The sequence below is a fragment of the Pristiophorus japonicus genome, chromosome 16 (genome assembly GCF_044704955.1).
Source record: "Pristiophorus japonicus isolate sPriJap1 chromosome 16, sPriJap1.hap1, whole genome shotgun sequence".
Lineage (NCBI taxonomy): Eukaryota > Metazoa > Chordata > Chondrichthyes > Pristiophoridae > Pristiophorus > Pristiophorus japonicus.
Window position 1 is genome coordinate 87,792,979 of NC_091992.1, and position 72,089 is coordinate 87,865,067.

The following is a 72,089-nucleotide window of genomic DNA, read 5'->3' on the forward strand; positions in this document are numbered from 1 at the left end:
GTTAATAGCAGCCCTAATATTTGCACCATCCACATTTTGGAGGGTAATGTAACATAATCTTTCAAGGAATATTTGTAGATTATGAAGTGTTGGTTATTCATGAAGCAAAATTTGTTTCTACTTTTATAAAGCTGTTGGTCCATTTAAAATGATTTTATTTAAATCTCTGTTCAAGGCATTTTTAATCTTGCCATCAAACGTCTTATTACCATCACTTTTAAAATAAAAAATCCTTCATTCTTAGATTTCCCTTCACCCTGCACCATTTTGTAATCAAAAGGATAGATACATGCAAGGTGAGCAATAGGGATAACTGTCTTCTATGTTATGCTGCTAAATCTGGGTATCACTGCCAAATGCTTTGCACGGCTACATTTGGCAATTATCTTGTTTTGGTAGAAATAAGTGTCGAAGGAGATTACAGGTGTTAGCCAGATTTTGCTCAATAGCTGCATTGAAAATTGTTGACTTAAATTTAGTTGGTAACTTGTGTGAAATGGAACACGATAAGGAGGTATTCAAAATATTTTGGAAGGGCTGTATCAGAATTAGCAGATAATGCAGATATGGTCAGTAGTAGTTGGAAAAAATGATCACTAACTATCCCTTGCACAGACTAAATGAGCTGACTAATCAAATGTAGTCATTTAACTTTTCATACTTCAGCTAGGAAAGTACTTGACATTTCATTCTATTGTTTCGAACAATATGGACACTATTGTGCAGCCCTTGTTTCTTTCTCCAAAATTTAATCTTAAATGATACACAGGGGGCAAAATTCCCGCTCTCCCCAATTGGTGGCGGTAATTTTCCAGGGCTGGGACTTTTATCGCCTGGCCCAGAAGAAGTTCCGCCCCCGATGTGGAATTGGGCCATACGCCCCTCATAGGTAGCAGAGTGCTGTCTCTGGTGCTCCGCTTCCTTTGAGGGGTGCTCCCGGGATGGTAGCGTGCCGCTAGGTCCAGCGCTACATGGAGCAAGCCAGCGCGACGCTGATGCTCTGCATAGCATTGATGCACTACAACGCCCCTCCTCATCAGTTAAAGCGGAGAGCCGCTGCGCATTCTGCATGGCCCTTTGTTGGCCGCCACCGGGCTACCAGGGATGTGAGAGACTGGACAAGGAGCCCGGCACCCAAGACAGAGTGCTGGACTGCACAATGGTGGCCCAGTCCACGCTAGGGCCACTCTGGTCAGGCCGACTGGAGTGGACCGACAAATAAAGATGGTGGCCCGTGGTGCTAAAAGCCTCCCCTTCAAGGGGCACCCCGGGAGCAGATATCCGCCATCTTTGTGACCCGTGAAGTTGCTGTTGACATCTGCGCTCGCCAGACTCGTGGCCCGTGGGGCAATTTCTCCTACGGGGCTTCAAGGGAACGGTGCTCAAGGTGATGATGTCATCACCGGTTGCGCAATGACCTGGGGACGGTAACAGGGCTATAAAAAGGGGCAATTTCGCCCCCATATTATTATTTTCTTTAATGAAATATGTCAATGGATAGGTGCTACAAGGCGAGAATGGGGGTAGTTTCCAGCAAATAATGGCCATTTCTAGGCAGCAGTCACAATGCATTTATTCTAATGCAATCTCCTGCATCACCCTTATGTAAAGTCAAAGCCAGATTGCAAGCATGGCTTCTCAGGAACCAAGATTACTCTCTTCAAACATGGATAGTGAGCGCTTTTGCCAGCACTTAACACAAGCTGAGCATAGATACAAGGATTATGGCTGGATCATCATATAGCACATGATATGGACCATCAAATAGCACTTCAGGGGCCTCAGCAGATAAGTGGGCATATTACAGTACAGTTCTGCCTGAGTCTCCGCGATCATCATTGTTTGATGTATAACATTGATCTGACCATAGAGGAGATTTTCAATCTGCAATCGAGGTCAAAGCAGGATGTAGACACAGATCAAGATGAAGTTTTTGAAATAAATACATTCTGTGTGCCCACACCAACGAATATCAGCGAGTGCAGGCATGCTGCCAGAGATTTTCCATGTATTGAAATTTATCACCTTGTGCCAGACACTCATTCAGACTCATCAAGGTATGTACCTGAGCTTTTTTTTATTTGTTCCGGTATGTTGGCATCGTTGGCAAATGGATTTATCGTCCATCCCTAATTGCCCTTGAGAAGGTGTGGGTGAGCCAACTTCTTGAATCGCTGCAGTCCTTTTGGTGAAGGAACTCCCACAGTGTTGTTAGGGAGGGCCTTCCAGGATTCTGACCCAGCAATGCTGAAGGAACAGCAATAGACTTCCAAGTCAGGATAGTTTGTATCTTGAAGGGGAACTTGCTCCCATGCACCTGCTGCCCTTGTCCTTCTAGGTGGTAGAGATCGTGGGTTTGGGAGGTGCTGCCGAAGAAGCTTTGGTGAGTTGCTGAAGTGCATCTTGTAGATGGTACACACTGCAGCCATGGTGGAGTGAGTGAATGTTGAAGGTGGTCAATGGGGTGCCAATCAAGCGGGCTGCTTTGTCCTGGATGGTGTCAAGCTTCTTGAGTGGAGTTGGAGCTGCACTCATCCAAGGAAGTGGAGAGTATTCCATCACACTCCTGACTTGATGGTGGAAAGGCTTTGGGGAGTCAGAAGGTGAGACTCGCCGCAGAATACCCAGCTTCTGACCTGCTCTTGTTACCACAGTATTTATGTGGCTGGTCCAGTTAGGTTTCTGTTCAATGGTGACCCCCAGGATGTTGATGGTGGGGGAATCGGCGATGGTAATGTTGTTGAATATAAAGGGGAGGTGGTTAGACTCTCGCTTGTTGGAGATGGTCATTGCCTGGCACTTGTGTGGCGCAAATGTTACTTGCCACTTATCAGCCCAAGTCTGAATGTCACCAGGTTTTGCAGGCATGAACTGTTTCATTTTCTGAGAAGTTGTGAATGGAACTGAGCACTGCAATTATCAGCGAACATCCCTACTTCTGAACTTATGATGGAGGGAAAGTCATTGGATGCAGCAGCTGAAGATGGTTGGGGCTCGGGTACTGCCCTAAGGAACTCTTGCAGCGATGTCCTGGGGCTGGGATGATTGACCTCCAACAACCACAACCATCTTTCTTTGTGCTAGGTATGATTGCAGCCAGTGGAGAGTTTCCCCCCCTGATTCCCAGTGACCAGTTTTACTAGGGCTCCTTGAATCCACACTCGGTCAAATGCTGCCTTGGTGTCACCTCACCTCTGGAATTTAGCTCTGTTGTCCATGTTTGGACCAATGCTGTAATGAGATCTGGAGCTGAGTGCTTCTGGCGGGACACAAACTGAGCATTGCTAAGCAGGTTATTGGTGAGCAAGTGCCGCTTGATAGCACTGTCGATGACACCTTCCATCACTTTACTGATGATTAAGAGTGGACTGATGGGGCAATAAATGGCCCGATTGTATTTGTCCAGCTTTATGTGGACAGGACATACCTGGTCAGTTTTTCACATTGTCGGGTAGGTACCAGTGTTGCAGCTGTACTGGAGCAGCTTGGCTAGAGGCACGGCTAGTTCTGGAGCACAAGTCTACAGCACAACAGCCGGGACATTTTTGGGGCCCTTAGCCTTTGCTGTATCCAGTGCACTCAGTCACTTCTTGATATCGCATGGAATGAATCGAATAAGCTGAAGACTTCTGTGATGGTGGCGACCTCAGGAAGAGACTGATATGGATCATCCACTCGGCATTTCTGGCTGAAGATGGATGCAAACGCTTCAGACTTGTCTTTTGTACTTGCGGCTGGGCTCTGTCATCATTGAGGATGGGGATATAAATAGAGCCTCCTCTTCCCGTTAGTTGCATCATTGTCCACCACCATACACGACTGATTGTTTTAAAACACAATGTCCTATTCAGGGACGAGGTGAGTTTCCAACTCCATATCCTGCCATCAATAAGACTGCCTACTTCCACCTCTGTGACATCGCCAATCTCCAGTCGATCTGCCACTGAGACCTTCATAAGTACCGTTGTCACCTCCAGGTTCAATTACTCACAACTGTGGCAGAGTAGGAATCATGGCCTAACAGCACATTTGGAGTTGGAACCTGCCGTAGTAACTGGAGTTAACCTATTATATTAAAGCAAATATATGCTTGCATCAATACAGGCAAATTTTGGATGCTGCCTAGAATGAGGAGGATTGTAAAATGTGACACTTGGCAAGCTGCTTGGGGGAAAAGCCAGCTCTATCAGATAAAGTGCAAAATGATATAATGTCCCCTTTGTAAGAGGGCAGTTAAAATTGTATCTGCTTGAAGTTGTATTGCAAAATTCTCCTGGGGGATGTGAAGATTTGAGCAGGCCAGAAGACTACTGGTCTGCAGAAGTGGCTTATAGTTGTCTTCAAGGAGCCAACCTTGCAATCTTCCTTCTCTTTCAAAGAAGCTAGCAAGCTTGAATGATTCAGGATGTAGGAATCATGAGTGCTGTCTTGGAAATGTGAATTTATGTGCATAATTTGTATGGAATGGTTTCGGACCATGTACACATTTAGCAAGCTGTCGCACTTCATGTTTTTATGTAGATGGTGTCCAGAAGCTCAAAGTGATCTATCTGTGCAGTCTGTAATGCCATTTGTTCTAGGACAACAATATCGCATGTAGAAATGTTTCTGCCTCTCCTTATGGTGAAATAGAGCATCTTTCACCTGCTTGATGCAATAGTGTATGTGAAAACTCACTGATCCCATGGCATTGAAATTTATGGTTGTGATGCCCATCATTGCCACATGTAGTGCAGTCCGAATAGTTGACAGCAAAACTGATCCAATAGCAACGTTCCCACAAATTTGTTTTGGGTGCATGGCCCCTTTAACAGGTCACTCTCACTATTTTCGAGGTTTGTGCGGCTGATTTCCACTTTACATCTGTCATATATCAGATCAGCATGGGTGCCACTTATGCTCTTTCAATTTGGACTTCAGATGAGAACCAAGATGAGCACCTGCATCAACAGCACCAGCAGCAGGAGGACAAGCAGCAGCAACAGTACCAGCAGCATCAGCAGGAGCAGTAGCAGCCTTCTCCTCACAGATCTGCTGCTTCACAGGAGAGAGGGGATGAGGAAAACGGTGCAGCTCACAGGTGATATCCATACATAGGGTATATAGGCAGAAAGAAAGAAAAACTTGGATTTATATAGCGCCTTTTACGACCACTGCACGTCTCAAAGCGTTTCACAGCCAATGAAGTACTTTTGGAGTGTAGTCATTGTTGTAATGTAGAAAACATGGCAGCCAATTTATGCACAGCAAACTCCCACAAACAACAATGTGATAATGACCAGATAAATGTTTACAGCTGTTGCAATGTTTCCAATTGTTAGTTTCCAACTGCTGCAATGATCAGAGGATCAGCTTCCTTGACATATGCGAACACCAGTGCATTAGGAGGCTCAGGGTAGCACGTCAGGTCGTGACAGACATTTGCAGCCTGCTGGAACAAGACCTGCTGCCAACTGGACCTGGTGGCCACGCTTTACCAGTGGCTGTCAAAGTGACCACTGCCCTCAACTCTTCGCCTTAGGGACCTTTCAGGGATCTGCAGGAGACAGTTGCAGGATTTCGCAGTTGGCCGCCCACAAATGCTTTACACAGGTGACTGATGCCATGTTTGCAGGCAATTATGTACACTTTGTCACCGATGAAGCCAGTCAGAATGAGTGTGCGCTTGGGTTTTGGTTCTATCTGGCTTCCCAGAGGCGCACGGCATTGTTGACTGCACACATGTGACAATCAAGGCACTTTCAGATCATCCAGGAGTGTTCGTGAATCACGAGGACTTCCGCTCTATCAATGTGCAGCTGATCCATAACCACAAAAGATCATTATGCAGGTGTGTGCAAGATTCCCAGGGAGCTGCCACGATCCATTTGTCTTGCGCCAGTCCATACTCCCTGGTCTCTTCACATCTCAGAACAGACTTACCGGCAGGCTGCTTAGAGATAAGGGCTATCCACTCAAGATGTGCCTCATGACACCCCAAGGTGTGTCTCATGAGGAGCCCAAACAATGAAGCCCAAGAGCACTACAATAAAAGCCATATGATGATGAAATGTGTCACTGAGCAAACAATCGGAACGCTGAAGGTGAGCTTCAATGCCTCGACAGATCTGGCGGCGCCATTCAATTTGCACCAACCAGGGTCTCCAGAATGATCGTTGTTTACACAATAGCGTGCAGCAGCGAGGATTGGAGTTGCAGGAGGAGCAAGGCGCAGAGCACATTGCCTCTTCAGAGGAGGAAAATGAGGAAGGGGAGGAAGAATGTCATGAGGCCATGACACCCCCAGCAACAATGCACATTGCTGCTTGGGATGTCTGGGATCGACTCATCATGGCAAAATTTAGTTACGTTGCACCAATACCCATCTGTCAGGAACAGGCTGAACCTACATGCCCCAACTCCCCCCCGCCCCCCACCCCCCTCAACCCCCACCTCCCCCAGCACAAAGCAGTCCTGCAAACAACAAAGCATCCCTTTCACAGACACCCATTGCTCAGATTTAAGTCTTGTCAGAACTGAGAAGGCTAGTTGCCAGGCTACAGGCAAAAATAAACAAGACTGGAAAGTGGTGCAAAGAAATAATTTTATACGTGGATGAAAATGTATACATTAACTGATCAGTGTAACATGTCTAACATACCATTGAGCATACCCTTGTGCAACTTCTAATCTTTCATCTTCCTTTTCCTACAATTCCTACGACTTGCAATTCCTGTGGCTTCAGCAGAGTTAGCTGCTCACATCCCTGCTCTGACGGCTGAGATGCTCTTGGCCGATGTCCTCTGTATTTTGGAGCCTCTGAGGGCTATGCCAATGACTGCTCCACCTGCACCTGTGCTGGGGCAGACTCAGTCATCGGGACTTAAGGCAGCTTATGGGGCACTGACTGAGAGGGGCAAATGGGTAAAAAGTGGAAGCACTTTGAGCAGAGTCCCCACTTCAATGTTCCCTTTCGCCATCATTCCTCTCATGGTCCACACACACTTCCCTGTTAGCAATGAGTTTGATAACTCTTTGCTACACATCAGTGGGGTGCTGAACGGCCAAGTCCAGGTTTTGGTTTATCCTAGTTGAAGTGGCATTCAGAGTTTGCATCATCATCATCATCATAGGCAGTCTCTCGAACAAAGATGACTTGCTTCCACACCAAAAGGGATAAGTTCGCAGATGTTTCAATGAAGGACCCGATATTCCAGTCATGAACTCCAGGGGTGGAAGATGCCTGTGCGTGGATTTTTTTAACGTGTGGTGACCGTTGCACATCAGCCACCACACGGGCTTGACAGAGCTAGGCCTTTATCCAGTGGCAAGGGTTAACCAGGACGACTGGAGACTTACTCTTCTGCACGGACCTAGTGCGGACACATGTCGCAGTGTGGGCTGACCCATGCTGCCATGGGCCCTCTGCTCTTCTGGGCCTTGTACCCTCATTTGCCGCACCTCCGTCAGGATCTGTCACTGCTCCTCCGCCATAAACATTCACCGCACCTCTGCCACAATCTGTCGCCGCTCCCCCGCCACAAAACATTCGATGCACCTCCGCCATGATCTCTCACTGCACCTCCACACCAAACATTTGCCGCATCTCCATCACGATCATTCGCAGAATCTCAGCCACGATCTCTCACCGCTCCTCCGCCCCGATTATTTGTCACATTTCTGCCTCGATCTCTCGCTGCTTCTCCACCCCGACCTTCCCGCTCCTCTGCTGTACCTGGGCCCCACTGATGTTCCTGCCCTCACTCCAAACGTCGAACTGGGTATTGATGACATCACCCAGTCACCCACCTCGAAGTCGTCGCACACTTGGAGCAGCTCGCGTTGGAAGTTGTAGTGGCATGCTTCAGCTCTTTTATCCTCCCGACCTGCGGTGTGCAAGTCATTGTTAGGAGCATGAATTCACTCGTTTGACTGACACATTTAATGCTTCATGCAAGTGGCCACTCTTTCCATGAACGAACACATCACAGCTATGGCCTGCGACATGATTTCACTCATGCTCGAGATGGACTCCTTCATTCTCCTGGAAAGCGTGCACATTGTGGCTGGAAATCCTGCCAGAAGCTCACACATTTTTTTCTGCTCCTCAAGAATCATCCCCTTTGTCGATGGCCCCCGAGGTTCACCATCTGCATGTAGCTGAGCAGAGCTTGGAGCATCCTATGCCCTCTGACATGGACTCTCCACTGCTGTCCCTGTCTCCATCATCTGCTCTTGCTCACATGTGATGTGTGACACACCAGGTGAGAACACAATTATCTGGCTTGCTGCTCCCACTGATGTGTGTGTATCTGTGCTGTTTCATGGTGCTCATGAGTCCGGTGAGGTTGCATTCTCAGAATTTGCAACCTCCTTGAGGAATAGTCTTCCTCCTCCAGCTCCACCTCCACCATGGGTCTATGGGAGGTTAAAGACATCATCATCATAAGCAGTCCTTCGGAATCGAGGAGGACGTGCTTCCACTCCCAAAGTGAGTTATTTGATGGCTGAACAGTCCGATACGAGAGCCACAGACCCTGTTACAGGTGGGACAGACATTCGTCGAGGGAAGGGGTCGGTGGGGCTGGTTTACCGTGCGCTCCTTCCACTGCCTGCGCTTGGCCTCTTCATGCTCTTTGCGTTGAGCTTAATGCCCTCCCGGATGGACTTTCTCCACCTCGGGTGGTCTGCGGCCAGGGTCTCCCAGGTGTCAGTGGTGATGTCGCACTTTATCAGCTAGGCTTTGAGGGTGTCCTTATAACGTTTCCGCTGTCCTCCTTTGGTTCATTTACCCTGAAGGAGCTCTACATAAAGCATTTGCTTGGGGAGTCTCGTATCTGGCATGCGTACTATGTGGCCTGCCCAGCACATAAATTAAAACTGTCATGGTAAGAACGTTCTAAGTTAACATTATACACATGATCAAATTTCACTGACTGCTGACATCAAGTCAACATGAGTGACTGTTGTATGCCATGTGGCCATGCGATATTTAATTCTGTCACCAGGTAGCTGGGAGATCCCCATTTCTCCATCTCCCACCGCCAGGCATGCCGACACTCCGCTTATCTCAAGTCCATCCTCCTCTGCAGCTGTGAGCGTGGCGATGACTGGAGGGCCACCTCCGGTTCTCTGCATCTTCCTGGTGTTCTGTACTCCCTTCTCCTGCAAGGATGGAAACAGATCTTTGAGTGAGAGTCATGGAATAAGTGGAATGGATGGATGGATGAACAAAATCTGTTGAGGGAGAGGCATGATATTGCATTAAGATGATAGCAAGGGGATTTGAGTACAGGGGCAGGGAGGTGTTGCTACAGTTGTACAGGGCATTGGTGAGGCCACACCTGGAGTATTGTGTTCAGTTTTGGTCTCCTAACCTGAGGAAGGACATTCTTGCTATTGAGGGAGTGCAGCGAAGGTTCACCAGACTGATTCCCGGGATGGCGGGACTGACCTATCAAGAAAGACTGGATCAACTGGGCTTATATTCACTGGAGTTCAGAAGAATGAGAGGGGACCTCATAGAAACATATAAAATTCTGACGGGGTTAGACAGGTTAGATGCAGGAAGAATGTTCCCAATGTTGGGGAAGTCCAGAACCAGGGGTCACAGTCTAAGGATAAGGGGTAAGCCATTTAGGACCGAGATGCGGAGGAACTTCTTCACCCAGAGAGTGGTGAACCTGTGGAATTCTCTACCACAGAAAGTTGTTGAGGCCAATTCACTAAATATATTCAAAAAGGAGTTAGATGAGGTCCTTACTGCTAGGGGGATCAAGGGGTATGGCGAGAAAGCAGGAATGGGGTACTGAAGTTGAATGTTCAGCCATGAACTCATTGAATGGCGGTGCAGGCTAGAAGGGCCGAATGGCCTACTCCTGCACCTATTTTCTATGTTTCTATGTTTCTATGTGTCAGTGCTGGATGGTCAGATGGGGATGTCAAGAAGTGCATAGACAAAGAGGTATGGGTGTATCTGCAAGGTACGGTGGTGTGAGGAGTGATCATAGAATCATAGAATCATAGAAAGGTGTAGGAGTAGGCTTGGGAAGGCACAGCAAGGTGGTTGGCGTGACACACGTCAGGATGTAGTTGAATGTGCCATTGTACTTACCTTTCCTGCTCTCATGAGGTAGGTCATTAAATCACTACCTGCACTGTATCCTGGATCATGGCACCACACTCCTGCTGCTCACCTCCTCTGCTATCTCCAGCCATGCCGCCTTCATCATTGAGGCTGGCTTCTTCCTCCTGTCAGCAGGGAATAAAATCTCCCTGAGGGCCCTTACACTTCACAGCATGAGTTCTAGGGAAGCATCATTAAAGCAAGGTGCAGCTTTTGAATGCTGAGACTCCATTCTATACAGCTTGCTATATTTCTCTCACCTCTGAAATCAGTCAATTGTAATCTTTGCAGTGTTCTTTTAAATACCTCAGCTGCAATAGACCCATGCGTGTCATCGTCATGCCCGCTCGCGCTAATTGGTCGGGAAACATGGAAGTCAGATGTAAATACATTGGCTGCGTTAAAAATCCACTGACAGACACATTGGCCAGATTTTGCAGTTAGTGGCAAACGAACAGCCAACTATTGAAAAAGGGCAGTGCCCTCTACATAGCATCTGAGACCTGAGTGAACAAGGCAAATAACTCTTTCTCTCCTTAACCAATTAGATTGAAGAATCGTTAATGAACAGTGCAGAGTCTGAACTAGGAAGTGTAAGTTCGAATATTTAATTCAATGTCAAACCTGGTACAGAAAGCAAAATAAACAACAACAACTTGTATTTATATATTTGGGAGAAATTTAGAACTCAGCAGAGGAGGACAAAGGGTTTGATTAGGGCAGGGAAAATGGAGTATGAGAAGAAGCTTGCAGGGAACATTAAGATGGATTGCAAAAGTTTCTATAGATATGTAAAGAGAAAAAGGTTAGTAAAAACAAACGTAGGTCCCCTGCAGTCAGAATCAGGGGAAGTCATAAAGGGGAACAAAGAAATGGCAGACCAATTGAACAAGTACTTTGGTTCGGTATTCACTAAGGAGGACACAAACAACCTTCCGGATATAAAAGGGATCAGAGGGTCTAGTAAGGAGGAGGAACTGAGGGAAATCCTTATTAGTCGGGAAATTGTGTTGAGGAAATTGATGGGATTGAAGGCCGATAAATCCCCAGGGCCTGATGGACTGCATCCCAGAGTACTTAAGGAGGTGGCCGTGCAAATAGCAGATGCATTGACAGTCATTTTCCAACATTCCATTGACTCTGGATCAGTTCCTATCGAGTGGAGGGTAGCCAATGTAACCCCACTTTTTAAAAAAGTAGAGAGAGAGAAAACAGGGAATTATAGACCGGTCAGCCTGACCTCAGTAGTGGGTAAAATGATGGAATCAATTATTAAGGATGTCATAGCAGTGCATTTGGAAAGAGGTGACATGATAGGTCCAAGTCAGCATGGATTTGTGAAAGGGAAATCATGCTTGACAAATCTTCTGGAATTTTTTGAGGATGTTTCCAGTAGAGTGGACAAGGGAGAACCAGTTGATGTGGTATATTTGGACTTTCAGAAGGCGTTCGACAAGGTCCCACACAAGAGATTGATGTGCAAAGTTAAAGCACATGGGATTGGGGGTAGTGTGCTGACATGGATTGAGAACTGGTTGTCAGACAGGAAGCAAAGAGTAGGAGTAAATGGGTACTTTTCAGAATGGCAGGCAGTGACTAGTGGGGTACTGCAAGATTCTGTGCTGGGGCCCCAGCTGTTTACACTGTACATTAATGATTTAGACGAGGAGATTAAATGTAGTATCTCCAAATTTGCGGATGACACTAAGTTGGGTGGCAGTGTGAGCTGCGAGGAGAATGCTATGAGGCTGCAGAGTGACTTGGATAGGTTAGGTGAGTGGGCAAATGCATGGCAGATGAAGTATAATGTGGATAAATGTGAGGTTATCCACTTTGGCTGTAAAAACAGAGAGACAGACTATTATCTGAATGGTGACAGATTAGGAAAAGGGGAGGTGCAACGAGACCTTGGTGTCATGGTACATCAGTCATTGAAGGTTGGCATGCAGGTACGGCAGGCGGTTAAGAAAGCAAATGGCATGTTGGCCTTCATAGCGAGGGGATTTGAGTACAGGGGCAGGGAGGTGTTGCTACAGTTGTACAGGGCCTTGGTGAGGCCACACCTTGAGTATTGTGTACAGTTTTGGTCTCCTAACTTGAGGAAGGACATTCTTGCTATTGAGGGAGTGCAGCGAAGGTTCACCAGACTGATTCCCGGGATGGCGGGACTGACCTATCAAGAAAGACTGGATCAACTGGGCTTGTATTCACTGGAGTTCTGAAGAATGAGAGGGGACCTCATAGAAACGTTTAAAATTCTGATGGGTTCAGACAGGTTAGATGCAGGAAGAATGTTCCCAATGTTGGGGAAGTCCAGAACCAGGGGTCACAGTCTAAGGATAAGGGGTAAGCCATTTAGGACCGAGATGAGGAGAAACTTCTTCACCCAGAGAGTGGTGAACCTGTGGAATTCTCTACCACAGAAAGTTGTTGAGGCCAATTCACTAAATATATTCAAAAAGGAGTTGGATGAAGTCCTTACTACTAGGGGGATCAAGGGGTATGGCGAGAAAGCAGGAATGGGGTACTGAAGTTGCATGTTCAGCCATGAACTCATTGAATGGTGGTGCAGGCTAGAAGGGCCGAATGGCCTACTCCCGCACCTATTTTCTATGTTTCTATGTTTCTATGTTTCTATAACGCCTTTAAAGTAGTGAAACGTCCCAAGGCGCTTCACAGGTGTATTATGCGAAAACAAATTTGACACCGAGTTGCTTAAGGAAATATTAGAGCAGGTGACTAAAAGCTTGGTCAAAGAGGTAGGTTTTTAAGAGCATCTTGAAGGAGGAAAGCGCGGTAGAGAGGCAGAGAGGTTTACGCAGGGAATTCCAGAGCTTGGGGCTAGGCAACAGAAGGCATGTCCACCAATGGATGAGCAATTATAATCAAGGATGCTCAAGAGGGAAAAATTAGAGGAAGATAAAGGGAGGGAAAGAAAGATTGGATTAAGAGAGAGAAGCGACAGTAAGAAAAAGTATTAAAAAAAGTTTTATTTCAATTTCTTTATTTTATGAAATCTCCAACAATAATTAAAATCTGAAGGAATTAAAGTCTACACTTATAAAAGTTAATTTTTGATGCCAGAGAGGTTGCTTGCCAGTAATTAAGATTTATCAGCTGTTAAAAATGTACTTACACTGGACAGTCTGGACTAGACAAAGTCTAGTATGTAGCGAGCTTAGTATGTATATAAAGAAAAGACTTGCATTAATATAGCGCCTTTCACGATGACCAGATGTCTCAAAGCGGTTTACAGGCAGTGAAGTACTATTAAAGTGTATTCACTGTTGTAATGTGGGAAACGTGGCAGCCAATTTGCACACAGCAAGCTCCCACAAACAGCACGGTGATAATGGCCAGATAATCTGTTTTCATTATGTTGATTGAGGGATAAATATTGGCCAGGATACCGGGGATAACTCCCCTGCTCTTCTTCGACATAGTGCCATGGGATCTTTTATGTCCAACTGAGAAAGCAGGTGGGTCCTTGGTTTAACCTCTCATCCGAAAGATGGCATCTCTGACAGTGCAGCACTCCCTCAGCACTGCACTGGAGTGTCAGCCTACATTCTGTGCTGCAAATCTAGCAGATCAGGTAAATACATCAACTTCACGTCATTCCATGTATTTCAATGATGTGTCTCTTGGCGAGATACCATTCCCACATAGCTGTTGGAGAGCAGGGCATCTTGGACTGCAACGTCCTAATTTCCACATTTATCTGAGCATGTGCAAATACTGGAAGTTGCTGTCCGATTTACACATTAATAATGGTAAGCACTGTCAGCCTCATTGTTATTTCTGCCGCAAAATCTAGTTCAATGATTCACTTTTAGAATTACATTCATTGCTTGTGTAAAATTTTTCAACAATTTGATTAAAGAAGATGCAAAAATCATTGAAATCTTGCTACATAACAACAACTTGTAATTGTATAGTACCTTTTAATGTAGAAAATCATCCCACAGTACTTCACAGACGCGTAATCAGACAATAATTGACACAAAGTGAGATGCGGAAATATTAGTAGAGATGACTAAAAACTTGGTCAAAAAGATAACTTGTAAGGAGAAGAGAGTGGTAGAGAGATGGAGATTCTAGAGCTTAGGGTCTAGACGGCTGATGGCACAGCTGTCAATGTTGGGGTGAAGGGAATAGGTAATAACAAGAGGCCAGTGTTGGAGTACTGCAGAGTTCTCAGAGGATTGTAGGACTGGTGGAGGATGAGAATTTAAATAGCTTACTGGAGATAATGAAGGCATGGAAGAGGGTTGTGGTAGCAGATTAGCTGATGTAAAGGCAGAGATAAGTAATGTGATGGAAAGGATAAGGGGTAGGAAGCTCAGTTCAGAGAAAATAGGACACCAAGGTTGCCAACAATCAGATTCAATTTGAAACAGTGGTTGGGGAGCAGGATGGAATTTCTGCTGAAGGTTCGGAGTTTGTGATGGGGGCCGAATGGCTTCAGTTTTCCCAATGGAGGAAATGCTGGCTTATTCAGTAATGGATGACAAACAAGCAGGCTGATTACACAGAGGCAGTTGAGGGGTTGAGAGAAATTGTGCAGAAGCAGATCTGAGTGTCATTAACATGTAGGTAGAACCTGATGCCATGTCTTTGGATGCTGCTGCCAAGGGAAGCATGTAGATGAGGAAGAGGAAGGGCCATGAATAGATCCTTGGGGAACTGCAGATGTAACAGTGCAGGAAGAAAAGGCATTATTGGGGATGCTCTGGCTATGATTTGATCGATAAGTGTGGAACATGGTGACATAGAAATAGGGACAGGCCCTTTAGCCCCTCAAGCCTGTTCTGCCATTCAATGAGATCATGGCAGATCTGTGACCTCACTCCCTATACCCGCCTTTGCCCAATATCCCTTAATACCTTTGTTTAACTAAAATCTATCAATCTCAGATTTAAAATTAACAATTGACCGAGCATCAACTGCCGTTTGTGGAAATTAGTTCCAAACTTCTACCATCCTTTGTATGTAGAAGTGTTTCCGAACTTCACTCCTGAAAGGCCAGGCTCAAATTTCTAGGCTGTGTCCCCTAGTCCTACAATCCTAACCAGCGGAAATAGTTTTTTCTCTATCTACCCTATCAGTTCCCCATAGAACTGGGGACTCCACTCAGCTGGACAATGGATGAGAGTCATTGGAGGGTGATGTTATGGTCAAATATGTAAAAGGCTGCAGAGAGGTCAAGAAGGACGAGGAGGGATAGTGCACAATGGTCACAGTCACAGGATGTCATTCATGACTATGATTAGAGCCATTTCAGTTCTGTGGCAGGGATGAAAATGTGATTGTATGACATGGGCCAGAAATTGCTGGAAAGTTGCAATTCACAGCAAGTGGCATTAATTGGACTTTTTACCTCACCCTTCAGATCGTACCATATTCGCACTGTAAATTTATGGAATTGGAAATTGATAATGGTGCAGCAATGTGAAAGTCACATCTGGGACCACATGAACATTGTGCCCAATGGCTTATCTCCTTATCCTTTAATCTCCTTTAGTGTCAGATGTGTCTCAGTGGGTAGCACTCTTGCCTCTGAGTCAGAAGGTTGTGGGTTCAAGGGACTTGAGCACAGAAAAATCTAGACTGACACTGCAGTGCACTGTCGGAGGTGCCATCTTTTGGATGAAATGTTAAACCAACTCTCTCAAGTGGATGTAAAAGATCCCATCGCACTATTTCGAAGAAGAACAGGGGAATTATCCCTGGGGTCCTGGCCAATATTTATCCCTCAATCAACATAACAAAAACAGATTATCTGGTCATTATCACATTCCTGTTTGTGGAAGCTTGCTTGTGTGCAAATTGGCTGCCATGTTTCCCACATTACAACTGTGACTACACTTCAAAAGTACATCATTGGCTGTGAAGCGCATTGAGATGTCCTGTGGTCGTGAAAGGCGCTATATAAATCCAATTCTTTCTTTCTTTCTTTCTAACCAATTACAGAATTGGATAAAGAAACAGAGCCAAGGAAGAAGGAAATAGGATCAATTAAAGTCAAATTAGACACAGAGAGAAAAGAGAGGGAAAGAGAGTTAATTAAGAGAGAGAGATAAAAGAGATAGAAAGGAAAAATGAGAAAAAAATTTAAAAGAACAAACGTTGTAACCCAGTTGTATTTGAGAATTGCTGTATTGATCTTTAAGAAATTAATGAGTGAATAGCAGGGTAGGTCTGCAAAATTTACAACCATTTTTGACCCATGAAGTATAGAACCAGCAGGCCCATCCAAATTGATCAGGAACAGTGAAACAGTTTTCATAGGAACATAGAAATTGCTAGATGAAAGAAGACCAAGGTCCCTCTGGTCACATGATACAATGATAATGGAGTTGTTGACAAGTCATAGCAATCAATCTCTATCAATTAGACTACAGCAGACCCAGAAATGGCATGAGGAAAACCCCAGTGGTGGACAGCTTTGGGTTCCAAGTCAACCCTTTCCTCCAAAGGATGCTACACTTACCACGTCATATCTCAAATTATTCATAAAGCGTATCCCAAAATTATTTTCAGAACAAAATCTATCTAATTTGCATTCCTGAGTGTAAAAAAAGCTTTGCATCCTGAATATTATTGCCTCCCAACAATAACAGGGGTGTGAATGATAAGGCTGTCACATAAATACAGCAAAGACAGATAAAAGGTTTTAAAAACCTATTAGTTACAATACACTATCTGCTGCAGTGAGAAACCACAGCTTCATTGTTTCCTATCTGAGCCTCCAATGTTGAGTGTCATGTCAGGATCATAAATCACATCATTAAAAGCATCCTTTCAAAATGGACAACCAGCCATTAATGGCTACGACGAGATTAATTTGCATTAATGGCATAAATCTAGCAATATCATGATACGCAGTTACAAAGAATTACAAATAAATTGCAGCACAGAAATAGGCCATTCAGCACTTATCGTTTATAAGAACATTAGAAACAGAAGCAGGTGTAGGAATATGAACCCTTGAGCCTGCTCCGCCATTCAAAAAGATCATGGCTGAACTTCTACATCAACTCCACTCCATATCTCTTGGTTTCCCTAGTGCCCAAAAATCTATCAATCTCTGTCTTGAATATATTCAATGACTCAGTATCCACATCCTTCTGGGGTAGAGAATTCCAAAGTTCACAGCCCTCTGAGTGAAGAAATTTCTCCTTCTCTGAGACCCAAATGGCCGACCCATTATTCTGAGACTATTACCCTCAATTCTAGATTCTTCGGGGAATAGCCTCCCCACATATACCATCAAGCCCTTTAAGAATTGTATACATATCAATGAATCACCGCTCATTCTTCTAAATTCCAGAGAATATAGGCGCATTCTACTCAATTTCTTCTCGTAGGACTGCGCTCTCATCCCAGTGAAACTTTGTTGCACTCCCTCTAAAGCCAGTATATTCTGCCTTAGGCATAGAGACCAAAACTGTACATAGCACTCCAAGTGTGGTCTCACCAAAAAGCCCTATATAAAACATTTAAAATCTTATACACCAACCCTCTTGCAGTTAAGGCTAACATACCATTTGCTATCCTAATTGATTGCTGTACATGTATGTTATCTTTCTGTGATTCATGTACAAGGACACCCAAATCACTCTGAATTCCAACATTTACTAGTCTCTTACCTTTTAAAAAATATTCTGCCTTTCCATTCTTCCGACCAAAGTGGATCATTTCACACTTCCCCACATTATACTCCATCTGCCACATTCTTGCCCATTCACTGAATTGGTCTATAATCCTTTGCTGTCTCTTTATGTCCTTCACACGCTTAGTTTCCCACCTAGCTTTGTATCGTCAGCAAACTTGAATATATTACACTCGGTCCCCTCATCGAATACATTGATAGATATTGTAAATAGCACTGGTCCTTGCGGCACTCCACTTGTTGCACCCTGCCATTCTGAAAAAGAAACGTTTATTTCTACTCTCTGTTTTCTGTCTATTAACCAATCCTCAATCTGTGTTAATATATTACCCCAATCCCATGAGCCTATATCTTATGTAACAACCTATTCGAATGGCACCTTATCGAATGCCTTCTAAAAATCCAAAAATACTACATCCAATGGTTCCCCCTTCTCTACACATTTGTTTACACACTCAAAAATCTATAATGGATTAGTCAAACATGATTTCCCTTTCTTAAAACGGTGTTGACTCTGCCTAATCATACTGTGATTTTCCAAGTGTCCTGCTACCACATCTTTAACAATAGATTATAGCCATTTCCTTACTACTCATGTCAGGCTTACTGACCTATAGTTTCCTGTTTTCTCTCTCCCTCCTTTCTTGAACAGCAGGGTTACATTTACTACCTTCCAATCCACAGGTACCGTTCCAGAATCTAGGGAATTCTGGAAGATCAAAACCTATGGCGGTGTTTATGCTGCACACGAGCCTCCTCCCAGCCTACTTCATCAAATCCTATCAACAGAACATTTTATTCATTTCTTCCTGATGTACTGATCTAACATTTCCTAAAATGCATCTATGCTAAAAGCCTCAATCACTCCATGTGGTAGCAAGTTCCACATTCTAACCATTGTAAAGATGTTTCTTCTTAATTCTAACTCTAATCTACATCTAACTCCTTTTTGAATATATTTAGTGAATTGACCTCAACTACTTTCTGTGGTAGAGAATTCTACAGGTTCACCACTCTCTGGGTGAAGAAGTTTCTCCTCATCTTGGTCCTAAATGGCTTACCCCTTATCCTTAGACTGCGACCCCTGGTTCTGGACTTCCCCAACATTGGGAACATTCTTCCTGCATCTAACCTGTCTAAACCTGTCAGAATTTTAAACGTTTCTATGTGATCCCCTCTCATTCTTCTGAACTCCAGTGAATACAAGCCCAGTTGATCCAATCTTTCTTGATAGGTCAGTCCCGCCATCCCGGGAATCAGTCTGGTGAACCTTTGCTGCACTCCCTCAATAGCAGGAATGTCCTTCCTCAAGTTAGGAGACCAAAACTGTACACAATACTCCAGGTGTGGCCTCACCAAGGCCCTGTACAACTTTAGCAACACCTCCCTGCCCCTGTACTCAAATCCCCTCGCTATGAAGGCCAACATGCCATTTGCTTTCTTAACCGCCTGCCGTACCTGCATGCCAATCTTCAATGACTGATGTACCATGACACCCAGGTCTCGTTGCACCACCCCTTTTCCTAATCTGTCACCATTCAGATAATAGTCTGTCTCTCTGTTTTTACCACCAAAGTGGATAACCACACATTTATCCACATTATACTTCATCTGTAATGCATTTGCACACTCACCTAGCCTATCCAAGTCACTCTGCAGCCTCATAGCATCCTCCTCGCAGCTCACACTGCCACCCAACTTAGTGTCATCCGCAAATTTGGAGATACTACATTTAATCCCCTGTCCAAATCATTAATGTACAATGTAAACAGCTGGGGCTCCAGCACAGAACCTTGCAGTACCCCACTAGTCACTGCCTGCCATTCATAAAAGTACCCATTTACTCCTACTCTTTGCTTCCTGTCTAACAACCAGTTCTCAATCCATGTCAGCACACTACCCCCAATCCCATGTGCTTTAACTTTGCACATTAATCTCTTGTGTGGGACCTTGTCGAAAGCCTTCTGAAAGTCCAAATATATCACATCAACTGGTTCTCCCTTGTCCACTCTACTGGAAACATCCTCAAAAAATTCCAGAAGATTTGTCAAGCATGATTTCCCTTTCACAAATCCATGCTGACTTGGACCTATCATGTCACATCTTTCCAAATGCGCTGCTATGACATCTTTAATAATTGATTCCATCATTTTACCCACTACTGATGGTCAGGCTGACCGGACTACAATTTCCTGTTTTCTCTCTCACTCCTTTTTTAAAATGTGGGGTTACATTGGCTACCGTCCACTCGATAGGAACTGATCTAGAGTCTATGGAATGTTGGAAAATGACTGTCAATGCATCCGCTATTTCCAAGGCCACCTCCTTAAATACTCTGGGATGCAGTCCATCAGGCCCTGGGGATTTATCGGCCTTCAATCCCATCAATTTCCCCAACACAATTTCCCGACTAATAAGGATTTCCCTCAGTTCCTCCTTCTTACTAGACCCTCTGATCCCTTTTATATCCGGAAGGTTGTTTGTGTCCTCCTTAGTGAATACCGAACCAAAGTACTTGTTCAATTGGTCTGCCATTTCTTTGTTCCCCGTTATGACTTCCCCTGATTCTGACTGCAGGGGACCTACGTTTGTCTTTACTAACCTTTTTCTCTTTACATATCTATAGAAACTTTTGCAGTCTGTCTTAATGTTCCCTGCAAGCTTCCTCTCGTACTCTATTTTCCCTGCCCTAATCAAACCCTTTGTCCTCCTCTGCTGGGTTCTAAATTTCTCCCAGTCCCCAGGTTCACTGCTATTTCTGGCCAATTTGTATGCCACTTCCTTGGGTTTAATACTATCCCTGATTTCCCTTGATAGCCACGGTTGAGCCACCTTCCCTTTTTTATTTTTACGCTAGACAGGGATGTACAATTGTTGTAGCTCATCCATGCGGTCTCTAAATGTCTGCCATTGCCCATCCACTGTCAACCCCTTAAGTATCCTTCGCCAATCTATCCTAGCCAATTCACGCCTCATACCTTCAAAGTTAGCCTTCTTTAAGTTCTGGACCATGGTCTCTGAATTAACTGTTTCATTCTCCATCCTAATGTAGAATTCCACCATATTATGGTCACTCTTCCCCAAGGGGCCTCGCACAACGAGATTGCTAATTAATCCTCTCTCATTACACAACACCCAGTCTAAGATGGCCTCCCCCCTAGTTGGTTCCTCGACATATTGGTCTAGAAAACCATCCCTTATGCACTCCAGGAAATCCTCCTCCACCGTATTGCTTCCAGTTTGGTTAGCCCAATCTATATGCATATTAAAGTCACCCATGATAACTGCTGCACCTTTATTGCATGTACCCCTAATTTCCTGTTTGATGCCCTCCCCAACATCACTACTACTGTTTGGAGGTCTGTACACAACTCCCACTAACGTTTTTTGCCCTTTGGTGTTCTGCAGCTCTACCCAGATAGATTCCACATCATCCAAGCTAATGTCCTTCCTAACTACTGCATTAATCTCCTCTTTAACCAGCAATGCTACCCCACCTCCTTTTTCTTTTATTCTATCCTTCCTGAATGTTGAATACCAATGGATGTTGAGTTCCCAGCCCTGATCATCCTGGAGCCACGTCTCCGTAATCCCAATCACATCATATCCATTAACATCTATTTGCACAGTTAATTCATCCACCTTATTACGGATACTCCTTGCATTAAGACACAAAGCCTTTAGGCTTGTTTTTTTAACAGAGGCAGAGGAAACAAAGGCAATAAATTAGGGAAAAAAAGGGTTTGGCAGTGCTTAATGGTATTTACTTTTATGCAAGGATTCTAGTGAATAAGTTGGATGAATTGAGGGCACAGGTAGACACATGGGTCCCAAGTTTCCACACGCGCCTAGAACGGCGCAGTCCCGACCTGGACGCCCGTTTTTCGCGCCACAAAGTGCGCCTAAAAAAATCCTCCGTATTCTCCACCTCCCTGCAGGTCCTCTGGCCCTCGGCGCAGCGCAGCACGAGCTGTAGGGGGGCGGAACCAGGTCCCTGCGCTGAAAACAGTGCCGGGACCTCTGCACATGCACGCTACAGTGGGCACGCAAGTGCAGTAGCTCCAGACACCGAACTGTGTGGGAGGGGCCCTAAGCACGTAGCCCCTAGCCCTGGCCCAATGGCCTCACCGGGGCTGAGTGAATAAGGCTCGTCCCACGGCCAGCTCCTGCTTCCCCCCCCCCCCGACCAGACCCGACACCCGCTCCCCCCTGCCTCCGGACCAGACACGACACCCGCTCCCCGCCCCCCCCTGTCTCTGGACCAGACCCGACACCCACTCCCCCCCACCCCGACTGGACCCGACCCGACCTGCGCTCCTGTTCCCGCTCCGCCCCCCCCCCCCCTGACTGGACCCGACCCGACCCGCGCTCCTGTTCCCGCTCCGCCCTCCCACCCTGACTGGACCCGACCCGACCCGCGCTCCTGTTCCCGCTCCCCGCCCCCCCGACTGGACCCGACCTGACCCGACCCGCGCTCCTGTTCCCGCTCCCCGCCTCCCCGACTGGACCCGACCCGACCCGCGCTCCTGTTCCCGCTCTCCGCCCCCCCGACTGGACCCGACCCGACCCGCGCTCCCCCCACTGGACCCGACCCGACCCCCCCCCCCCCCCACTTGACCCAACCCGACCCGCCCCCCCACTGGACCCGACCCGATCCGACTCCCGCTCCCGCTCCCGGACTGGATCCGACCTGACCTCCCTCCCTCTCTCTCCCTCTCTCTCTCTCCCTCCCTCCCCCTCCCCCTCTCGCTCTCTCTCTCTCCCCCTCCCCCTCTCTCTCTCTCCCTCCCTCCCTCCCTCCCTCCCCCCCGACCCGAACCGAACCTCCCTCCCGACCCGAACCGAACCTCCCCCCCGACCCGACCCAACCCAACGCCACCTACCTGTAAATCTGGTGCTGGGGACGGGCCCTGCCCGAAGTCTCGGACCGGCCCGTTCAGCCTTCGGTCCCGAAAGGCCTGCCTGAAGCACTTTCACACAGGTAGGAAGATGGTTTATTTCATCTTTTCTTTGCTTATAAATGTTTATTCAGGTTGGATTTATTTGTATAATATTTGTATAAGTATAAATAAGGATTTATTATATAATTTAATGACTTCCCTTCCCCACCTTGTTCTGGACGCCTAATTTGTAACCTGCGCCTGATTTTTTAATGTGTAGAACAGGTTTTTTCAGTTCTACAAAAATCTTCACTTGCTCCATTCTACTTTAGTTTGGAGTACGTTTTCACTGTGGAAACTTTCAAATCAGGCGTCAGTGGCCGGACACGCCCCCTTTTGAAGAAAAAATTCTGTTCCAAAGTAAAACTGTTCTACCTGACTAGAACTGCAGAAAATAAAATGTGGAGAATTGCGATTTCTAAGATAGTCCGTTCTCCACCAGTTGCTCCTAAAAATCAGGGGCAAATCATGTGGAAACTTGGGCCCATAGAAGTACGATGTGAGGAGGGATGATATATTAGAACGTTCATCAAACGAGACCATATGTGTTGAACTGAAGAACAAAAAACGGGCAATCCCACTGCTGGGAGTGTGCTATAGACCGGCAAACAGTGAGAGGGAGATAGAAGAGCAAAAATGTAGGCAAATTTCTAAAAAGTGCAAAAACAATAGTGCAGTAATAGTAGGGGATTTCAATTACCTTAATATTAACTAGGATTGAATCGGAGTAAAAGGTATAGATGGTGCAGAATTCTTAAAATGCATTCAGGAGAACTTTTTTAGCCAGCACGTTGCAAGCCCAACAAGAGAGGAGGCAGTTCTTGACTTAGTTTTAAGGAATGAAGCTGGGCAGATGGAAGGGCTATCAGTCGGAGAGCATAGTTATGGAAAAGGACAAAGATAGATCAGGAGTAAAAGTTCGCAATTGGGGAAAGACCAATTTTACTAAGCTGAGATGTGATTTAGCAAAAGTGAACTGGAAACAGCAACTTGATGGTAAATCAGTGTCAGGGCAGTGGGAGGCATTCAACGAGGAGGTATGTTCAGAGCAAATATGTTCCCACAAAGAAAAAGGGTGGGACTCCTAAATCTAGAGCCCCCTGGATGTCAAGAGGGATACAGGGTAGGATAAGGCAAAAAAAGGGAAGCTTATGTCAGATACTAAGAGGTAAAGCCTGGAGGAGTCTAGGAAGTCAGGGGTGAAATTATAAAGGAAATTAGGAAAGCAAAGAGAAGCCATTAAAAAATATTAGCAAGGAAAATCAAGGAAAACCCAAAATTGGGTACTTTGTGTCTGTCATAACAAAAGATGGTGATGATGCAGGCATTGTAGTTAAGGAGGAGGAGTTTGATATATTAGATGACATAAAGTATTATGGGACTAAAGGCAGATAAATCCCCTGGACCTGATGGCTTGCATCCTAGGGTCTTAAGAGAAGTAACGGCAGAGATTGTGGATGCATTGGTTGTAATTTATCAAAATTCCCTGAATTCTGGGGAGGTCCCAACAGATTGGAAAACTGCAAATGTGACATCCCTATTTAAAAAAAGAGGCAGACAAAAAGCAGGAAACTATAGACCAGTTAGCCTAACATATGTGGTTGGGAAAATGTTGGAGCCCATTATTAAAGAAGCAGTAGCAGGATATTTGGAAAAGCAACATTCGGTCAGGCAGAGTCAGCATGGATTTATGAAGGGGAAATCTTGTTTGACAAATTTGCTGGAATTCTTTGAGGATCAGCCATGATTTTGTTGAATGGCGGAGCAGGCTCGAGGGGCTAGATGGCCTACTCCTGTTCCTAATTCTTATGTTCTTATGTAACGAACAGGGTGGATAAAGGGAAACCAGTGGATGTGGTGTATTTGGATTTCCAGATAGCATTTGACAAGGTGACACATAAAAGGTTACTGCACAAGATAAAAGTTCACGGGGTTGGGGGTAATATATTAGCATGGATAGAGGATTGGCTAACTAACAGAAAACAGAGAGTCTGGATAAATGGCTCATTCTCTGGTTGGCAACGAGTAACTAGTCATGTGCCTCAGGGATCAGTGCTGGGACCCCAGCTATTTACACTCTATATTAACGACTTGGAAGAAGGGACTGAATGTAACGTAGCCAAGTTTGCTGATGATACAAAGATGGGAGAAAAAGCAATGTGTGAGGAGGACACAAAAAATCTGCAAAAGGGCATAGGCAGACTAAGTGAGTGGGCAAAAAATTGGCATGGAGTATAATGTTGGAAAGTGTGAGGTCATGCACTTTGGCAGAAAAAAATCAAAGGGAAAGTTATTATTTAAATGGAGAAAGATTGCAAAGTGCTGCAGTACAGTGGGACCTGGGGGTACTTGTGCATGAAACACAAAAGGATAGTATGCAGGTACAGCAAGTAATCAGGAAGTGCCCTATGACCTACTCCTGTTCCTATTTCTTATGCTCTTAAATATATCCCAGTTTGTTAACATCAACAAAAGAGGGAATAGCTGAGGCTCTGATTTATCATTTTCCAATCCTCTCTGGCTATAGATGTGGTGCTGGAGGACTGGAGGACTGCTAACGTGCTACTTTTATTTAAAAAGGGAGAAAGAGATAGACTGAGTAATTACAGGCCAGTCAGCCTAACCTTGATGGTGGGAAAATTATTGGGAAAAAATTCTGAGGTTCAGGATAAATCTTCATTTAGAAAGACATGGATTAGTCAAGGACAGTAAGCATCAATTTGGTAAGGGAAGGTTGTGTCTGACTAACGTGATTGAATTTTTTGAGGAGATATCAAGGAGGGTCGACTTGGAATTTATGCAAGGCTTTTGACAAGGTCCCACATAGCAGACTGGTCAGAAAAGTAAAAGCGCATGCAATCCAAGGGAAAGTGGCAAGTTGGATTCAAAATTGGCTCAGTAGCAGGAAGCAAAGAGTCATGGTTGACTGGTGTTTTTATGACTGGTAGGCTGCTTCCAGTGGGGTTTCGCAGGGTTCACTACTAGGTCCCTTGCCTTTTGTGGTATATATCAGTTATTTAGATTACTATGTAGGGGGCATGAATAAGAAGTTTGCCAATGGTATAAAAACTGGCTGTGTGGTTGTTAGTGAGGAAGAAAGCTATAGATTGCAGGAAGATATCAATGGACTGGTCAGGTGGGCAGAAAAATGGGAAGTGGAATTCAATCTGGAGAAGTGGTCATGCATTTGGGGAGGGCTAACAAGACAAGGGAATACACATTAAATGGTAGGATACTGAGAAGTGTAATGGAACAGAGAGACCTTGGAGTGCATGTCCACATATCCTTGAAGGTAGCAGGCCAGGTAGATAAGATGGTTAAGAAGGCATACGGAATACTTGTCTTTATTAGTTCGAGGCATAGAATACAAGATCAGTGAGGTTATGCTTGAACTGTATAAAACACTAGTTAGGCCATGGCTATAGTACCGCGTATAATTCTGGTCACCCCATTACAGGAAAGATGCAATTGCAATAGAGAAGGTACAGAGAAGATTTACGAGGATGTTGCCAGGACTGAGAATTTTAGCTATGAGGAAAGATTGGATAGGCTGGGGTTGGTTCCTTTGAAACAGAGGAGACTGATGGGAGACCTTATTGTGGTGTATAAAATTATGAGGGCTCCAGATAGAATGGATAGAAAGGACCTATTTCCCTTAGCAGAGAGGTCAATAACCACGGAGCATAGATTTAAAATAATTGGTAGAAGGATTAGAGGGGAGTTGAGGAGAACTATTTTCACCCAGAGGGTGGTGCAGGCCTGGAACTCACTGCCTGAAAGGGGGGTATGGGCAGAAACCCTCGTTGCATTGAAAAAAGTACTTGGATATACACTTGAACTGCCATAACCTATAGAGCTACAAATCAAAAGCTGGAAAGTGGGATTAGGCTGGATGGCTCTTTCTTGGCCGACCCGGGTAAGAAGGGCCAAATGGCCGCCTTCTGTGCCATGCATTTCCGTGATTCTATATCTTCTTTGCCTCAAAATTGCTGCATTTGTTGTTAACTAATTTGCCATTATTTTTCTATAATTTCTGGGCCAATATGTGCAAGGGCTTGTAAGAAAGATGCCAGTTTCTGCTGTGTGATACTTTAGAAAAGTTATCCATCTCAGTCATTTTGCATTTTAATTTACTAATAAACCCCAGCTAAATGTTATGTATTGAGGCTTTGTGGCCATACTTCCAAAATTTATATTAGCAACAAAGGAATGAGTGGATGTAAAAACAGCGAGGTATTTTTGGGCAAGTGGCTTTTTAAATTATAAATGCAGCATGTGCTTACCAAGAAAGCGCCATCTGTTGAGCAGAAGCCTCTTTTACAGGTTCAGTGGATCAAGATTTTATAAATTGGACTTGTCATGTGTCAGCTTTAGATGTTCATCTTATTTAGATACACATGATGACAACTGCATTAATGCTAAAGAATTCAAAACCAAATTACTGACGCTGCTTCTCTAATTATATCCTGATTTTAGAATACCAGTTAATGCAATCATCAGGCTTTTGTGTACTAAATATAGGAACTGGACCTGCTGCGCCCACAAAAAGAGCTCATATATAAGTTGTCCAGAGATCACAGAAAGCTGCTGGTGTCCTTCCATCAGGGTAAGTTTCTCACTTACTTTCTTCATCTTAATTGGGGTACTGATATGTATTTCCAGTGAAGCAGAGGGAGAGGACCTCATCAAGTTATGCAAAATATTAAATTATATAAAAGAAGAAATCAATCCAGAAAATTATCTCAAAATAAATAAAGGCCAAAGGACACAATTGATTCATATGTAATTGATACATTTAAATCAGATCCCAGAAGTAAAATGAATTTATCAATTTATGTATTTTCTTTTGTTAGAATTGCTGTGGAAGATTTTCTCTTGCCTGGGACTGATTAAGGTAACGATGTTAAGACAAGCAAATGTAAACTACATTTCTTAAATAGAAAACTAATCAGAAAAGTCTAATATCATTGTTTGAAATTGAGTTGATTGTAAATGTTGGTTATCTTTCAGAAACAAGTCGTCAAGTTCAATTACATGTTAATTAAACTGTAATGACGCTCCACTGGTTGTTATCCAATACCGCACTACAGGCAGCTGGGTCAGCATCGATAAACACAGCATCATGTAGCAGTTCAATGCCATATAAATACCCCACACACATTCCATGCAACAGTGGCGGGCCGATCTTCATTTCCGACAATTTCAAAATCACTTACACATAAATATTATTTAGTGTAATTGAAATGTAATGTGTCTATATTATTAACTTTACATTGAACGATGTTTAAATCACATTGGCGTTCTAAACATGATAGGCAAATGAACATTACATTAAAAAATATGTTAACATGGGACTTTCAAACTATTGTCTTGTTTGCAGCTCTATTAAATTAAGCGGTACAACTGCTCTGGTTTTGAACATTTAAAGCCACATTCGGCCTTTTGGGAATAATATGGGTGGGGCAGATTAAAGATACGTTTTATAAGCTTTTTAAAACAGACTACTAGGAAAATGCCAACAATATATTTTATGTGAGAAACAGCTAACTGTCATGTGATACTAATACCTGTATATAGTTCATCAAGGCTATTTAAACAGTCTTATAGTCTTGAACATATAAACTGTATTTTGCAATCTGGTGTCAGTGAAATCGCAAAAAACATCAACTACTTGAATGAGTAAAAAAAAATTACACTAAATAATAAAGGAAATGCTATTTAGTGGACCTCGCAAAATGCAAAAATGGTTAATAACATGCTATAACATTAATTATTGCAACATGGAAAAAAATCAAATAAAACAAGACATCATCATAATTCAGAAAGAAATCGATAGGAACTAATTGATTTTTTCCCCTAAAAGCAATAGCTAATTAAATCAAATATGAGCTATCTTGCTTTCTGATAAACAAATGAATTATTTATTCGTATCAAGAAGTAATGCCCTGAAATATGCTGGATTTGTTCGGGATCACTTTATGGATGTACATATTTCAGCAATAAAACGACGCCATGGGGGACGCGGAAATGGCAGTGTTTGGAAAGGCGGCGCAGTTTTTGCGTAAGACTGATAAGGAAAGAGTGGAAGCTCAGAATCGACCATTCGATGCAAAAACTGCCTGCTTTGCCCCCGACGATAAAGAATTGTACGTTAAAGGTATCGTCAAGAGCAAGGAAGGTGGCAAAGCCACGGTGGAAACCGAGGACAAGAGGGTCAGTTGAAAATTTTAAAATAAATAAATCATTCTGAAAGTCACATTCTGAAAGTCACATGCCTTCACGAAAGTCACATTTCGTTAAATAACATGATAGGTCTGTCGATTATTTTTCAGACCATAACTGTTAAAGATGATCTTGTCTTCCCAATGAACCCTCCAAAATTCGATAAAGTCGAGGACATGGTCATGATGACCCACCTGAATGAAGCCACTGTGTTGTATAACCTCAAAGAGCGTTACGCAGCCTGGATGATCTACGTAAGTACAATAGCTTCAGATTGCAAAATGAAAACGATAATTAAATAATTAAAAGTTCTTAATTCTTTTCTCCGACTTTAGACCTACTCTGGGCTGTTCTGTGTCACTGTAAACCCCTACAAGTGGTTGCCAGTGTACGATCCCGAGGTCGTGGCTGGTTACAGAGGCAAGAAGCGTCAAGAGGCTCCTCCCCACATCTTCTCCATCTCTGACAATGCTTATCAGGCCATGTCAACCGGTAAGTATGTAGGTTTTAATTATAATTTTTTTGCTTTCCAGCGCGGAATTATTCTTGATTCTCGTTGAACCCAGAATGACGGAACAAAGTTATGCAACATTCTCTCTGTTGTCTGAACTGAACGTTGATCTTTTGATCGTCTTATTTACAGATCGTGAAAACCAGTCCATCTTGATCACGTAAGTGTTGCTGGTTTAATATATTCCCCTGGATGTTGGCGTTTATCTAATCGACTGCAGTATGTTAAATACTTTATTGGGGCGGTAATTGTTGACTTCTTCATTTTCTACTCCCACCTCTTGCAGCGGAGAATCTGGTGCTGGAAAGACTGTGAACACGAAACGTGTCATCCAGTACTTTGCATCAGTTGCATGCACTACTGACAAGAAGAAGGAGGATCAACCTGGGAAGATACAGGTGAGACAAAACTGATACAGGATACAATAAAATGTGGTAACTTCTTGTTTCGCTGTAATGTATTTCTTCGCGTGGTAAATGCTCCAACTCGTGGTAATCAAAAGTATTTCTGCAGGGGTCCCTGGAGGATCAAATCATCCAGGCTAACCCGTTGCTGGAAGCCTTTGGTAATGCCAAGACAGTGAGAAATGACAATTCGTCTCGCTTCGTAAGTTTCTTGACTATTTCCTACAGTTGCATCTATTGCACCCTATAATGTGCACGATATTGATTAACAATCCAGTGTAACAATCAAGATTTTTCAATAACGCAATGATATTGTGCGCGTGTTGTGAAATCATGTTTCAAATCTCTGACTTGAATAAACTTTACATTTCAAGGGTAAATTCATCAGAATTCACTTCGGTGCCACCGGGAAACTAGCTTCCGCTGATATTGAAACCTGTAAGTACAACTGAACTTGACTTGCAAATATTTGTCGTAAATCAAATGTTTGATAGGTCGACTAGTTCTTCAGTAAATCTACATTTGTATGTGTATATGTCTCTCCAGATCTACTGGAAAAATCCAGAGTAACATTCCAGCTGAAAGCTGAAAGGAGTTACCACATTTTCTACCAGATGATGACCAACCATAAGCCAGAAATTGTTGGTAAGGATGGAAATTTTATAATGTTGCTACTTTCATTTTTTGTGTTCTCTGCTAACACAGGAACGATTAGTTCTAATATAATGGACCGGAATTTACGGTCAGTGAAGAAGCGACAGCGGTGGCTGCTGACCTCGAAGAAAGCTGCCCATAATGGTCTTGCGATCTCTGTGGCGCAAACTTTACCTTTCTCAACATTAATTCGATTGTAGCGCTGTCAAAGGAGGGCATCCAGTGTGCAGCAGCAGTGGTGTCATCAAGCTATCTAAGCAACCAATCACGTTGAAAAATTCTCAGACAGCCAACCAGTAAATAAAAAGCAACTTTTATCATTCAATTCAAATTTTTTTTACGGAAAACAAAATAAAGATTGGAGTTAAGGTAAAAGCCGAAGTATCATAAACAAACTTCTCAAATATAGTTTTTATTACTTTAAAAATCAGTAATTTTAATGTAATGGAGAAACTTGACATTCCACAAATATAAAATTAGTTTTTCAGGGCCAGAACAGTTGTTTAGCAATCAATATGGCATTAAATCCCCAGTTGGACCACTTTCTACAAGGCGTAAATTTTTCTGCAGTGTTTAACAATGATATTAGCGCAGAAAAGGGCAGTTTCTTCATTTCAAGTGAATTCACTGATTGTATGGGAAGTTCCACAGCTCAGCCTGTGGCTGAGCAGGAATGACTGACTGCAACTTCAGGATTTCTACGTTTATCTGCGCATGGTGTAAATCCTGAAGTTACGGGCAGTTTCAGAGGGGTTGTTGTTTTATATGACGAGAGAAGCTTATAATGGGATGCCTAGTTTGGCTAACCATTTGATGGCCTCCGGAAATGCCAAGTGGAGAAATGAGGTGCCTCCTGCAACAGATCTTAGTGGGCAGGGTGATGTGATGTGTTCCACGGTCTGGCACTCATGGCCACAGGTGACCTTCGGTCATCCCTCATCTTGTACTTGTGGAGCAGGAGACCGCAATGCTAATAGTTTTGCCATCATTACCACCATAAAATCCAAGTAAAGCCGGCGTATTTACTGAGGTATACGAAAGCATGGGTCTTACGCTAAACATCAGTAAGACAAAGGTCCTCCACCAGCCTGTCCTCACCGCACAGCACTGTCCCCCAATCATCAAGATCCACGGCGCAACCCTGGACAACTTCCATATCTCGGGGACCTTCTATCAACAAGAGCAGGCATTGACGTCGAGATCCTATACTGCCTCCAGTGTGCCAGTGCAGCCTTCGGCCACCTGAGGAAAAGAGTGTTTGAAGACCAGGCCCTCAAAACTGCCACCAAGATCCTACAAATCCCCTGGGAGGACAGATGCACCATTAGCGTACTTGACCAGGCCAACATCCCTAGCATTGAAGCACTGACCACACTTGATCAGCTCTGCTGGGCAGGCCACATAGTTCGTATGCCAGACACGAGACTCCCAAAGCAAGCGCTCTAGTCGGAACTCCTTCATGGCAAACGGGCTAAAGGTGGGCAGAGGAAACGTTACAAGGACACCCTCAAAGCCTCCCTGATAAAATGCAACATCCCCATTGACACCTGGGAGTCCCTGGCCAAAGACCACCCCAAGTGGAGGAAGTTCATCCGGGAGGGCGTTGAGCACCTCGAGTCTCATCGCCGAGAGCATGCAGAAATCAAGTGCAGGCAGCATAAAGAGTGTGTGGCAAACCTGTTCCACCCTCCCCTTCCCTTAACGACTATCTGTCCCAACCTGTGAGAGAGACTGTGATTCTCGTATTGGACTGTACAGCCACCTAAGAACTCATGTTAAGAGTGGGAGTAAGTCTTCCTCGATTCTGAGGGACTGCCTACGATGATGATGAAAATCCAAGCCATATTTTAATATTTGCAATATACCTTTATCTCAGCCTTTCAATAGATCTATATAAATAAAATCCTAATGTTAACCATTATAATTTACTATATTATTTTCATACTTTTCAACTATAATCTGATTTGCATTTTATGAATGTATCTATAATGCTTTCAGTGGTATCTTAGTATAGCGTCTAACAGAGCAATGTTAGTCGCTATACTGAATTTAACAAGTTGACTAAATGGAAGAGGGGAATCCTGACTAAAATGGGTAATAATTATGCTACCTTTCATTCGGTTAATCACAAATCTTTTTATAAAATATTTATTTTGTTTTCCTTAGAATCTTGCCTCATTACCACCAACCCCTATGATTATCCATTCGTCAGTCAGGGTGAGATTACTGTCAAGAGTATTGACGATACAGAAGAATTGATGGCAACTGACGTGAGTATCAGCTGTACAACTTGATTTTCATTTTCTTATTCCAATTTCTGCATTGTAAGGCATGCACAGGTTTAGGCAGCCATAATCAATGATGTTGTGTAACTGTAAAGGATACACTCCCATGTTCCGCCACCAGGGAGCTCATCTCCTGAAGTCCCAAGGGATCCCAGCATCCCTTGGGAGCACTGTATATAAGCCGGCCCCTAAGACCTGTTCCTCACTCTGGCGTCTCTTATTAAAGACTGAGGTCACTGTTATTTTAACCCCTCTGTGTGCAGCCTCATCTGTGTTAGGAACACAATAACTGGCGACGAGAATACGAATCCAACGCAAAGATGCAGCAAACTGTGGGTATCCTGGAGAAGTTCTCGGAGGGTGAGGACTGGGAAGCCTATGTCGAACGGCTAGACCAGTACTTTGTAGCCAACGAGCTGGACGGAGAAGAAAGTGCTGCAAAAAGGAGAGCAGTCCTCCTCACAGTCTGCGGGGCACCGACCGACAGCCTCATGAAGAATCTTCTGGCTCCGGTGAAATCCACAGATAAGTCGTATGAGGAGCTGCGTACACTGGTTCGGGAGCATCTTAACCAGAGGGAGAGTGTGCTGATGGCGAGGTATCGGATCTACACGTGCCAGCGATCTGAAGGTCAGGAAGTGGCGAGCTATGTCATCGAGCTTAGGCGACTTGCAGGACAATGTGAGTTTGATGGCTACCTGGAGCAAATGCTCAGAGACTTTTTTGTACTGGGCATTGGCCACGAGACCATCCTACGAAAACTTTTGACTGTAGAGACACCGACCCTCAGTAAGGCCATAGCGATAGCACAGGCATTTATGTCCACCATTGATAACACCAAACAAATCTCTCAGCACACAAGTGCAAGCAATGTTCATAAATTAACTGGAACTGTGTTTGCGAGCAGAAATGTACAGGGCAGAAACCACGAGTCTGCAACTGCCAACAGGCCTCAGGTGACCCAGATGACTCAGAGTCCCCAACAAAGGATGAATGCAAGGCACTTCACACCTTGTTGGCGTTGTGGAGACTTCCATTCAGCCTATTAATGCCGCTTCAAAGGGTATGTTTGCAAGAGCTGTGGAACAATGGGCCACCTCCAATGAGCTTGCAAATGAGCTGTAAGCTCTGCAAAACCTGCTAACCACCACGTGGCAGAGGAAGATAGATCAAGGCAATTTCGAGCCTCAGAGAGGAGGCAGATGCTGAAGTACACGGGGTGCACACATTTTCGACGAAATGTCCACCTATAATGCTAAATGTAAAATTGAATGGCTTACCCGTAGCCATGGAATTGGACACTGGCGCTAGCCAATCCATCATGAGTAAAAAGATGTTTGAGAGACTGTGGTGCAACAAGGCATTCAGACCAGCCCTGAGCCCCATCCACACAAAACTGAGAACGTACACCAAAGAGCTTAGCACTGTCCTGGGCAGCGCCATGGTCAAGATCACCTACGAGGGCACGGTGCACGAACTGCCACTCAGGATTGTCCTGGGCGATGGCCCCACACTGCTTGGAAGGAGCTGGCTGGGCAAAATCCGCTGGAACTGGGATAACATCCGAGTGCTATCACATGTCGATGAGGCCTCATGTACCCAGGTTCTTAACAAATTTCCTTCCCTTTTTGAGCCAGGCATTGGAAACTTTTCCGAGGCGAAGGTGCGGATCCACTTGGTCTCAGAGGCACGACCCATTCACCACAAGGCCCGAGCGGTACCTCACATGATGAGGGAGAGAGTGGAAATCGAGCTGGACAGACTGCAACGCGAGGGCATCATCTCCCCCAGTGGAATTCAGCGAGTGGGCCAGCCCGATTGTTCCAGTACTCAAAAGTGATGGCACGGTCATGATTTGCGGCAATTATAAAATAACTATTAATCGTTTCTCGCTACAGGACTAATACCTGCTACATAAGGCAGACGACCTATTTGCGACACTGGCAGGAGGCAAGACATTCACCAAGCTCAACCTGACTTCGGTCTACATGACGCAGGAGCTGGAGGAGTCTTCGAAGGGCCTCACCTGCATCAACACACACAAGGGACTGTTCATCTACAACAGATGCCCGTTTGGAATTCGGTCGGCTGTGGCGATCTTCCAGAGAAACATGGAGAGCCTACTCAAGTTGGTACCACACACGGTGGCCTTTCAGGACGACAAATTGGTCACGGGTCGGGACACCGGCGAGCACTTATAAAACCTGGATCACGTAGGGCTGTGGCTGAAGAGGTCGAAATGCATCTTCATGGCAACAGAAGTGGAGTTTTTGGGGAGAAAGAACACGGCGGATGGCATTCGGCCCACAGACACCAAGACAGAGGCTATCAGGAACACGCCCAGGCCACAGAACATCACGGAGCTGCGGTTGTTCCTGGAACTCCTCAACTATTTTGGTAGCTTCCTACCGGGGTTAAGCACCCTTTTAGAGCCCCTACATGTGGTATTGCGCAAAGGTGAGAACTGGGTATGGGGAAAAAAAAACAAGTAATTGCTTTTGAGAAAGCCAGAAACATTTTATGCTCCAACAAGCTGCTTGTATTGTATAACCCATGTGACGGCTCGTTGTACGGAGTCGGGTGTGTATTACAACAAGCTAACATTGCGGGGAAGTTGCAACCTGTCGCCTATGCTTCCAGGAGCTTGTCCAAGGCCGAGAGGGCCGACAGCATGATTGAGAAAGAGGCATTAGCGTGTGTGTTCGGGGCAAAGAAAATGCATGAGTACCTGTTTGGCCTCAAATTTGAGCTGGAAAGCGATCACAAGCCCCTCACATCCCTGTTTGCTGAAAACAAGGGGATAAATACTAATGCCTCAGCCCGCATACAAAGGTGGGCACTCGTGCTATCAGCCTATAACTATACCATCCGCCACACGCCAGGCACCGTGAACTGTGTGGATACTCTCAGTCGGCTACCATTGCCCACCAGTGGGGTGGAAATGGCGCAGCCTGCAAACTTGTTGATGGTGGCGCAGCCCGCAGACTTGTTAATGGTCATGGAAGCGTTTGAAAATGATAAATCACCTGTCACGGCCCGCCAGATTAGGACTTGGACCAGCCAAGATACTCTGCTGTCCCTAGTAAAAAACTGTGTACTGCATGGGAGCTGGGCCAGCATCCCCGTTGAAATGCAAGAGCCAATCAAGCCGTTCCAGCGGCAAAAGGACGAGCTGTCCATTCAGGCAGACTGCCTGTTGTGGGGTAACTGCGTAGTGCTACCAATAAAGGCAGGGAGACGTTCATCTCGGATCTCCACAGCACACACCCGGGTATAGTAATGATGAAAGCGATAGCCAGATCCCACGTATGGTGGCCCGGTATCGACTCTGACTTAGAGTCCTGTGTACGGCAATGCAGCGTATGTGCTCCGTTGAACAACGTGCCCAGAGAGGCACCACTAAGTTTGTGGTCCTGGCCCTCCAGACCATGGTGGAGGATGCATGTCGACTCTGCGGGCCCGTTTCTCGGTAAAATGTTCCTGGTGGTGGTGGATGCTTTTTCAAATGGATTGAATGTGAAATAATGTCGGAAAGCACCGCCACCGCCACCATTGAAAGCCTGAGGGCCGTATTTGCCACCCACGGCCTGCCTGACATACTGGTCAGTGACAACGGGCCATGTTTCACCAGTGCCGAATTTAAAGAATTCATGACCCGCAATGGGATCAAACATCTCACCTCAGCCCCGTTTAAACCAGCCTCCAATGGGCAGGCAGAGCGGGCAGTACAAACCATCAAACAGAGCCTTAAGCGAGTCACAGAAGGCTCACTCCAAACCCGCCTGTCCCGAGTACTGCTAAGCTACCGCACGAGACCCCACTCATTCACAGGGGTGCCCCCGGCTGAGCTACTCATGAAAAGGACACTTAAAACCAGACTCTCGCTGGTTCACCCCAACCTGCATGATCAGGTAGAGAGCAGGCGGCAGCAATAAAATGTAAACGATGGTTGCGCCACTGTGTCACGGGAAATTGATCTGAATGAACCTTTGTATGTGCTAAACTATGGACATGGTCCCAAGTGGATCGCGGGCACAGTGATAGCTAAAGAAGGGAAGAGGGTGTTTGTCGTCAAACTAGAAAATGGACAAATTTGCAGAAAGCACCTGGACCAAACGAGGCTGTGGTTCACAGACTGCCCTGAACAGCCCACAGCAGACACCACCTTTTTCGAGCCCACAACACACACCCAAAGGATCAACGACACCACACCGGACCAGGAAATCGAACCCATCATGCCCAACAGCCCAGCAAGGCCAGGCTCACCTAGCAGCCCTGCAGGGCCAACAACACGCCAGCCCAGCGAGGGCATAGCCAACACACCAGAACAGACATTTGTACCGAGGCGGTCCACCAGGGAAAGAAAGGCTCCCGACCGCCTCACCTTGTAAATAGTTTTCACTTTGACTTTGGCGGCGGGCGGGGGAGGTGGTGGAGTGATGTTGTGTATCTGTAAAGCATGCACTCCCATGTTCCGCTACCAGGGAGCTCATCCCCTGAAGTCACAAGGGATCCCAGCATCCCTTGGGAGCACTGTATATAAGCTGGCCCCTAAGGCCTGTTCCTCACTCTGGAGTATCTTATTAAAGACTGAGGTCACTGTTACTTTAATCTCCCTATGTGCAGCCTCATCTGTGTTAGGAACACAATAAATAATCCATTTTTGTCCCAATGTTGATGATGGAATGACTATACTTCCAAGTCAGGCTGGTATGTGACTTGGGGATGGTGTTGTTCCCATGTGCCTGCTGCCCTAGTCCTTCCAGGTGCTAGAGGTTGCGGGTTTGGGAGGTGCTGTTAAAAAAGCCTTACCAAGTTGCTGCAGTGCATCTTGTAGATGGTACACACTGCAGATATGGTGTGCTGATGGTGGAGGGAGTGAATGTTTAAGGTGTGGTTGGGGTGCCAATCAAGCAGGCTGCTTTTTCCTGGATGGTGTCGAGCTTCTTGAGTGTTTTTGGAGTTGCACTCATCCAGGCAAGTGCAGAGTTCTCCATCACACTCCTGACTTGTGCCTTGTAGATGGTGGAAAGGTTTTCTGGAATTAGGAGCTGAGTCACTTGCCACAGAATACCCAGCCTCTAACCTGCTCCTGTCGCCACATTATTTACGTGGCTTTGTCCAGTTACATTTTTGGTCAATGGTGACCCCAGGATGTTGATGCTGGGATATTTGACAATGGTAATACCTTTGAATGCCAAGGGGAGGTGGTTCGACTCTCTTCTGTTGGAGATGGTCATTTGTGTGGCACAAATGTTATTTGCCACTTATCAGCCCAAGCCTGAATGTTGTCCACGTGTTGCTTCTTGCAGGCACAGTCTGCTTCATTATTTGAGTAGTTGTGAATGGAAATTAACACTGTGTAATCATCAGATAACATCACCACTTCTGATCTTATGATGGAGGGAATGTCACTGATGAAGCAGTTGAAGATGGTTGGGCCAGGGACACTGACCTGTGGATCTCCTGCAGTGATGGCCTGGGGCTGAAATGAATGGCCTTTAACAATCACAACCATCTTCCTTTGTGCTTGGTATGATTAAACCAGTAGAGAGTATTTCACCATGTTCCCATTGACTTTAATTGTTTCGGGCTCCTTGATGTCATACCTGGTCAAATGCTGCCTTGATTTCAAGGTCAGTCTCTCTTACCTCACCTCTGGAATTCAGTTCTTTTGTCCATATTTGGACCAAGGCTGTAATGAGGTCTGGAGCTGAGTGGTCCTGGCGGAACACAAACTGAACATCAGTGAGAAGCTTATTGGGGAGTAAGTGCTGCTTGATAACGCTGTTGATGACCCCTTTCACACTTTGCTGATGATTGGGAGTAGGCTGATGGGGTGGGAATTGGATGGACAGCTGTACATCTTTATTTGTATTTTCTTACCCTGAGGTCATGCATCACCCACATGTACATCTTTAGGCAACCAGCACCAAGAGTCCATTTTTCCAATTAAAATGCACACGTCTAGACAGAAGATGTTTTAGAATGTAAGTAAATAGTGATAATTAAGAAAGGTGACACTAGCACTATTTATCCGCAGTGTTAGTAAGGAAGATAACATTTTGAAATTTTTGAAATAGAAATCCCAGCATCAAAATGTTTTAAAATAAATTTCAAAAGTTTCAACAACGAAGTAGGAAAAACTGTTTCAGTATATTAGTCTTGCTGTTGGATTCTAAGTCTATTGTTTGGATTTAAAGAGTGCTATTGATATCCTGGGCTTCGTAATTGATGAGAAATGGGGCATCTACAAACTCACTGGTGCAGTCATGCACTTCGGTAACATGAAATTCAAGCAAAAACAGCGTGAAGAGCAGGCTGAGCCCGATGGCACAGAAGGTAACAATGTGATATGTCTCACTTCACTGCAGTATTTACTAACATTTATATATTCAAAATAATAGTGCTGAAATTGCAGTCGGAGGCGTATCTCCGGATTACGCCTCCGGCCCATGAAATATTTCTGCACCTACCTGCTGTTATCCAAGCTGCAGAGAGTTTGGGTCTCAGGCCTCCATGCATATGGCAGCGCAAAGGCCCACAGATCCCAGGGACGCAGCTGGTTCAGAAGCATCCCTGGGATAATGTGGGCCCAGATCTCCAATGAGAAAGGAGGATTCCATTGCAGACATTTAGGAATGGAATTCCCAAATAATTAAAGAATTTAGACAATTCAAATAAATATAAAGGTTTTGAATTTCATTATTGTTCATAGCTCCCTTCTTTACACCAACTGCAATAAAAAAATAATATTTTGAAAAATAATTTTAAACAGTTTAAACTGGGTCAATATATGCATATAGGAATGGAATTCTCGAATGACATGCAATGGAATCACCAAATAATTCAACAATTTAGATACCGGTAATTCAAAAAAATATAAATGTTCTAAATTTCAATATTGTTTATAGCTCTCTTCATTATGCAAACTACAATTAAAAATTAATTTATTGAAAAATAATTTTAATCATTTTAATCTGGGCCAACATTTGCATAATTTTAAGTGTTTGAGCATCATTTTTTAATTTTACATGATGAACTTAAGATTTATATTAACCCTTATGCTGATGAAAGCAGGGCTTAAGCCTAATTTTACCAGCCATAAGAGTTTCGTGGACAATTGCTGGGCAATTGTTATGCACATAGTCCAATTGTATGCCGGTGAAACTGATTTTACTTCAGTTTGCATGATCTGTCAAGGCATACCTTGACAGATCGCAAGTTCGGGTTTTTGCGCATGCAGAAGTTGCGGGACCTTTCAGAAGGATTACGATAATGTATGCAGAGCGATCACTGTCGAAGACACTATAATTTCAGGGCCAATATATTTCAAATCAAATGCATAGCTAATTTCATTTTACAGTCTAAACAGTATTGAAGTTGTATTGTAATATTTTGGAACTATATTATTCATGGAATCAGTATTAAATTTGGAAGGCATTGCCACATCTCCTGTATTAGTCACGTGCCTGTAGGCTTGTGACGTAGTATTGGGGTCTCTTCAACCAATTATATTGTAGAGATAGAGACCACTGTCCCTTTAACCAGTTTATCTTATCAGGGCATAGCCAGTAAATCAGCTGTTTTTGCAAGCTGAAGGCTTAGCGACTTCTCTTTGGTATTCTTACCCTGTTATTTCAAAGCTGCATACATATATCAGAGAGAGAGATATTGGCCCTGAAATTCCGGTTGGAGGCTTCCTTTGTACGAATTATTTTTCGTAAAGTGCCTGGTGGTCCTGGAGGCGCCTTCGATTCCGGTCGGAGGCCTTCCTTTCCCGTGCATCGCAGCACAGCCCTGTCTTCGAGGCACGGTCGGAGAAGCTGGAGTCACGTGGGCCTAGACTACCAATCACGGTATAGTATTCTCATTGATAGTAATGGGAACTCAGTATCTCGAGATCCCACTACTATCAATGAGAATAACCCCCTAAAACACCCAAACATAACATAATAATAAAACAAAACACTTTGCATATTTAAAATTAATTGAAATTAAAGTTAATTAAATGTTTTAGAAAAATATATATTTTTGGGGATTTTTTTTAATGTGTTTTATTTGAGGTTTAAAATAAACTTACTTAATGTTTTTACTCAAAAAATGTATATTTAAATTTAATTTTTACGTGTTTTAAAAGGATATTCACTGGGCAAGAGATGGGAAAAGAGCTCAACCTTGCCCACCCGAATTGCCTTCCTGCAAGGATGCGGAAGATCTGTCAAGCGAAAACTTGACAGATCGCAAAAGCTGGTTTTTGGCGCATGTGCATTACATGCCAAAAAAACGGCTTTTGCGAAGCCTTGCCGGGTCCGTACGCATTGTGTATGGACCTGACGAGGCCGGGATTTCTCGCCCAAGTGTTACATGAAAGTTAACTACTATGGCTTGGTGTTTCTCTCGACACTTTTAGCTGTTGTCTGCAGCCATTGGTCCAATTGGTTTCTGCATACATGCTTTGGCACCAAGAGAAGAAAATCACCATACTCCATTGGAAAATCGAGATTAATCAGAACAGCTCATAATTTAGCTGACCCTTGACAAATGACAGAGGAAGCCTTTTCAAGATGTACCTAACTAAACCATTTTAAAATCACATTTACCCTGAAAATTAGAAACACAATAACTGCATTTCAAAAGTAACCCTTTGGTTGTAAAGAATTTGTGACAATCTGAGGACATGATAAGCTATCGTTTATGTGCAAGTCCTGTTTTTATTTTACCCTGTTTAATAACGTCTAATAAAAATTTACTTAACACAGTAACTTTCACTATTTGAAACAGGGAAAAAATGCTGCTTTTGCCATGCTGACATCTGTACTGTATTATTGTTCTGAATACTATATTGAAAATATATGGGTATCAGTCTAAAAGTTAACATATATGTAAGGCATTTCAATTCAACAAAAGAAAACCTAACTTCTCAATGTTTATTACACAACAGTATTCTAAATACAAAAGTAGATGCTATTCACAAATATACTCAATTGCACTATATTTTTTGCTAGATGCCGACAAGGTTGCCTACCTGACTGGCCTCAACTCTGCAGATTTGCTAAAGGCTTTATGCTATCCACGAGTAAAGGTTGGCAATGAATTTGTGACCAAAGGCCAGACTGTTCAGCAGGTACAGCTTCCAAGAATTTTAGCAAAATAAACATGTAAATTTTAAAATATTTTATTTACGCTGCTGCTTTTGGCCAAACTGTATATTGTATTCTTTCAGGTCAACAACTCAGTTGGTGCCCTTGCCAAATCAGTTTTTGAGAAAATGTTCTTGTGGATGGTTATCCGTATCAATCAGCAATTGGACACTAAACAGGCCAGACAGTTTTTCATTGGTGTGCTGGATATTGCTGGGTTCGAAATTTTTGATGTAAGAATCAGAAACATAAATGTCAACAAAATAAATTACTTAAAATTAACAACACTAAATGATTAAATAACACCTTAAATTGCTCTGTATATTCAGTACAACAGCTTGGAACAGTTATGTATCAACTTCACGAATGAGAAATTGCAGCAGTTCTTCAACCATCACATGTTCGTTCTGGAACAAGAAGAGTACAAGAAGGAAGGAATTGAATGGGAATTCATTGACTTTGGTATGGATCTGGCTGCCTGCATTGAACTCATTGAAAAGGTAAGTCAGATCATGTATGACATTAATATGAGTTGAAATAGATTTATATAGGCATCAATTTATTAATTGCAATGTCTCAATGTCAATAAACATTGTCATTGCCACAGCCCATGGGTATCTTCTCAATCCTGGAAGAGGAGTGCATGTTCCCCAAGGCCTCAGACACTTCTTTCAAGAATAAACTGTATGACCAGCATCTTGGAAAGTCAAACAACTTCCTTAAACCGAAGCCTGTCAAAGGAAGGCCTGAAGCTCACTTCTCACTGGCTCATTATGCTGGCAATGTGGACTACAACATTACTGGCTGGCTGGATAAGAACAAGGATCCCTTGAATGAAACTGTAATTGGACTGTTCCAGAAATCATCAGTAAAACTTTTGGGTGTTCTCTATGCTGCAAGTGCTGAAGGTAAAATATTACGTTCAAATATTAATATTCCTTTTTGTTAACATTGTATTCTTCCCTTTCCTAATCAGTTTGGACCAAACTAATGTGTTGCTTTTTTGTAGCTGAATCCACTGGCAAGAAAGCTGGCAAAAAGAAGGGTGGTTCCTTCCAGACAGTGTCTGCTCTGTTCAGGGTATGATTTTCTCTTATATGTGGATTTCTCAATCTGTCGTGAACTAAGGTTTAATAAATATCAGTGGGTTAGCAAAACATTGATAGAAGTTTGCCAAATATGATTAATAAATAGATCAGTCTTGTATTATTGTTACAATACCAAGGGAAGGATCAATATTACTTTCTTGTGCACCTCACAGGAAAACTTAGGCAAGCTGATGGCTAACCTTAGAACTACGCATCCACATTTTGTGCGTTGTTTAATCCCCAACGAGACAAAGACACCAGGTAAATGTAATTCCCTTCTATAGACTACATTTCTGAGGAAATAAATTAAAAGGAAAATCAGTAATGGATGCAGTCCTCTGTTCTTAACTTGAAAGGACAGAAAAAAAATCATTTGATGTGTTGTATTTTAATGTTTATGTTGCATCCAACAGGTATTATGGAAAACCACCTTGTTATACACCAGCTGAGATGCAATGGTGTGCTTGAAGGTATCAGAATCTGCAGAAAGGGATTCCCAAGCAGAATCATCTATGGTGACTTCAAGCAAAGGTAATGAATCTCAAACTCGACATTTCAGTCTTCCATTCTATGAAATTGTTGAATATATTCCGTACTAATGAGAAAAAACAATAACCTGATTAAACCTCTAATACAACAGATACAGGGTTCTTAATGCAAGTGCCATTCCAGAAGGTCAGTTCATTGATAGCAAGAAGGCTTCTGAGAAGCTATTGGGATCCATTGATGTAGATCACACCCAGTACAAATTTGGACACACTAAGGTAATTATATTTACAACCTAAGTTTCTCACTATGAAATAATGGGCTGATGAACCTATGAATATAGTTTTAAGTGTAACTTGAGAAGCATCAGAATTTTCTTACTGCCGTGTTATTATGGAACTAGTGATTCCAGACCCACAACACACTGCTCGATGGGAACAACCGAATTCCAAAATGTGCAAATGCCACACAAAGGCTGGAATTTTACCGGCACTGAGAGAATGGAATCGGAGTCGGGTCAGCTTTCAAATTGGAAATGATTGACAGCGAGTCTGGACCCCATAGTCAACCCGCCTCAGTGCTGAACAGACCCGATACCAAGTGACAGGGAGGCAATTTAGATTATTAAGAGCTTGTTAAGACAAAAACTATTGTCAGCTCACCTTTAGATTTCTAGAGCTTGCTAACGGCTCCCCACTTCTCTGGGATCACGTCAGGTAAGGAGGTCGGTTGTTGTGTCAGCATGGGATGATCTACTAACTTGACAGCTGAAAATGATCTAAAAAAGCTCCCATTTCATATGTGTTTACTTTCCAAGGTTAGAAGCTGTTGCTTACTGCATTTGGAAGATAGATTGAGCTTTATGTAGCTAGCAAGTGTTTGGAGAAAACTCTCTATTCACTGTCACCTCATTGGAACAACCTCTCTCATCAGTGACAGATTGCTTCTGTCATCTCAACTTCATCTGCCATTTACTCCATCAGCATTGGTGCCCTTAAAAAAAAAAATCTCAACTTGGTCCTCAAAATCCCACCATGATCAGCCCCAAAACTAGCATCACCAGGCACACTAGCAGCACCAACAACAACACCAACCTTCGCCGCAATCAACTAATGCTGCACGTGATATAGGACATGGGCACCTGACCACGTTGTTGTCCAGGCCGACAGGGATGGCCTCACCATAGCCAGATTTACTTTAGTTGATGTTGTACACCCTGGCTGCCACATGATGTGCCAGGTTGGCACCATCCCACATCAACACCATAAAGCATCGCTACAATGCCTAAGCCATTCCTTGCATACTCATCGCCATTGCGGGGGAAACTCTTATGTCTCACCATTCACTGCAACTCACTAAGCCACTTTCAAAGGTGCACATAAATCTGTCCAAGAATGAAAAGTGTTGAAATGAAAGATTTTAATGTTTGACAGCATATTAACATAAACTTTACTTGAACATTGCATAAAACACCCAAGTGCCTACCATTGTGTGTTGTTAGTTCGTATGATTGGACTAGGTTGAGGGTATGTGTGAGCGGTGGCTATTGAGATGGGAGAGTGATAATGTAAATAGAGTGATGGGAGTAGGTACAAGGTAAGTTGGTGTGAGTAAGGTTGTGTAGGAGTTGGAAGGCAGTGTGATGGGGATGTGATGAGTGGCACAGGAGGATGAGGTTGAGTGTGGCTATGCAGTAATATTTCGTGATCTACTCACTGCTTGTGCCCTCCTGTGCAATATGCAAACAGGCTGCGTTGGTGCCTGGGGGGTCTCTTTCGCCCTTTGGAAGGGAAGAGAACATCCCTGCATGCTGTGACTCCCTCCACAAGCATATGGAAGGAGTCATGGGAAAGCCTGCGTGCAGCTGTGGACCTTTGTGCAGTGCTTGTTGGTGATTGCAGCACCTCAATGCTATAGAACACTGACAGCACAACTGGCACAATGTGGGCATGGTCCCTTTAAGGAAACTGGCTTATTACGTGTCAACAAATGATATCATCAGACCCACTTCCTTTTAATTGGCTGAGAACTCCGCTGGGCAGGCTTAGCAATCCCAATCACCGTAAAATCACCTGTACAGTGCAGGATGGAGCCAGCAGTAGCCTGGACACATGCTACAGACATCACCAGCCTCACTCATGCCTCGGTAGGCAAAATTGCGGCCAAAATTTTTGGTTTCAATTCAACAATGAAAAAATAAATTGAGTCATGTTTTTATAATTTATTATATTTTGTGAACAGAACATAAAATGTGAACACTTACTATAATTTACTTAAGGTGTTCTTCAAGGCTGGTCTCTTGGGTGCACTTGAAGAGATGAGAGATGAAAAGTTGGCACAACTTGTTACCGGCACCCAGGCTCTTTGCCGTGGATTTTTAATGAGGGTTGAATTTAAGAAAATGATGGAAAGGAGGTAAATATCATGACGCATGAACATCCAAAAATATATTTGCCAGTAAAAAATATTTTCTATAATACTGTATCATACTATTAAACAAAAGCTATGGAAAGATTTTATGAACTGTGTTCTCCTGTCTAACTGTTTCCATTAGGGAAGCACTGTTCACTCTACAGTACAACATCCGTGCATTCACGAATGTCAAACACTGGCCATGGATGCAATTGTATTTCAAGATCAAACCTCTTCTGAAGAGTGCTGAAACTGAAAAGGAAATGGCGAACATGAAAGATGAGTTTGAGAAAACTAAGGAGGCATTTGCCAAATCTGAAGCACGAAGGAAGGAATTAGAAGAGAAAATGGTGGCTTTTGTACAGGAAAAGAATGATCTCCTACTCCAAGTCCAATCGGTATCAATGTTTGCTGTATTAATATAGTAAATTCTGTATACAACTTATAAAAACCATAGTCTGGTACAATTCATTGTATCATTTTTTTTTTTACAGGAAGGTGAAACTCTGGCAGATGCGGAAGAAAGATGTGAGGGACTGATTAAAAATAAAATTCAACTGGAGGCTAAAGTGAAGGAAGCTAATGAAAGATTGGAAGATGAAGAGGAGATAAATGCTGAACTCACAGCTAAGAAGAGAAAACTGGAGGACGAGTGTTCTGAACTGAAGAAAGATATTGATGACTTGGAGCTCACTTTAGCCAAAGTTGAAAAAGAAAAACATGCCACTGAGAACAAGGTATGAATAGGTGATTTTTATGTACAATAAATATACAACTCATGTAAGGATTTTCATACCTGTTGATTACACTTCATGACATTCGTCTAAACGTTTTGTTTTTGGTGAACATAGGTTAAAAACCTCACTGAAGAGCTGGCTAGTCTCGATGAAAACATCGCTAAAGTAACAAAGGAAAAGAAAGCCCTCCAAGAGGCCCATCAGCAGACTTTGGATGATCTCCAGGCCGAGGAAGACAAAGTCAACACTCTAACCAAAACAAAGACTAAGTTGGAACAACAAGTTGATGATGTAAGTGTTCTTAAACACAACTATGTCAAATGGGTTTGAGAATATGGTCATTTTTTGAAGCAAGTTCTGATAAAAATGTTTTTTTTTCCTCCAATAGCTTGAAGGATCTCTAGAACAGGAGAAGAAACTTCGCATGGATCTTGAACGCTCCAAGAGGAAGCTTGAAGGTGACTTGAAGCTGTCGCAAGAAGTCACAATGGATTTGGAGAATGATAAGCAGCAATTGGATGAGAAGCTAAAAAAGTCAGTATTTAACTTATAAGAAAGTAGTCCTTTGTTTCAAATCCTTTTGCTTAAATTCTTAACCAATCTGCCCTGTTAATCAGGATATTGTTATTGCAGATATTGATACTTTCATCAAAAATTTTTCATTAATCTGACTATGTGATTGAACTAATGTACCTAAGCTCATAGAATGTAATATGGTGTTAACTCGAGAATTAAGATTGCTTTTTAAATATCCCCTAGCTATTATATAATATATTGCCTCAGCAGCATGTCAGTGAAAATAAACAGATTTCTTGTGAGTTCATTAATCATACAGAAATTCATTAATAGAGTGGTTTAACTTAACTTTTCACTCTTATTATTAAAGGAAGGAATTTGAAATCAGCCAGCTTCAAAGCAAAGTTGAAGATGAGCAGGCTTTGGCTTCCCAACTACAGAAAAAGATTAAAGAATTACAGGTGATGTAGATGGCCAGTGAAATTATCGATGCTACCTTTCTAAATGTTACGTGCATGAACAAATGTTACTTGTTCTAAGATTATAATCAACGCATATTTATTTTAAGGCTCGCATTGAGGAGCTTGAAGAAGAAATTGAAGCTGAGCGTGCCTCTCGTGCTAAGGCTGAGAAACAGAGAGCTGATCTTGCTCGGGAACTTGAAGAGATCAGTGAGCGACTAGAAGAAGCTGGAGGTGCAACTTCAGCACAGATTGAAATGAACAAGAAACGTGAAGCAGAATTTCAGAAAATGCGCCGCGATCTGGAAGAATCTACCCTGCAGCATGAAGCCACAGCTGCTGCTCTTCGTAAGAAGCAGGCTGATACCGTTGCAGAACTTGGGGAACAAATCGATAACCTGCAACGTGTGAAACAGAAACTTGAGAAGGAGAAGAGTGAGCTGAAGATGGAAATTGATGACCTCGCTAGCAACATGGAATCTGTATCTAAAGCCAAGGTACTTTTCTGAGTGTTGCTAGACTCTATTTCTTCATATATTATCTTAAGTTAATAATTGTTGTCTGTTTGGTTTTGCATCTTTTGAGAGTTGTGCATTTTGGTTTCAGGCAAACCTTGAGAAAGTGTCCCGGTCTCTTGAAGACCAGGTCGGCGAACTGAAGGCCAAACACGATGAGCATCAACGTTTGATCAATGATTTATCAACTCATAAAGCACGTCTTGCAACAGAAAATGGTATTCATCAGTTCTATAACTATTTATTGATCAGTGTCTATAAAATACTACGTTATTTTGTAACCTTTTTGCTCGCAACCTCTTCTGATTTTCAGGTGAACTGAATCGCCAGGTAGAGGAGAAGGAAGCCTTGGTATCTCAGCTGACAAGAGGTAAACAAGGATATACTCAACAGCTGGAGGAGCTCAAGAGGCAGCTGGAGGAAGAAACGAAGGTAACTGAATCATTTAAGTAAATTGTCCCGATTAGTTTTAGAAGAAAACCTTTACATTAATGCAAAATAATTTCCATGTGTTTGAGAATTTATCTTTGCAACAATGACATTTTTTCAAATTGCAACAATATTAAACATAACATTTTGTCACGTGGTTGTCTGGTGGTTAACTTGAAATGCTTTGGAAGTGGACCTATTTCTTATCATTGTGACCATAAGCAAATTATCACGGTTAAGTAACATGCTAATAATTATAAACCTATTTACATTTATTTCATCATCCAACTTGGTAATTATTTCAGGCTAAGGGTGCCTTGGCACATGCTCTTCAATCTGCCCGCCATGACTGTGACCTGCTCCGTGAGCAATATGAAGAGGAACAGGAAGCAAAGGCTGAGCTCCAGCGTGGCATGTCCAAGGCCAACAGTGAAGTTGCTCAGTGGAGAACAAAATATGAAACTGACGCAATCCAACGCACAGAGGAACTGGAGGAGGCCAAGTATGTGATAATAAAATGAGAATTTTGCATCATACAACATGTTCAATGAGATGACATTCGTACAACATCTTTGGTTTTGTACTTCTCAGGAAAAAACTTGCTCAGCGTTTGCAGGATGCAGAAGAGCTCATTGAGGCTGTGAACTCTAAATGTGCTTCATTGGAAAAGACAAAACAGAGATTGCAGGGTGAAGTGGAGGATCTTATGATAGATGTGGAGAGGGCAAATTCAGCAGCAGCAGCTCTTGACAAGAAACAGAGGAACTTTGACAAGGTAAGAGTATGTTGTCTCAATGTTTCCCTTTCTCTGTCAATTTAAAGACAGTTATAATACCACTTTCATTTTGATATTAAGTAATTTCAGCTCTGGATAATTGCATGAGTGGCAGTATGACTCTGTACTACGGTTAGAACCGATTCTTGAATGTGCTAATGCCAAATAGGCTCCTCCAGGAACCTATCTAATAACATTTGTGTTTCACAATGGGTGCAGTGCAATTCTCTGTCCCCCTAAAGGCTGTGTCAATTGAAATTTTCAATACTGAGATCAATAGATTTTTGTTGGGTGAAGTTATGAACAGATATGGAGAAAGGTCAGATAAATGGAGTTGAGGTACAGATCAGCCATGATCTAATAGAATGGCGTAACAAGCTCCAGGAGCTGAATAGCCTACTCCTCTTCCTATGTGTGAAAACAAGTTTAAAATATACTCAGCCTGTGCATTTTAAATATAAGAAAGCAAATGCTGTCCCCTGCTCTTTCCTAATAAATATAGTCATTGGGAAGCAGACATTTGTGCATCTATTTAAACATGCATGCATGACATTCTGTCATGACAGGCAGAGTATGAGTTGCAGCCCAAAGTGTAATTCCAATCTTAAAGTTGAAGTCTGCACTCCGTTCTCTCTAGCTATCATCTCACGTTGGTATTGAGGTATAACTACATCCTTATATTTCATTTGTAACTTTTGCAATTGTACAATAAAGGTTCTGGCAGACTGGAAACAGAAATTTGAGGAAAGCCAGACTGAACTGGAAGCAGCTCAGAAGGAATCCCGCAGTCTCAGTACTGAGGTCTTCAAGATGAAGAATGCATATGAGGAGTCTCTGGACCAACTTGAAACTCTTAAACGAGAGAACAAGAATCTGCAGCGTAAGTCTTTAACCCTTTCTTGTCATTTAAATATTTAACAATGTTGATATTATTAAATTGGTATGTGTTTACCTTGGAGTTACAACCCATAGTCAAATTCTATTCTTGGCCACGGTGCTTCATACTCTCCAGGAATCAGTCTCACATCAGTAGTATCATTGCACACTAATATTTCTTTTGTAATCTTATTTTCATGACTACAAAATAGGTATAATTTGCAATTTTGTTTCATAAAACAGAGGAGATCTCTGATCTGACTGAGCAGCTGGGTGAAAGCAGCAAGGCCCTGCACGAACTAGAAAAGGCAAAGAAAACAGCTGAGCAGGAGAAGAGTGAAATTCAGGCGGCTCTGGAGGAGGCAGAGGTAAAATTAATAATTATTTTAGCAGCACACATTAGAAATGAAAATTTACATCAGTAGTATTTGTCAAATGATGTAATACATTTGCAACAATAGTCTAATGCAATGGACAACGTGAAAAATTGTTTGAAAGATCTAAAAGGCATCAGTTCCAAAGAAATTCACTAAATAGTCTAAATGATATCCACTGAGAGTAATTTATGGATGTTCTTTCCTCAGCCTAGTTTGCTTTACTTTGGAATAGCAGACAAACCACTTTATTTATATACTGTCATTTATGACTGGTTAGTATAACTTTGAGCCAGATAAATGGATTACTATTTTTGCACTTTTACGCTTTTATTCGCAGGACAATATTAGAATACAGCTCTGAAGTGGCAGAGATAGATGGTTGTGAAGTTTCAAATGTTTTCTGGCTACTTACAGTAATAATATTTTCAAAAACTCAACAACTTATTACATTATGAAAATATCTCAAAGTAATTAACACCATGAATTACATTTTAGAGTGCAACAACTTATTATGCAAGCAAATGGCACCAGCAGTATTGTAAAAACAACAATGGGATGAATGTCCAGCTACTGATTGGACGCTGGCATTTTTGCACAATTACTGACTTTGTATCAGGACCTCAAAAGAAAATTAACTTCCTGGCCTCATCTTTAACATCATATTTTTGTATGTTGGTCTGGATGGTCCTTATCATCTAGGATCCCACAAGAATTGGGACGAGGTGGTATTTCTGTCTCCTGGTCAATCACCGCTGTGAATCTTTTCCATTTTCCTGGGATGGGGTTAATTATATATTCACGGTGACTTCCCAAGAATTATATCACTCCTCACTGCGAATGTGCTCTGAGTGGAAGGGAAATCAACTGCAGCATTTCATTCACTGAAGCTTCTTAAAGGGGTTGGCTGGAGAAACTGGGCAGCCTCCCGAAGCTGTTGTTTGAACAAATTGTACAGGGCAAAGGCTGGAAGTAGAAGAAGAGCACAGCAGAAAAAAAATAATTCCTTGTTTGATGCCCTATTTAGGCCTCTCTGGAACATGAGGAGAGCAAGATGCTCCGTATTCAGCTAGAACTGAACCAAGTAAAATCTGAAGTTGACAGGAAAATTGCTGAGAAAGATGAGGAGATTGATCAGCTGAAGAGGAACCACCAGAGAATTGTAGATACAATGCAAAGTGCCTTGGAGTCTGAAGTCAGGAGCAGAAATGATGCTTTAAGAATCAAAAAGAAAATGGAGGGAGATCTAAATGAAATGGAGATTCAGTTGGGACATGCTAATCGTCAGGCTTCAGAAGCTCAGAAACATCTCAGGAATCTACAGGGTCAATTAAAGGTCTGTATAATAGTGCATTTATTTCTGATTTACAGGTAATTTTAAATGAGCTCTAAATATTGTGAACCATTTGTTAATTATGTAAATGTAATGATATTTTCTTGTGACCTATCTTAATAGAAAAGTGCAGGAATTTTACTTGGTCAGCAGTTTTAGATTATTCAATCTACTTAAGATTTCACTAAAATGTTTATTATTCTAATATAGGCTAATATGATATGACTATTAGAGTTTACTATGATATCTCTTTACAAAAGATTTCTACATTCTGTATAGGATACCCAGTTACAGCTGGATGATGCTAGCAGAAGCCAGGAAGACTTGAAGGAGCAATTGGCCATGGTTGAGCGCAGAAGTGGCCTGCAGCAGGCTGAGATTGAAGAAATGAGAGCAGCACTGGAACAGACAGATAGAGCTCGCAAAATTGCTGAACAGGAGCTTGTTGATGCCACAGAGAGGGTACAGCTGCTGCACTCTCAGGTTTGTTAACACACCGATGTTAATTTGGAACAAATAGATACGCCGGCTCTATCTACAGGGAGGCTAAGAAGATGTTGGTAAGGCCGTAAACAACCAAAGAACCCCCAACGTTGGGAACACGGAGGTCCTGCCGAAGTTAATGGCAGAACCTCATTAGCACATCTTTGCTCCATTTCCTACCCAACAGCCAGCAAAATGGACAGCTTGTCTGGCAAGTGGGAAGGATCACCAGCGGCAGGACCCTTGGAGAGGTCCCCGGCAATAGTGATAGATGCCCGTGACCGGTCAAGGGAGGCCTTCGAACTGTAGGGAGCAGTGGACTGCGATTGGGAGGGTGGAGGAGGGGGGGTGGGGTGGGACCCTGATCAGGAAAGGGAAGAGGTTGTCAATCTGGGCCAGGGAGCAGTTGACAATATGACTGGGAGAGAGGCCACTGATCATAAGGGCAGGGGAGAGACTGGCAAAAGGGGCTGGGGGGAGTGGGGTAGGGGAGGCCGATGTTTGGTGCTGGGGACGGCCAAAGGCTTCCATGAGGGATGGGGGAAGCACTCCTGCATATTTTAGTTCACAAGGAGTGCCAAAAAAGGCACTTGTGGAGCTAGCAGCTCCTGTCTCCCTTTCATTGCTGAGTTTCCGACCTCTGGGAAACCCAAGCAGCAACAGTAAAAGTTAAATTAGGCTCCCCCATGCCGCTGTGGGGTTAATATCGAAGCTGCAGTCTTTTTTGCAGTGTACATGTTCTACAAAACAACTTCTTGCAAATTGATTCCTGCAGAACACAAGTCTCATCAACACAAAGAAGAAGCTGGATTCTGACCTGAATCATCTCCAGTCAGAAATGGAAGAAACAATTCAGGAATCAAGAAATGCTGAAGATAAAGCAAAGAAGGCTATCACAGATGTAAGTCAGAAGTTATTTTAACTATTTATTCATATTATTACAAATACTGATTGTCTCAGTTCAAGTACTTTGTTGAAATTATTACAAGCTTGAGCTTGAATAATGATTTGCCCAATTACCTCACTGTTATAAGGCTGCCATGATGGCTGAAGAGCTGAAGAAGGAACAGGATACCAGTGCTCACCTTGAACGAATGAAGAAGAACCTCGAGCAGACAGTGAAGGACCTGCAGCATCGTCTGGATGAGGCTGAGCAACTGGCAATGAAAGGAGGAAAGAAACAGCTCCAGAAACTGGAGTCTAGGGTAAGCGTCAAGATTGTGTTATTATATGCTGCATGTTGAAGCTTGTGAATATGTTGAGGATTTAGCAACAAAATAAGAAACATAATAATTTAAAAGACAACATGAAACTTGCGTGGATGTAAAACAATTAACACCAATTAGTGACTGGTTTAGGTGCGTGAGCTGGAAAATGAACTGGAAGCTGAGCAGAAACGAGGTGCTGATGCCGTCAAAGGTGTTCGCAAATATGAAAGAAGAGTCAAGGAACTGTCCTACCAGGTATTGTACAGTTCATAAGCTCATTACTTGGAGTGGCACACCATTGTAGGAACTAATAGTAATCATTTTTACAAAATATCAATATAAATGTTGCCTCTTTTCCATTGTTTAGTCAGAAGAAGACAGAAAAAATGTGCTGAGACTACAGGACTTAGTTGACAAGCTGCAGATGAAGGTTAAGGCCTACAAGAGACAATCTGAGGAGACTGTAAGTAACTGAGGAACTAATTGGTCTAGATCTTTGTGAATGCATTTAATCTCCCTTATATTTGTCATCTGATTACAAAACTTTTTAACATTATTTAAGAAAATTGTGACCAGGAAAGACTAGAATATGGTGTTCAGAACTCTAATCAAAAGTAACACCACTCTTCCATTTATTTTCATCTTCCACTTTCTACTTCAGTCTACCTCGTGAATTTGTTATTTTTAATGGGAATTGGCTGTTTTAAAAGATTCACAGAGGGTTCCTGAAATCCTTACTGAAATTCAAAATAAAGTATATCCACTGGGTGGACTTTATCCAATACATTTCCAAAGAATTCTAGCAATGGTGGAGTCTGAGTACCTCTTGTTCTTCAGCGTAGCACTGGTAGCATCCTGTGTGATGTCCTCAAGCAGTTTTTCCAGTACTGATGTTAGATTATATTAGATTCATGTCTCGCTCCTTCTTTAAATAGCCGGATTGAATTTTGTCTCATGCAAAGTCCAAATGTAGGTTTTATGGAACTTGTGAAGATATTAATGAAGTCTCACCTATTTCCTCTCTCATTTTATGAAGGAATATATGTTGTCTCCCATCCAGTCTGTAGACATTTTGAGGTAAAACGGGTGCAGTGTACATTTTGGAGTAGAAATTACACCTTATAAAACAGGTGCAGTGTAGCCCATTTTCAGCGACCAAAGATGTATAAAAAATGTTGTCCCAGAAACAGATATTAGGTCCTTTGCATATGCTAATAAGGAGCAATACGGGGTCAGGAAGCCTAGAAAATGAATATGCTCTCCTTCTGCAACAGCATGTAAATTGAAATCCCAAATGTAAAGGATAATTTAAACACACTGCACCACAAAATGCCTATCAGTGAACAGAGGCCTTTATCCAATCTAGGCTTGATTCGACTTCAAATCCCTGGCGCAAAAGAACAATGTGCTAAACTAATCCACTATATAATCTTTTCTCACGAACAATAAAAAGCTGGTTCATAGTTGGACTATAAACCTCAATATGTGTGGATCACAGTATTACAACTTTTAGTCAACCCTTCAAACACATAATGGCTTTTGGCTAATGTCAAAGAGGGGGAACTTGCCTACTGCTCCGCTTCGGGCGGATAATTTGAATGATCTGATTTATTACCGCCTGGCGGGGAGAGGTGGGAAATTGGGCTTTTAAATCAAAAAATGGCTCCTAGTGCTTTCGGGTGCTTTTGCAGGCAGTAGCGGGGAGGGATCAGAGCTTGAGCGGGGTGTTTCACTGCGCCGCAATGACTTCACTTAAAGGGGAGGGCACGGCGAGGCCTAGCGAGGCCTCCGTGGCACCCACTGGGCCGGCAATTAAAACAAAATGTTTGCCGCAGTGGTGTGCCCTCCCCTTTAAGGGTGGCTGCAGTGCCCAGCCACCGGTAGCTTCGAGCCCCGTGAAGCTGTCGGGGACACCAACCAACCCTGACCGGGCTCCCGTGGGGCAATTTCCCCCACGGGGCGCAAAAGGTGTCGCCGCCGGGCGGTAAGGGGTCAGCACGCCAGGCGGTTATGGGCCTGGAAAAAAAGGTGCAATTTCGGCCCCAAAATCTTTGTGAACAATATGTACTTTTACTATCCTAGTAACAGTTTACATTCTCCTATGGTAAATGTGCTTGCCTGCAATCTGATAATTTATTTTACTGTATTCCCTTTAGGAGGAGCAGGCCAATGTTCACCTGTCCAAGTTCAGGAAGGTCCAGCATGAACTGGAGGAAGCTGAGGAACGCGCTGACATTGCAGAGTCTCAAGTCAACAAACTTAGAACTAAAAGCCGTGACATAAGTGTCAAGGTACAGTACATACTACTGATTTTAAAATTGCATTAATAATACAGCTCAAGAAACACTGGCAATAATTACAATTGTTAGTGAAGATTTTCATTGTTAATTAGAATATAAATAATATTTTAAAGGCAATCATTTCATTATTTACCCATTTGCATTTTCTTTTTACCTATTAGATCGCCGAAGAGTAGATGACAATCTGAAATGATCCAAAGAAGAAATCCACAAAATGTGTATTTCATTGTATCATAGTTTTACAAATATAGTGCTGACAATAGAAATAAAAGTGCAATTCTGAAAAATGTTTCTTTGTTATCTTAGGGATTTAAGATGATTCAATAATCATGCTAGGAACAAAAGTGTTGCACAGAAAAACAAAGTTACATTCTGAACAATAGCTTAGTGTGACTCTAAGAAGGAGAAACTATTAGAACGGCACATATGAAATCTTGCTAATCAAGAATCTGCCACATCTTATTTATATAATTAAAATTTTGGGGTGCAAATTCGTCTGGTCTCGCAGGCAATGAGCGCGCAAACTGGAGGCCCAAGGAGGGCCTTAAAGTAGGCCTCAGGCCTTATTAACATTTTATTGTGTGAGCCTAACGCCTTCCCCACTCATCACTTCTAAAATTTCTGTGAGGGGATCTAAAACATGCCTTACACCCCTCATTTACATATGTAAGGGAGCTAACGCTTGTTTTAGGTGGATGTGTCCTTGGGGTGCATGAAAGTTGTACCCGAAATTGGGCCTCAGTGTGTTTAATGCCATTTAATGCAATGGATAAGGACAATAAAAATCAAAGATGCTTATCTGAAAGGGGGCAAATGCCAGGTGGATTGGAAACTAAGATTGGCAGGTCGAACAGTAAATGAGCAATGGGAGGCTGCCAAGCGTAGAAAGTTCAAGTACAGACCAGACACATTCTTGTGAGGGGGAAAGGGAGTCCAAACTTAGAGCTCCTTGGATGATTAAAGGAATTGATATTAAAATGAAACAGGAAAAGGCGGCTTATATGATAAATGTCAGGTTAATAATACGATAGCACATCAAGTTGAATACACAAAGTGCAGAAGAGAACTGAAAAAGGAAATGAGAGCAGCAAAGAGAATTAATGAAAAAAAATTAGTGGGCAACATAAAAAGGAATGCTAAGGTCTTTTCTAAACATATAAAGAGTAAAGGGATAATCACCGGAAAATTGGGGCAGATTAAGAACATAAAAGGAAATCTGCTTGTGGAGGCAGAGAGCATGGCTGAGGCATTTAATGAGTACTTTGCATCGGTCTTCACTAAAGAGGACACTGCCAATGTAACAGTAAAACAGGAGGTGTTGGAGCAATTGGATAGGATAAAAATAAATATGGAGGTACTAAAATCTCAAACAGTGCTCAAAGTAGAAAAGTCACCCGGTTCAGATGGGATTCATCCCAGGATGCTGAGGGAAGTAAGGGTGGAAATAATGGAGATTTCAATCCTACTTTGATATGGTGTGGTGCCAGAGGACTGAAGGGTTACAAATGTTGCACCACTGTTTAAAAATGGGGATTAAGATAAACCAGGTAACTAGAAGCCAGTTAGCCTAATACCAATTGTAGGGAAACTTCTAGACAAAATTGTCACTTGAAAGTGCATGGGTTGATGAATAACAGCCAACATGGATTTGTTACAGGCATATCATGTCTGATTGGGTTCTTCAGTGAAATAACATTGGGTTTAAAAAGTCTGAAATATCCTTTAACAGTTTAAGCAACTTATTATTTAACTTTATTATTCAACTTCAAGCACTTTGCACCAACTTTTAAGTACTTTTAGTTGACTTTAGTGGAAAAAAGGTAATGAAAGTTTATAATTTTGTATTGCAAAATTATCAGCAGTTTACCTGGATCAAAACTGATATGTGTGACCAAGCAGACCACTCCGTTGACTAGCCACTGACTCCACCCCTCTCTCCAACTTCTGTCTGAGGCTGGTGTCATATTTGACCCTAAAATGAGCTTTCGATGACATATCCACAGCATAACTAAGACCACCTATTTCCACCCCGTAACATTGCCCTTCTCTACCCTTGCCTCAGCTCATTTGCTGCTGAAGCCCTCATTCATGCCTTTGTTACCTCTAGACTTGACTATTCCAATGCACTCCTGGCTGGCCTCCCACATTCTACCCTATGTAAAATAGAGGTGATCCAAAACTCGGCTGCCCATGTCCTGACTCGCAGCAAGTCCCACTCATCCAATACCCCTGTGCTTGCTGACCCACATTGGCTTCCGGTTAAGCAACGCCTCGATTTCAAAATTCTCATTCTTATTTTCAAATCAGTCCATGGCCTCGCCCCTCCCTATCTTTGTAATCTCCTTCAGCCACACAACCGCCCCCTCAGATGTCTGTGCTCCTCTAATTCTGCCCTCTTGAGCATCCCTGAAAATAATCACTCAACCATTGGTGATGTTGCCTTCTGTTGCCTAGGCCCCAAGCTTTGGAACTCCCTGCCTAAACCGCTCCGCTTCTCTACCTCTCTTTCTTCCTTCAAGTTGCGACTTAAAACATACTTCTTTCACCAAGCTTTTAGTCTCCTGTAATAATTTCTACTTATGTGGCTTGGTATCAAATCTTTATCTCATAATACTCCTGTGAAGCGCCTTGGAACATTTCACGACATTAAAGGCACTAAATAAATACAAGTTGTTGTTGTTGTTGTATAATCTATGAATATATCTGTTGCTCTAAAGCATAATTTTGGGCTGATTCTGAACTAAAAAAAATCGAATACATGGAACTATATATTCCAAGCAGGTTAACTCTAATACTTAGATTGTTTATTGACTTTGTATGTACAAAAGTATTTATTGTTCTAATTTACAATTTCTAATATGTACTCCAAAAATAATTGTTAGTTTTACCTCCAGACTGGATTTCACTCTTGTCCTGCTCAGCTGCCTTCTTTGCCTTTTTTAAGGCTTGTCACCTACATCAAAGGCTGAGATTAGAGATCTGTTTTATGAATGATATCTGCATTACACAGATATACCATAGCAATCATTTAGTACCAAATTTTAAAATGAGCAGAAATGTTAAAGACACATGTGGCTGATTCTCATTCTCTCCTGATTCAAGTTGATCCAGAGATTCTTTGTAGAATTTTGTTTTCAATTTAACAACCTCAATGCTCAGAGCGCAGGCTTCTTTCTGAGTTGCTTCCAGTTTAGCCTGTTTTTTCCTTAAATTTCTGCTTCTATACTGCCAGAACCTTTATTGTCCAATTGCAAATGTATTATAGAAAGAAAGACATTCACGACCATCGGACGTCCCAAAGCACTTTACAATGAATGAAGTACTTTTTGAAGTGCAAACACTGTTGAATGTAGAAAACATGGCAGCCAATTTGCGCACAGCAAGCTCCCACAAACAGCAATGGTCAATTAATCTTTTTTTAAGTGATGTTGATTGAGGGATACCTATTGGCCAGGACACCAAGGATAACTCCTTTGCTCTTCTTCGAAATAGTGCTGCTGGATCTTTTACATCTACCTGAGAGAGCCGACGAGGCCTCGGTTTAGTGTCACATCCAAAAGATGGCACCTCAACAGTATAGCACTTCCTCAGTACTGCACTGGAGTGTCAGCCTAGATTTTTGTGCTCAAGTGTCTGGACTGGGACTATGAACTCACAACCTTCTGACTCAGGTGAGAGTGCTACCACTGAGCCATGGCTGACACAAATATTCAGCAGTGAACCTCAGCTGAACTTATTTGATCTTCCAGCAATATCCTCAGAGTATGAAGCCAGAAGAGAAAGAAAGATGAATTTATATAACACCTTATTATCTATTTCAGAAACACCTGAAAGTGCTTCACATAATTAATTGATTTAAAATGCAGATTCTGTTATGGAGGCAAATATGGCAATCAGTTTATTCACAGCAAGATCCCACAGAGGTGACTAGTTAATCTGTTTCTGATGCTGAAAGTAGAATAAGGAACATTGACAAGGAACTCAGAACCATTGGATATTGAGCAAGATTCCTCAATGAAGAGTTATTTTACCCTCAACAATAAGTTTGCTTTTAGCAACATAACCAAATTATAATATGCAGATGACTTTGAAGTTTTGTATCAGGATCTTGCAGGTTATGCAGGATCCACCATAGTGCTGTGTAGTATCCTATGTCATTTGGCACTACTTCAATGAAGACATTGATAGCATTAAAGGAACCAGCTTCCATCAATGCTATTTATTAAAAGTTCATGGTTGAATACACTGTTTTAGTATGCTACCAGTACCATCATCATCGTAGGCTTGCTTCCACGCCAAAAAGGGATGAGTTCACAGGTGGTTCAATGAAGGATCTAATAATCCAGATGCCAAACTACATCGTAAAGGGTGGAAGATGTCTGTGCTTGGATGTTTTTATGTGTGGTGGCCATTGCACACCAGCCACCACATGGGCTTGACAGAGGTAGGTCTTGGTCCAGTGGCAAAGATTACCCAAGACTAACTGGAGACCAGCTCAGCTGCACAGACCGAGCGCGCACACAGATTGCAGTGTGGGCTGGCCCGTGCTGCCCCTGGGACCTCATCTCTTCTAGGCCCCAGATTCACGCCTCTCTTGGGCCCTGGTCACTTCCCTCTATGGACTCTTGCCGCTCCTTCTGTGCCTGCCCGCGCTGCAATCAGCGACCTGGCTTCATAGCTGTCGCCCTCCTGCAGCAGTATGCGTTGCTCCCTGCAGTGGTATGCCACCGCACGCTGCTTCCTCCAATGGCCCCAGCCTGCTGATGGTCTTGCAGGCCGGGTTCACGCGTTTTCTGGGCTGGGCCGCTGTACGCTGCTCCCTGGTACCAGAGTTTGGATGGATGCAGATTTGAGTCCCATTTAAATTCTCAGCTGAGGTTAATCAAGTTGGGAGCTCGAAGCAAAATTGTTGTGTTTCTCAGCCAAGGCAGTCTTGCGCACCCAGACATAGCAGTCAACAATCATAAGAATGGGGAAAAATAAACTTTAAAAAATCATTATTTTCAATATATTATTACTAAAATTAAAGAGCTGTGAATTTAAGACATATGCTATGCTCAGGATTTGGCTGTTAAAAATAAGCTGGTATCTGAACCCCTTGCTTGAATATTTCACTCAATATCCTCTAAGTAAGCTGCCAATTTAATTTTTTTGATCGAGTAGCATTAATTCATCAAGTACAGTCCTCGGTATCCATTATTAGACATACTTTGTAGGAAAAACCTTAAGGATTGCCCATTCTTGATTGTCATAATAGTGATAGAAAATAATACAACAGCTTAAAGCACTGCTTAAGACATTATATTCAATGACTGCACGATGGAGACAACGTGGCCAAATAAAAAGAAGCAACCATCACACAGGAGACTTGCAATGCAACATTACTAACAATCTGAACACAGAGATAATAATTGTACTGATGACTTTATCTTGGAAACATTAAGCAAAGTTAGCTTTGGAGAAGAAAACATCATTAGGAAAACTTTCTTCACAAAAAGTCAAGATTCAGTGAAGATTGTCACATGTACATTCCCTCCATCTAATACAACATAGTTAGAATGAGCATGAGATTGTATTAGTAAGTTTTGTTGCTTCCAGTTTGTACTGTTTTCAGGCATTTCTTCATTTTCTATTTGGTCTGCCAGATAATCTGGTGCCCCTGGCATTATCCACTGCCTTTTTACTACAAAAATCCAGTTGCTGAAACATTCAGTTTTGCTATAGAAGGTCCTTTCAAATTGGCAGGTATTTTAAAGTTAAGGACCCTTGCAATGCCCTTTTGGTGTTATTAGAGAACAGACCGTGTGCTATTACTTTCTCAAAATCCCGCTTTATTTTTGTCAAGGGTTCTGCTGCAACTGAATTTGACTTGCCCACATCTATCATAAGATCTATCACTTCAACCCATTGTCTCTGTTGTGTCTTTTTGATTGAAGTGCATTTGGAATTCATAGCCTCAGTGTGCTTCGCTGCATCTGGAGATTCTGAACAAGATTTATTCCTGCAAAGTGCACATGTCAAAGCTGTTGAAATAACTTAAAATATTAGCTCACACAAAATACAGTACTAAACCAAATTCTTGTTTAATTACAACATACTCGCCATTTCTTTGGTGCTCTGATTTGCATAGTTTCAACATCTTCATAAATTTTCTTGGACATGCCATGCTGCAGCTGGATAATTCATAACAAGAGAAAATAGAATGCAAGTAAACTAGAAAGAGACAGAAAAACAGATTGTAAAAGCTTCTACAGTTATGTAAAAAGGAAGAGAATAGCAAAAATAAATGTGGGTCCCTTATGTGCAGGGACAGGAGAGATGATAATGGGGAATAAGGAAATAGCCAAGGCAGGGAAACGAATATTTTGCATCTGTCCTCATGTTAGAAGACATAAAATATATTCCAGAAATAGTGGGGAACCAAGGGTCTAGTGAGAATAAGGAAATTAAAGTAATTAATATTAGAAAAGAAAATGTATTGGAGAAATTCATGGGACTAAAAGCCGACAAATCCCCTGGAGCTGATGGCCTACATCCTAAGGTTTTAAAAGACGTGGCTACAGAGATAGTGGATGGGTTTTGATCTTCCAGAATTCCCTAGATTTTAGAATGGTCCACGCGGAATGGAAGGTAGCAAATGTAACCCTTCTATTCAAGAAAGGAGGGAGGATTCAGGAAAGAGTAAATTTAAAAGCAGCAAGAAAAATGTCAAGGTTCTAGAGCAGAGTAGAGTTTCGGGTAAAAATAAGCAGAGTGGGTCAGGAAAGGATAGAGAGAGTAACAAAGGTAATTATCATAGGCAGTCCCTCAGAATCAAGGATGACTTGCTTCCACGTCAAAAAGTTCACAGGTGTTTCAATGATGGACCTAAAATTCCAGGTCCGAACTAAATCTTGAAGGATGGAAAGTTCCTGTGCTTGGATTTTTTTAACGTGTGGTGACCGTTGCACCCCAGCCACCACACGGGCTTGACAGAGCTAGGTCTTGGTCCAGTAGCAGGGATTAACCAAGACGACTAGAGACCAACTCTGCTGCATGGACTTAGTGCGCACACATATCGCAGTGTGGGCTGGCCCGTGCTGCCCCTGGGCCCTCGCCTCTTCTGGGCCCCAAACTCTCTCCTCTCCTGGGTTCTGATTACATCCCTCTACAATCGCTCGACGCTCCTTCGCCCTGACTCGCCGCTCCTGCTGTACCTGCCCGCGCTTCAATCACCGACCTGGACCTTGATGACGTCCCTTTTCACTGCCGTTTCTCTCCTGCTGCAGCACGTGCTGCTCTCTGGAGTGGTATGCCGCCACACTGCTCCTTCCGCTCCCCTGCCTGTTTCGATGGTGCTTGCAGGCCGGGGTCCGCGCAGATCATTAATATAGATTGTAAATAGCTGAGGCCCCAGCACTGATCCTTGCGGCACCCCACTAGTTACAGCCTGCCAACCTGAAAATGACCCGTTTACCCGTTTATTAAAATGTAAGTAAATATTAGCTCAGCAGTTGGCTGTTTGTGGAAACTGACGTTGTGTTTTCGGATGATGTCACAGAGCGGCTGCATGCAGATCAAAACTAAGAGGGAACCAAGGATAGATCCCTGGAGAACACCAGAGGTAACAAGGTGGGAGCGGAAAGAGTACTCATTGCAGGTAATAGGGCATCACTGACTAAGGTGAATCAGGGAAAAATAGAAAAAAGCCAAAGCTAAAGGCACTATATCTGAAAGCACGAAGCATTCACAACAAAATAGATGAAGTAATAGCGGAGATAGAAATTAATAGGTTTGATCTTATAGGTATTAGAGAGAAAGAGTCTTGGCTCGGAAAATCAAGAAGTGGAGTCAGTTTGGGTGGAGCTAAGAAACAGCAAGTGGCAGAAAACATTGATGGGAGTTGTTTACACGGCCCCAACCAGTAGTGGTAATGCGGGGTACAGTATAAGTCAGGAAATTGGAGGTGCATGTAACAAAGTTAATACAATAATCATGGGGGACTTTAATCTACATATAGACTGGGCAGACCAAATTTGCAGTAATAGAGTGGAGAACGAATTCATGGAATGTATACAAAATGGTTTTCTAGATCAGTTTGTTGAGGAACCAACTAGAGAACAGGCTATTTTAGATCTAGTATTGTGCAATGAGAAAGGGTCAATTAATAACCTTATAGTAAAGGGGCCTTTAGGGAAGAGTGACCATAATATTATAGAACTTTACATTAAGTTTGAAAGTGATTTAATTAAATCTGAAACTAGGGTCTTAAACCTAAACAAAGGAAACTATGTATGTATGAGGAGAGAGTTGGCTATGGGTAGATTGGGAAACTGCACTAAAAGGTATGACGGTAGACAAGCAATGGCTAGCATTTAAAGAATTAATACATAACTGTGAAGAGAACGCCAAGAAGCTGCAGGGTGACTGACAGGTTAGGTGAGTGAGCAAATGCATGGCAGATGCAGTATAATGTGGATAAATGTGAGGTTATCCACTTTGGGGGCAAAAACATGAAGGCAAAATATTATCTGAATGGCGGTAGATTAGGAAAAGGGGCGGTGCAACGAGACCTGGGTGTCATGGTACATCAGTCATTGAAATTTGGCATGCAGGTACAGCAGGCGGTGAAGAAGGCAAATGGTATGTTGGCCTTCATAGCTAGGGGATTTGAGTACAGGAGCAGGGCGGTCTTACTGCAGTTGTACAGGGCCTTGGTGAGGCCTCACCTGGAATATTGTGTTCAGTTTTGGTCTCCTAATCTGAGGAAGGACATTCTTGTTATTGAGGGAGTGCAGCGAAGGTTCACCAGACTGATTCCCGGGATGGCTAGACTGACATATGAGGAGAGACTGGATAGACTGGGCCTTTATTCACTGGAGTTTAGAAAGATGAGAGGGGATCTCATAGAAACATATAAAATTCTAACGGGACTGGACAGGTTAGATGCAGGAAGAATGTTCCTGATGTTGGGGAAGTCCAGGACTAGGGGACACAGTCTAAGGATAAGGGGTAAGCCATTTAGGACTGAGAGGAGGAGAAACTTCTTCACTCAGAGAGTTGTTAACCTGTGGAATTCCCTACCGCAGAGAGTTGTTGATGGCAGTTCATTGGAGATATTCAAGAGGGAGTTAGATATGGCCCTTACGGCTAAAGGGATCAAGGGGTATGGAGAGAAAGCAGGAAAGGGATACTGAGGTGAATTATCAGCCATGATCTTATTGAATGGTAGTGCAGGCTTGAAGGGCCGAATGGCTTACTCCTGTACCTATTTTCTATGTTTCTATAATTTACAACAAACATACAATACTTTAAGGCACAAAAACCCCACATGAAAAGTGATCCAATCATGGCTAACAAGAGATTAAAGATAGTATTAGATCATAGGAAGAGGCTCATAATGTTGTCAAAAGGAGCAATAAGCCTGAAGATCAGGAGGATTTTAGAATTCAGCAAAAGAGGACCAAGAAATTGATAAAGAAAGGGAAAATAGAATATGAGCAAACTGGCGAGAGGCAGAAAAATGGACTGTAAAAGCTTCTTGAGGTTTTTAAAAATGAAAAGATTTGCAAAACTAAATGTGGGTCCCTTACCGGCTGAGAAAGGAGAAATTATAATGGGGAATAAGGAAATGGCAGAGTAATTAAACAAATACTATGGCCCCGATACTGGTGGCCTTACCGCCCACTGCTGCCGAGTTCTGCTGCCGTTTTCCTCTCGCTTACAGTTTCCACTTGGGCTGGAGCGGGCAGGAGGGATGCACCGCCGGGAACCGCCCGCTGACGTCCACTGTCGGCCAAGTCATGTAAGTGGCCTCCCGCCCGCCGAGATGCCAAATTAGTGCAGGCAGGAGTCAGCGCCATCACGGCAAAGGACCGCTGCATGGAGGCTGTTTTTACCCTGATGGTAGGTATGAAGACGTGGAAGAAAAGGTTAGAAAACATCTTTAAAAAAAAGATTTACCTCGAAGGGGTCCCCTGAGGGTGTTCCATTTTTTTTTTGGTAATGTTTTTTTACTTTTCAGAGATCCCCTCTCCTTGGGCCAGACTCCATCCTTGGCGGCACTTGGACAGCAAGCTCATTTGCCGCCAGGATTGAGAGCTCCTGCCCGCTGCCGCCCAGATTGGCGGCATAAGCTGTTATTTTGCCGCTGGGCGGTACTGTCACCTGCTTTAGAGGAACCATTCAGGTAAAGTACCGCCCAGTCTCTTGGCGGCCATCGGCGGTCCTTTGGGCGGCAAATGGGCGGGTCTTGCTGCTCATGAAAATCGGGGCCTTTGTGTCTCTTCACGGAAGAAGACACGAAAAACCTTCCGGAAATAATGGAGTATCATGGATCGAGCGAGAATGAGGAACGGAAAGAAATTAGTATTAGTTAAAAGAATAGTACCGGAGAAACTAATGGGACTGTAAGCTGATATATCCCCTGGACCTGATGGCCTACATCCTAGGGTTGTGAAAGAGTTGGCTATAGAGATAGCGGATGCATTAGTTGTTATCTTCCAAAATTCCATAGATTCTACATGAGTTCCTGCAGATTGGATAGCCCCCGCTATTTAAGAAAGGAGGGAGAGAGAAAACGGGGTACTACAGACCAGTTAGCCTGACATCAGTAGTAGGGAAAATGCTAGAATCTATTGTTAAGGATGTGGTAACAGGGTACTTAGAAAAGAATAATAGGATTGGGCAGAGTCAACACGGATTTATGAAAGAGAAATCATGTTTGACAAATCTGTTAGAGTTTTTTGAGGTTGTAACAAGCAGAATAGATAAGGGGGGACCAGTGGATGTGGTGTATTTGGATTTTCAGAAGGCATTCGATAATGTGCCACACAAGAGGTTATTGAGCAAAATTAGGGCTCGTGGGATTGGGATTTTCAATTTGGCAGGCTTTAACAAGTGGGGTGCCGCAAGGATCGGTGCTTGTGCTTCAGCTATTTACAATCTATATTCAAGAGGGTGTGCCAGGCTCCAGGCTGTCTATTGGCGGCCTGGCCAAACCCGGGGGCATAACTGTTGAGGGGAGCCGCAGTGCCATTGTAGAAGGCCCAAAGCCTCACTGCAACACTGCGAAAAACTTGTTTTGGCACAGCCCAGCGGGCTGAAGATTTTCACAGCGGAATTGGGGGCTTACATCGGCAGTGTGCACTGTGATGACGCACTTAGGATGAATCAACAGCAGTGGAGCGGTAGGGGAGGAGCGGGCCACTGCCGGTTTACCGCTGGAGCGGAATTTTGATCATGGCGGCCATTACACAAAAGGTCGGCGGCCATTGCATTCCACAGTGTGACCGCTGCTTTCAGGTGTTAAGAGGCCTTAAGGAAAGGGGCAATTTTGGCCCCTTAGTCTTTGAGTATATTCAAGACAGAGATCGATAGATTTTTGGATACTAAGGGAATCAAGAGATATGGGAATAGTGCATGAAAGTGGCGTTGAGGTAGAAAATCAGCCATGATCTCATTGAATGGCGGAGTAGGCTCAAGGGGCTGAATGGCCTACTCCTGCTCCTAATTCTTATGTTCTTATGATCTTAATAAAAAACAGGTAAATATAAACCAGTTAGCCTGACATCTGTAGTATGCAAAATGTTAGAATCTATTATTAGGGACGTGGTAACAGGGCATTTAGAATATCATAATATGATTGGGCAGAGTCAACATGGATTTAAGAAAGGGAAATGGTGTTTGACAAATCTGTTAAGAGTTTTCTGAGGTTCAAACTAGATAAAGGGAAACCAGAGGATGTGGATTATTTGGATTCTCAAAAAGCATTCAATAAGCTGCCACACAAGAGGTTATTACACAAAATTAGAGCTCATGGGATTGGGGGCTAATATATTTGCATGAATTCAGGATTGGTTAACAGACTGAAAACAGAGAGTAGGAATAAACATGTCATTTTTGGGTTGGCAGGCTGTAACTAGTGGGGTACTGCAAGTTCAGTGCTTGGGCCTCAGCTATTTACAATCTATATCAACTTCTTAGTTGAGGAGACTGAATATATTGTATCCAAGTTTGCTAATGATAGAAAGCCAGGTGGGAAAGTAAGCTGCGAGGAAGATGCAAAGGCACTGCAAAGGGATATAGACAGGTTAAGTGAATGGGCAAGAATGTGGCAGATGGAATTTCATGTGCAAAACTGTGAAGTTATCTACTTTAGTAGGAAAAATAGAAAAGCAGATTTTTTTTTAAAGGCGAGAGACTGGGAAATGTTGGTAGTCGGAGGGACCTGGGTGTCCTTGTACACGAATCACTGAAAGTTAACATGCAGGTACAGCAAGCAATTAGGCAAGCTAATGGTATATTAGCCTTTATTACAAAGGGATTGGAGTTCTTACTGCAATTATATAGGGTCTTGGTGAGACCACACCTGGAGTACTGTATACAGTTTTGGTCTCCTTACCTAAGGATATACTTGCCTTAAAGAGTGTGCAACAAAGGTTCAAGAGACTGTTTCCTGGGATGAGGGGATTAGCCTATGAGAAGACATTGAGTAGACTAGGCCTAAATTCCCCAGAGTTTAGAAGAATGAGAGGTGATCTTATTGAACATATAACATTCTTAAGGGGCTAGACATGGCATATGCTGGGAAGATGCTTCCTCTGGCTAGGGTGTCTAGACCTAGGAGTCACAGAATAAGGGGTTGGCCACTTAGGACTGAAATTAGGAAAAATTTCTTCACTCAAAGAATTGTGAATCTTTGTAATTCTCTACTCCAGAGGGATACAGATGCTCAGTCATTGAATATATTCAAGACTGAGATTGATTGATATTTGGATATCAAGGGAATCAAGGGACAGGGGAATTGGGCAGGAAAGTGGCGTTGAGGTAGAAGATCAGATGTCAACTTATTGAATGGCAGGGCAGGCTTGAAGGGCTGAATGGACTACATCTGACATCATATGGACATCCAGAAGGTATTCAATATGGTCCCACACAAGAGATTATTAGCAAAAATGAGAGCTAACGGAAGTGGAGGTGACCTGTGACTTGGGTTCGATGTTGATTGGGAGGTAGGAGACAGATGGGGGAATAAAAGGTATGTACTCTGATTGGCAGGATGAGACAAGTAGTGTTCCCCAGGGATGTGTTCTGGGGCCTCAACTTTTCACCATATTTATTAATGACTTGGATGAAGGAATAGAGAGTTGTATATCTAAGTTTGCAGATGACATTAAGTTAATAGGGACAGGAAGTAGTGCAGATGGGAGCAGAAAGTTGTACAGGGAAATAGACAGATTAAGTGAGGAGATAAAACTATGGCAAATGGAGTTGAATGTGGGTAAATGTGAGGATCTAAGAAAGATAAATCGGAGTATTTTCTAAATGATGCAAATCTAGCAACTGAAGAAGAGCAAAGAGCTTTGGGAGTCAAGTTCACAAATCATTAAAATCTAGTAAACAGGTACAAAAAATAATCAAAAAGGTTAATGTATTGTTGGTGTTTATCTCAAGGGGACTGGAATACAAAGTGGAGGAAGTTATGCTTCAGTTGTATTCAGCACTGGTCAGAGCCCATCTAGTGTAGTGCATTCGGTCTTGGGCACAGCACATCAGGAAGGATATATTGGCTTTGAAGGACAGCGCAGATTCTCAAAACTCATAATAAACGCCATCGCTGGAAATAACGCCCATTTTTGGGCGATCTGCACAATAATGGAAAGTCTAGCTCATTGTGTTTAAATAGATTGCTGCAATGTGCTATTTAACTAGACTCAGTTTGCTGTTTTCTGAGTAAATAGACTGCTGTAAATCTTGCCATCGGTCCTACCCCACCTCCAATATTCCAACTTAGGCTTCCTGGTTTAGACTCTGTGATGCTCATTAATGATTCTTCAATCTGATTGGTTATAGAAATACACAGTTGCTTGCTCTTTTGCACACAGGTCCCAGGTGCCCAATAGGGGACGTTGTGCGTTTTGGCTCTTTACAGTAATTTCCAGTGCAAAACTCCATTTGTTCACCGTTAGGAAGACAATTAAATAAACATTGCCCAGACTATGAATTTATCAATTTAAGTTAAAAAAAATTTCTAATAATTAAAGTTAGCGGCAAACTAGATTAAGAAAGATCCTTTTCAGCACAGTTCCCTCTACAGGGGATCTATGGCGTGTATGACCAGCGCAAGCAACAGCGTGTATCTTCAACCAATCTGAGTGAAGAATCCTCACTGAGAGCTGCAGAATCTAAACCAGGAAGTATAGATTCGAATATTTAATTCAATATAAAATCATGTACAGAAAGCAAAATAAAGTGAGGGAAAGAAAGATGTTATTAAGAGAGAGAAAAAAGAGACAAATAGAAAAATAAAAATAAAATATTTAAAAAAAATCTCCAACAATTGAATTCTGAAGGAATGAGACTCCACACTTGGAAATAAAATTTTCAGTGCCAGAGAGGTTGTCTGTCAGTAATTAAGATTTATCATGCCATTAAAAATTCTCTTACATCTGAAAGCATCAGCTCTAACGTTTTTGGGGTGTATTTAATGGGTAACTAGTGGGTAAGTATAGCACTTTATGTATTTTTATTGCTGAATCTCTCAGCAAGCTACTGGTGTAGCGAAGCTTGTGGCAGAGCAGGGCAGATCAGACAGCAACATCGAGATTTCTGCGTTTAACTGCGCAAGTGCGGACACCAGAGGTTTCTGTCTGATTTACTCCATAACAATGGTGAGTGCTGATAGGCTCACCGTTATTTCTATTGTAAAATCTCGGCCATTGAAACAGGTTTTTATGCATAGTGACAGCAACTATTTTTTAAATACTGTTTTATATTGATTTTACTATCCCAATTACTCCTCATGTTAATTTTTCTGATAATGTGATACACATATTTATCATACTGACAGTGTGTATAATGTTCATATACTGATAACATTCATCATTTATGAAAATGGGCCAGATTTTATGGTCGGCGGTGAACGAATGGGACTTGTCTGAACAGAGCAAACAACTATGTAACTCCTTAACCAATCAGATTGAAGAATCGGTAATAAGCAGCATAGACGCCGAACAGGAAGTGTTAATTAGAATATTTAATTCATTGTCAAATCTGGTACAGAAAGCAAAATAAAGATTGGATTAAGAGAAAGAGATAGAAAAGACAGAAAAAAAGAGTAAAAATGTTTTTATTTAAATTTATTTATTTTTTAAATCTTCAACAATAATTAAAATTTGAAGGAATGAGACTCCACACTTCTTAAAGTTAATTTTCAATGTCAGAAAGATTTTTCCAGCAGTAATTCAAACTCATTACGCCATTAAAAGGTACTTACACTGGACTGTACCTGCCCTCACCTTTTCTGGCGAGTTTAGTTTGTATATATCAGGTAAGTACAGCTACTTTATACCGTGTCATGTATTTCAATGGTGAGATACCATTATAGTGCAGTTTTTGGACAGGCACGGCATCTCGAACAGCAACTTCCTAATATACGCACTTATATATGCCCTGGATATACGCCGCTGGAAGTTGCTGGCCAATTTATATTTCTATAATAATGAGCACTGTTAGTCTCACTGTTATTTTAATCACAAAATCTGTCACATAATTCTTTGGCTGATATGTCTTATTTTGGAATAAGTTTCTGGTTATGATCGATTAATCATGTATATATTTAACAATGCACAAGTTCTACCAATAAAACATACAAGTTATGACAGTCAATTTCAATTTCTCTACATGGTAAATATTGTAATCGTCAAGGCTAATTAATCAATAATCATTGAAGATAGTAGTGCACCTTATTTGAGTTAAAAAAAAATGTTTACTGTAAAGATTCGCGACCTGAATGAAAAATAGTGCACCACTCGTTTTACAGTTTACTTTCATTTCTAGCCACATCAAATTCAGAATGAATTCAATATTAGTCTGGGAGTCTCTATTTCAATATTCCATGTAAAGCACAATGTTCAGGAGATACATTCGTAATGAGTAATTTGAACACTGTAGCCAAAGGATCTGCTGTTAGCTCTTTGTTGCGATACCATATATACATGCATATAAAATTACATTACCATTCTGAAAAATTAGCAGAGGAAATAAGAAAAATGTGAGGATATTTTTTAATTCTAACAGCTAACATTAAAAGGAACACTAGTTGTAGGACAATTAAAAATATGAATTATAAAACCAGTAAGATTTCACTGCAGACTGCAGCGAAACAGAGGATTGTA

The 72,089-nt window shown here is 42.7% G+C and overlaps 1 protein-coding gene across 1 annotated transcript; it reads left to right on the forward strand.

Annotated features, from left to right (window-relative positions):
• The first annotated feature begins 28,717 nt into the window (after window positions 1-28,717).
• On the forward strand, window positions 28,718-56,186 carry LOC139226641 (myosin-4-like). The gene is made up of 39 exons (XM_070857536.1): window positions 28,718-28,933; window positions 29,053-29,196; window positions 29,278-29,434; window positions 29,586-29,613; window positions 29,740-29,851; window positions 29,967-30,059; window positions 30,232-30,295; window positions 30,404-30,502; window positions 32,678-32,781; window positions 39,000-39,138; window positions 41,805-41,923; window positions 42,023-42,172; window positions 42,269-42,439; window positions 42,547-42,847; window positions 42,949-43,019; window positions 43,201-43,288; window positions 43,441-43,558; window positions 43,668-43,791; window positions 45,792-45,928; window positions 46,068-46,323; window positions 46,420-46,662; window positions 46,777-46,953; window positions 47,051-47,196; window positions 47,549-47,639; window positions 47,747-48,136; window positions 48,246-48,372; window positions 48,468-48,586; window positions 48,889-49,085; window positions 49,175-49,358; window positions 50,073-50,238; window positions 50,478-50,602; window positions 51,636-51,944; window positions 52,221-52,424; window positions 53,200-53,325; window positions 53,459-53,629; window positions 53,783-53,887; window positions 54,000-54,095; window positions 55,789-55,923; window positions 56,094-56,186. The coding sequence occupies exons 1-39, from the start codon at window positions 28,733-28,735 to the stop codon at window positions 56,106-56,108; spliced, it is 5,802 nt and encodes a 1,933-aa protein (XP_070713637.1). The 5' UTR covers window positions 28,718-28,732; the 3' UTR covers window positions 56,109-56,186.
• Window positions 56,187-72,089: the final 15,903 nt, after the last annotated feature.

What these genes read in the sequence shown, in the direction of transcription:
- LOC139226641 (XM_070857536.1), top strand. Translation starts at nt 28,733, where the DNA reads ATGGGGGACGCGGAAATGGCAGTGTTTGGAAAGGCGGCGCAGTTTTTG. An exon ending in ATGACAATTCGTCTCGCTTC is followed by an intron (nt 30,060 to 30,231) that starts GTAAGTTTCTTG and finishes TTACATTTCAAG; the next exon opens with GGTAAATTCATCAGAATTCA. An exon ending in CAACGAGACAAAGACACCAG is followed by an intron (nt 43,289 to 43,440) that starts GTAAATGTAATT and finishes TGCATCCAACAG; the next exon opens with GTATTATGGAAAACCACCTT.